General features: G+C 44.7%; 2 protein-coding genes across 2 annotated transcripts; both read right to left on the bottom strand.

Annotated features, from left to right (window-relative positions):
* Positions 1–7,218: 7,218 nt before the first annotated feature.
* Positions 7,219–14,558, bottom strand: REM1 (RRAD and GEM like GTPase 1; the record flags this gene model as incomplete). The annotated part of the gene is made up of 4 exons (XM_079718404.1): positions 7,219–7,790; positions 9,063–9,264; positions 13,078–13,166; positions 14,219–14,558. The coding sequence occupies 4 exons, from the start codon at positions 14,556–14,558 to the stop codon at positions 7,519–7,521; spliced, it is 903 nt and encodes a 300-aa protein (XP_079574530.1). The 3' UTR covers positions 7,219–7,518.
* A 24,938-nt stretch (positions 14,559–39,496) lies between these two features.
* On the bottom strand, positions 39,497–48,770 carry DEFB123 (defensin beta 123; the record flags this gene model as incomplete). The annotated part of the gene is made up of 2 exons (XM_079719079.1): positions 39,497–39,645; positions 48,713–48,770. 2 exons carry the CDS (start codon positions 48,768–48,770, stop codon positions 39,497–39,499), a joined length of 207 nt encoding a protein of 68 aa, XP_079575205.1.
* Between the last annotated feature and the right edge of the window lie 13,496 nt (positions 48,771–62,266).

Genomic DNA, 62,266 nt, shown 5'->3' with positions numbered 1-62,266 from the left:
TATTTATTTATTTGACTGCACTGTGGGGCTTGTGGGATTATTAGTTCCCATATCAGGGATTGAACCTGGGCCCTTGGCAGTGAGACCATAGACTCTTAACCACTGGACCACCAGGGAATTCCCAGGATTTATTCTTGATCCCATGAAAATGAGAACAACAGAGCAAAATTGTGACTCTGACAGTAGGGAAGGAAACAAAGGTGGCCAAATGTCTGCTACAATATATATCTAAGTGTGCTGAAAAATCGGGAAGGATACACTCCAAACTGCTAATGGTGAGTACTTCTGGGGAGAGGAGTGGGATGGGGGGGAAATGAAAGGAGTTCTGTGGAAAATACTAAAATTGCTATCCAACAACCCTTACCCACTTCTCTGTTGCTCACAAAAGCTCACAAAAGAGCGGCAAAGGGACGAATCATTATTGGCCCAAGCCAAGTGTGGCGATCTCATTCCTTTTTGCCTGATAGTTGCTTTCTCAGCCTCCCTTGCAGCTAGAGGTGGCCATGAGACTCAGTCTGGCCAGTGAGATATGAAAGGAAACTGCTGGGAGAATAATTTCCTCCTCGATAAAAAGAAAACCTCTTTCTGACCTTTCCCCTCCCATTCTTGCTTGTAATACTGGTATGAGGATGTGATGCTTGGAGTTGTTGTAGCCATGTTGCAACCATGAAGGAAATGCCTAGAGAATTATGGAGATGCAGACCCAGTGTCCTGACATTTTAAGGCTGATGAATCAACCTTAGAATTGCCTACTTCTGGACATTCTGTTAGAAAATATCCTTATAAGGGTTTCTATCATGTGTAGTTGAGGGCAGCTTAACAGATAAATGCATTTTTACTTTTACCGTATGTTTTCTGTTTTTCTGATTTATCCTTATAATTAAAATGTATTATTTATGTAATTCAAAGTTCAATTTAAAAAATGTACCACTTGGCATTGGGCACCTTTGGAATCCCAATAGGCCTGAAGAGGCACTCTTGGAAAGGAGATTGGGAGGAGCTGAACAAAAAGAACAAACCGTTCTTTATAATTAAGTCCTAACTACATGGTATGAGGGGTGACCCTGCAGACTGGGAAATGGCTGAGAATACATTTCTCTCTCACTATTTGGGTTTAGACCAGAGGTTACAAACTGTCAGCCTCTGGTCAGAACCTGGCTGGGGGACATGTTTTGCTTCTCCTGTCCAGGGCTTAAAAAAATTGGAATTAGCAATAGTTATTTAGGAATTGGGATACTTCACATAAATATCTGGCTTGCTGCTTTTCCTAGAAAAAATGAAATATGTGAAAAATATTTTTCATTTCAAAAAATGAAAAAATGAAATATCTTAGAAAAAATGAAATATCCTAACAGGAGTAATAGGCAGCTTAGTTCTGTCATTCCTTTTAGGTAGGAAAGGACTTTCAGTTTGCCACAGACCTTGATGCTCCCTAATTTTTTTTTTTTTTTTTTTTTTTTTTTTGCAGTACGCGGGCCTCTCACTGCTCTGGCCTCTCCTGTTGCGGAGCACAGGCTCCGGACACGCAGGCTCAGTGGCGATGGCTCACGGGCCCAGCCGCTCCGCGGCACGTGGGATCTTCCCGGACCGGGGTGCGAACCCGTGTCCCCTGCATCGGCAGGCGGACTCTCAACCACTGCGCCACCAGGGAAGCCCAGCTCCCTAATGTTTGTCACCCAGTCTATGTCATTGATTTATATTACCTGATTCTGTGAGCATTTGCATTTGTGATCCCTGGCTTAGGTTTTGGATTCAAAGTGCACGTGTGCATATGTGCACGCATGTATGTAAGATTCACAGACAACTGACTGTGTGGAAAGGCATGCAAACTTATTCACACAGGTGGGCAGACCTTGAAGAGGACTGAGTGTGGAGTGGTCACACTTACTCTGGACTCTTCTGTAAGACTAGAAGAGCTAAGAACACCCTTGACTGCCCTGCTGGGGCACCTGGAGTCTTAATCCAGCCCCGATAACTCAGACTTCTGAAGATTGCTGCTAGGGGCGGGGGATAATTCTGAGGCAAGACCTATATCTGTCGGTAAGGAGTAGGGTTTTCTGAAAGGTGGATGGAGATTTGCCCAGTGCAGGCTTGAAGAAACTGGTGCTCCTGGAGAGAGGCATGGGTTTGAGGAAGGGAGGCAAGGTCAGACTCTGGGGACAGTGTCCCAGTGCCCCCGACATCCCACTAGGAAGGAATCCCTTTACCTTAGGGCCTTCTCTCTGTACTCATTAGAACAAGACTGAGTTTGTGTGTTGGGGGAGAGTTAAGACCCAGCCACAGCCTTCCTTCAGCCTCCACCTTATCCTGCCATGGGTTGGCTCCCCCAGATGTCCACATCTTAGTCTCTGGAACCTGTGAATATGTTTTTTTTTTTTAATATTTATTTTCTTATTTATTTTGTCTGTGCCAGGTCTTAGGTGCAGCACATGGACTACTTAGTCGTGGCATTCAAACTCTTAGTTGCGGCATGCATGCGGGATCTAGTTCCCCGACCAGGGATCGATCCTGGGTCCCCTGCATTGGGAGCACGGAGTCTTACCCACTGGGCCACCAGGGAAGTCCTGGAACCTGTATGTTATGTTACACGGCAAAGGAGAATTAAGGTCACAGATGGAATTTCAGGCTGCTAATCTGCTGACTGTGAAACAGGAAGGTTATGCTGGATTGTCTGGATGGGCTCAATGTAATCACAAAGGTGGAAGAGTGAGGCAGCAGAGAGAGAACCAGAGAGATGGCAGCATGAGATGGGCTTGGCTCGACATTGTTGGCTTTGAAGATGGAGCAAGCGGTCATGAGCCAAGGAAAGCGGGCTGGCTTCTAGCAGCTGAGAAAGGCAAGGAAACAAAAGCTTCTCTAGAGCCTCTAGAAGGGAACGCAGCACTGCAGACACCTTGGTTTTAGCCCAGTGGGATCTAAGTTGGACTTCTATTTGACAGAACTATAAGATAATAAATTTGCTGTTTTAAGCCATTAAGTTTGTGGTAATTTGTTATGGCAGCAATAGGAAACAAAAGCACCAGGACACCTAGAGAGTCCACGTTGTAGGTGAGACTCCACTTTACTGCTGGAATCAACCTCCAGACATGTGAATAATTTCAGCTCCAGACATGTGAGATGATTCCAGTCACTCCAGTCTTTGTGAGTTTCCCAGCCGAGGTCCCAGAGAAGAGCAGTACCCACTTCGCCTTGCCCAAATTCCTGACTCACAAAATCTATGAGTATAATAAAATGATTGTTTTTATGCCACTAAGCTTTGGGTGGTTTGTTATGCGGCGCAGAAACTGGAACAGCGATCCATCTTAGCCTTGAACTTGAATCAGATGGAACTGGGAAAACAACACACACTGTTGAACCCAGAGCTCCCATCCCATCATTAGTATTATTTTTAACTAAACCCTGAACTGAACAGAAGGAAACAGTGCCGAAATTGAAACTGAACTTGTATATTTTTTCAAGCTGTTGAACTAGAATATTCCAATATTCTTGAGAGGGTCGCATAAAGAATTCTACCCTAACCTCTTCACTCCGTATATTTTGCTTTGCCTAAGGTCACATGGTCATAGCAGAGCTTAGAGATTCTTAATCTTTAAAAACATTTTGTTTTACAAAGCAGCCAGCTGTGACTCTCTCTACCCTCCTTACCTTCCTTCAGAGCACATACCCTTATCAAAGTTTGCTGAATAAAGGAAGGACTGAGCTGTGCCTGGGAGATGTGAATTTCTCACCATCCAAGGACAAGGGAGTTCCAGCCTGAACCTGATTCCTTGGGGGTCCCCGAGTGGAAGCTTCGTGCCCTTGGCTGAGAAATTGGAACCTTCCGTCAGGGCCAGTGATCCTCAGTATTTGAGTAGCCAGGCTGGGGTGTGTTGGGATCCAGGTGGCCTTCATCTCGTCTGGATCGGGACAGCACAGTTTGTGGCCTTCCCCCAAAGCAAAAGGAGGGGGGAGACTCTGAGGAGACTTGGGGCCCCTGGGGAGACATTCCTCTTTCCAGAGCTTTATCACTTTTTCCATAACAGTGCCCTCCCTTCAAGGTGGAAAGTCGCAGCTGGCGGCTGAGGATACTCTCAATGTGCTTTTGTTCTCCACCCTGCCCCCAGCCCAGGCAGCAGGGTGCTAAGCAGACACCAGCCTGCGCCGGACTTGCTGTACCGTCGGACAGTGCGATATAGTTGAGCCTTTCACACCACGGGACTAGACTTCCCTGGTTCGAAGCCTGGCTATTTGCTAACTGTGCAACCTTGGCAGGGTATCTGCTATAGTTTCTCCATCTGAAAACTGGCATGGTGATATGAGCAGTTCTGAGGATTTAATATGCAAAAAGCACTTAACACAGCACCTGATACATGGTAAGAGTGATGGAACTGTTTGCTGTTGTTGTTACATGACCTTGGGAGATTCTCCTTCTCTGGGCCTCAGTTTCCCCAACTGTACAGTGAAGATGGCAGTTCCTACCTGCCTCTTGACAGCTGATCTGGGTGTGAATCCTGACTACGCTTTCTTGCTGTGTGGCCTTGGACAAATTTCTTGTGTTCTCTTAGCCTCAATGTGCTCATCTGTTATCTGTTAAATGGTACCTATTAAGTAGATGGTGATGAAGAAATGAGAAAATGTGTACCAAGCATGGAGCATGGGGCCTACCACATAGAAAGAGCTAAAACAAAGTTAGCTTTTTGCTTTTTTTTTTGGTTTGTTTTTATGTCTGAGAAAGAACTTTCTAAACTATAATAGGCCATGTCCCTGGGAGGAATATTGTGGTTTTCTTACATGCTTTCCCAGCCATGCCTTATTTACAGACTCCTAGAATCAGAGAGATCAGGTTTGGAAGGGGCCTTTTACAGATTGGTTAATTAATCCATTCCACAAATATTTAGTGCTCCCCTACTATGAGCCAGGTACTGATGCAGGTGTTGAGGAGAGAGCAGCACCAGGGTTTTGCCCTTGTGGACCTCTCATTCCTGTAGGGGAGGCAGACAGCAAACGTGTGAGTACATGAGTATATGCTCCAAGTTCAGATTCAATCCCTTTATATTACAGATGGGAAAGCTGAGGCCCAAGAAGGGAAGAGAGTTTCCTAAAGTCCTCCAGTGTCTTAATAGGGCAAAAACTCCCAAGCGAGTCTTCACGGTCTCAAAATATCTTACCCTAAACAAACTCTGGTTTCCCTAATGCTTTAAGATATGATAGCAGGAACCAGCATTTCCTGAATCTTCCTAGACACAGGAACTGTTATAAGTACTTGACACATCTTAAGTCATTTAATCCTCACATCAATCCTGAGGGAGGGAATTGTCATGAATCCCATTTTATAGATGGGGAAACTAAGGCACAGAGAGATGGAGGGGAGCAGGGGTTGAATACTGACCCCCTGGTTTAGGGCCCATGCCCTCCAGCACTGTGCTGTCTTGCTGTGTTGGCTGCATACTCACCCCTGCATCTAGTCTGCACTATTTCTTTCTTTCTTCCCTCCCCTGCCTTCCCCCAATCCTGGTCTCAATGATTTCTTCCACAATCTGAGTAGCTTTGGGTACTCCCTTTCTGGCCCTCAATTTCCCCATCTGTGAATTAAGAGGATTATTTTCATGACCACCCTGATTTTTAGCACCTTATCAGTTTGTAATTATTTTAATCATATACGTGTTTTCTAGTCTGTTTTCCCCACCAGACTGTGAGTTCCAGCAACACACTACTCCTTCTTCACCACTATCTCCCTAGAACCTGGCACTGTGCCCTGCACTTAGTAGGCCCTCAGTTAATATTTGCGGATGAAGAAAGGAAGGAATCACACTGATTGTCCCCAGGTTTTTCCAAACCAGCTCCTGCACTCTCTCCCTGGCCCTCTTCCGTTCTCAGCCTGTGGGGCCTCCTCCCTCCCTCCCTCTCACCTCCCAGGGCCGGCTTGGGCCCTCCATCCGGCCTGCATTTTTCTGGGTTTGATATCATTTTTTCCACTCTCCCGGGCTGCTGCCGGCTGCCTCTGCCAACTTTCCACAACTATAGCCCCTCCCCCATGACCACAGGCCTCCAGAGACAGCTTAGGGTGGGGGAAGACCCTCCTCTTTTTCCCTTCCCTGGGCTAGAGTTGGGATAGGAAAGTAAGTGCCATCAGTGCCCTGCTGGCAAGATTGGGGGGTCACAGCTGGAGGATGGCTCGCCTGCTTGTGCTTTGGTGTTCCTGGCAGCAGGGACATGGCCGACGTGGGGGGCTGAGGCATCTGGGCAGGCAGCTGGCTGGGGGCAGGGGTGTCAGGCATCAGGGACACAATGGTCCAAACTGTTTGCATCATGTTCTCCTCTCAAAGTAGTGACACCACTTCCCCTTATGCTGGAAACTGCTGACCTGACCCCCAAGGCCCATCCCCAGCCATGATGCCTCACTACCACCTACTTCCCACACAGACATAGGAGGAGGCTGGGCCCTGAGGTCTGGTCCTTACCCTTACTGGCTGGGCAACTCTGGGGTGCTCACTTCCCCTCTCTGGGCTTCAATTTCCACAGCTAGAAAACGGAATGAGTTGGACTAAATCGGGGGTCCAACCTGGGGATTAATGGATTGAGTTTCATGGAGTCCACCTGCCCCCTTTAAATTGTGTGCAAAATTGTGTTTGAAAGTCCATTTCCCTGGGAGTCTATAGTTTTTTGTCACATTCTCCAAGAGAACTGTGGATAAGCTGGCCACAGACTCTAGTCTCACAAGCCTGGGCTGGAATCCTGGCAACTTCACTTATAGCTGCTGTGTGATCTGGAGCATAAGCCTTCACTGTTCTATGCCTCTGTTTTCTAACTAGTTAAACATGGGTCGTGAAGATTAATAGTTGTGAACAGCTTAGTACCCAGTCAGCTCCCAACAAACACCAGCTATTATATTGCTAGGATGAGGGTGAAGATTTTTTTTTTTCAGAGAATATTTTGTGAATTTACAATCTAAAAAAACGAGTTAGTGAGAGAATAGGAGGTCATCACACTGAACTGTGGTTGCTTGTGCTCCACTGTGTCTCCCTCAAAGTCGTGGGGCAGGGGCTGTGCCCAGTGGTTCAGACAAGGGCCTGAATGCATAATTGGTCCAGTGATTTTATTGACTAACCCTGACACCCAGGTCAGCAGGCCAACCCAGTCTGCAGCCCGTGTAGATGGAAAAGTGGGAGGTGGAGATGCCTGGAAGAGCCCAAAAGAAGAGATCTGGGCACTCAGACAGGACATCCTTCTGGTCTGGTTTATTGTGGGGGAATTTCTGAGGGTTGGCCAGAGCCCAAGGACAAGGAAGACTTTTTACAAAAAGACACGCAACCGCATGAAAACCCCAATTTAGGCTTTGGCCCCATGGTCTGTCCGTCACTTGCCCAGGGCAGAGAGGTCCGTGAAGTTGCGGCTGGGGAGATGCTCTGTACGTTGGGGGAGTGGGCGGTCAAGGCCCACGATGCAGACTTCAAGCCACAGAGACTCTGCCTCTCCGTGGCCCTGGTGGAGGCTAGAATGCATCCCAGTGCCCCCCACCCAGAGAGTGGGCGGGTGGCCTCAGAGCACGGCCAGGTTGTGGCAGGACTTGGAGCGGGCCTTGAGTGCCCGGCGGCGGGCGCTGCGGGCAGTTAAGCGTGCCAGGAAGTGTCGAGCCCGCTGGCCGAGACTTGCCCGTCGTCTGGGGGCCGGCGGCTCTCGGCCTGCGCAGTTCCTGCGGCGCAAGCGCAGTTGGCGCACTACACCTTCGAAGAGCTCCGCCACGTTGTGCTGCAGCGTGGCTGACGTCTCGATGAATTTGCAGTCGAACACCACAGCGCAGGCGCGGCCCTCTGAGCGGGTGGGGTCAGTGAGCCAGGGCGGAGCCACAACCGGAAAAAGGAGATAAAGGTAGCAGGAGGTGTGTTCAGTCTCAACCGGAAGCATGATTTTTCCTTTCCCCATACCTCGTGCTGCGTGCCAGGGGACTCAGAGATAGATCTGGCTTTGAGGAGTTAGTTCACAGGTTAGTGATTGATACTGATAGCAGGATGAGGCTGGGAAGACCGGGAGGTCCCACGGAAGGGTCTTGACTGCCAGGGAAGGGGTCTAATCTGTGCATCAGAATTGTCTGGGGGAGCTTGTTAAAATGCAGGTTGCTGAGCCCACCCGCAGATATTCTAATTTGGTAGGTGAGGCCTGGGAACCAGCGATTCAACAAAATCTCCTGGGGATCATGTTGCAGAATTTTGGGACGTCTGCTCATAAAGCATATGGTCTTCCATCTCCAGGATGCCACTGGGCTGGATGCAGGGGCGTGGGTTCTAGTCCTCAGTGGCTGGTGACCCTGTAGAACTGGCCTCCCCACTCTGGGTCTCAGTTTCCATATTTTTAAGATTTCGCCCTGTGAGTAGGGCCATTTTTAGATCTTTATGGGTCCCACCTGATACATCAATTGTATCAAAATATTCCCCATCCCACTTTAAATACAATTTAAGTATAACTTTAAACATTTTGGTTTGCAGTTGCTGGCTGACACAATATTATGTTTTGTACACAAAGCTCTGTGAAATTTGAATTTATAATTTTCTCACTGTATTTTGGAGTCAATAATTGTCTTTTTCAGGTCTCAGATGTAAGCCCTTGAAAAGCTTACAGGCACTGGGCCTATCATGCCTGGTGAATAAAGTGCCTCAGACTAAGGGCATTGGGGCACATAGGGGAATTTTTAGGCAAAGAAATGACAAGGTCAGCTCTGGTTCGGGAAAACTCTGGCAGCTGGTGAGGAGAACCGACTGAGTGGGGATAGAGAAGTACCGGGGTTGGCCCAGGCTAAAGTGGAGATGCCAGGATGGGGCAGAGACTCTGGGCATGGGGACAGGAAGGGAATGTGGGGTTAAGGGAGGTGGACCCGACAAGGTTTGGGGACTGGTCTGAGGGAATGAGAGAGGAGGCAAGCCAAGAATGGTTTCTAGCTTTCAGGCTTAGGCAAGTAGATGCAGGATGGAGGTGGCCGGGGTGGGGGTGGTGGGGCACGAGTCACTGAGATGAGGAGCACTGGAGGAGACGCAGTGACAACAGGGCTAAGAGAAAGATGGAGGAGGAGGGTGGAGTGGAGGGCTCACCTTCCACGGAGACTTCCCGGCAGCGTGCCAGGTCCGCCTTGTTGCCCACCAGGATGATGGGCACGTGGTCCGCCTGATATGTGCGCCGCAGCTGAATGCGGAGCTCAGAGGCACTCTCGAAGCTGCCCCGGTCTGCGATGGAGTACACGATAACGTAGGCGCTGCCCACCTGCAGGCATGACTCCTGGCTCCAGCTTTCATCCTGTAGGGGAGGGAACCCAGGCCCATCCTCAGACGGTACCTAGGCCCTGGCTGAGAAAGGAGGGGCTGGGATGGTCTAACGGGTGGGATGGGGCTGAGGTTGATACTTTGGACAGGTTGGGGGACAAATTCTGCCATAATTCCCTGTGTCACCTTGGGAAACCACCGATCTTCTCTGAGCCGCAGTTTCTCTGCTTGAAAAATTGGGCTAATGACACTACCTCACTCCATTCTGTCATTCACTGGTTCCTTCTGTAGGCCGGGCACTGGCAACAAAAGATTTATTGGGTTCTGCTAAGGAGAGTTCTGGCTTTGCCTTTTCAGCTCTTTTGTCTGGTTTGAGGAGGGTTTGGCCTTGCTAGACAGTCCTTTTGGCTTTTTGCAGTCCAGAGTTAAAAAAAAAAGGAAGGGAGAGAAGTGGGGACAGGAGGCTGTCTTCCAGGGGAGGTTTGTTTCTGGATAGTCTTGAAGAGAGAGTTGAAGGAGCAACTGTGGCGTGTAAGTGAAGGGAGTGGGAGAGGCAAGGGGCATTTTAAGAAGTGGAGTCCTTTCAAGATGTTTGACAAGGAAAGGAAAGAACTGGAGTAATTTTGATATTGTTTTGGATGATGCTCTTTTGTCAGGGACAGCACTCCAAGACTGAACCACCTAGGTAACAGCTTTCTAAGTGTTTCTAAGTGTTTAAGGAGACACAGTTCCTGCCCTCCAAAAGCTCATGATTAGGAAGGGATGCTATGAAAATGGAGAGATATAATGCAGTGTGATAAGTACCATTAAGAGAGGCATATGCAGGGATGTCCCTGGCAGTCCAGTGGTTAAGACTCGTGCTTCCAATGCAGGGGGTGCGGGTTCGATCCCTGGTCAGGGAACTAAGATCCCTGCCATGCTGTGCAGCTCGGCCAAAAAAAAGAGAGCCATGTGCAAGTGGCTGGAGGACCCATGGGGCTTGGGGCGGGGGTAGACCAGAAGAACTCAACTGGGCAGAGTGTGGGAGGGCTTCACAGTGGACTGGTGAGTGGGGTTAGAAAGGATGAGCAGGCTGAGTAGGAGGGAAGAGAGTGGGCAGGAGTGGGAAATGCCGAGTGTGGTGGAAGTATTGTTTGTGAGGGGAAAAGAAGCCAGAAAAGTTTTCTGATAACCTAATAAGGTAGATAAGTAGGACAGCATCGGATCCGTGGTCAACATCATTGTCAAAGGGGTAAGTTCTGAACAGCTGTACTGATCCTTCCCCGGGGCCAAATAACCCTGAACTGAGTCAGACAGATGTGGGTTCTTATTCTGGGTTCTTAGCTTTGACTATGGACAGGTTCCTTCCTCCCTCGGAGTCTGTTTTCTCATTTGTAGAATGAGAGGGTGGGTCTTGACCATTCATTCATTCATTGCACGAATATTTACGGAAGATTTGCTATGTGTTAGCATCACAAAAGCTGGTTGGTACATGGATTGGTGGGTAAGAACCCCTTGGGGGTGTGATTAAAAATGTAGATTCCAGGACCCCACTTTTATAGGTTCTATTTCATTAGGTCTGGGGTGAGACTTGAGAATCTGATTTCTCATACTCTTCAGGTGACCCCGATGGCCAGCGAGGCTGAGGTACTACTGGATGAACCAAAGGCCCTCCCAGTTCTGTCAGATTTTGCCTCTCTGACATCAACATGGACCCTCTCTGCATGGACCCTCTTTGGGAACTGCCTTCACAGACATGGCCAGGGAAACTGTAGGGAAATCAAGGGCCAGAGAAGAGAACACTTTCTCAAGGCCACACAGCCAGCTGGGCACAGAATTCCAATTCCTGCCTTCTAGTCTGTCTCCCAAATGGGACTCCCAGTCTGATCACTCTTCTTAATTCACTGGACTCTGTCCCATAGGATTCTCAACTGCATCCAAAAAGTAGACCCTCCTTCACCAGTCTGTGAGCTCCAAGAGGCCAGGAGGCATGTCTGCCTTAGTCACTGATGGGTCTTCAGTGTCCTGGCACATTATAAATATCCAGCCAGTGTTTCTTTTTTCTTCCTTCCTTTCTTTTTTTAAAAATAAAGCTTGGGTGTGAGCTGGCCACTGGATCCCCAAGGCCTTCCACTGGCCCTAGGATGTGGGACCCTCAAGGCTGCCGCCCTCAGGCTGGCCCTGAGGCTGGCTGTGTGTGATGGGCCTGCAGGGACCTGACGTCGGACCCCCGGGCAGGCCTTGCATATCTGGGTTTGGTCATGGTGCCCTCCCTTCACCCTGGCTGAGGTGGGGACCAGCCAGCCAGTGTTTCTTTTCTTTTCTTTTTTTTTTTGCAGTACGCGGGCCTCTCACTGTTGTGGCCTCTCCCATTGCGGAGCACAGGCTCCAGATGCGCAGGTCTAGCGGCCATGGCTCAGGGGCCCAGCCGCTCCGCGGCATGTGGGATCTTCCCGGACCAGGGCACGAACCCACGTCACCTGCATCGGCAGGCAGACTCTCAACCACTGCGCCACCAGGGAAGCCCCAGCCAGTGTTTCTTAATAAACGAGTGAAGCAGTGGAACCTCAGATGGAGGTTCAGAAGGTGATGCTCCCAGTGGGGATGGTCCTAGTGCATAAGAGTATAAGCTTTGGGCTATTATAAATCTGGGTTTGAATCCCACTTGCTATCTGAGAACTTGGGACACATAACCTCTCTGAGCTTTGATTTCCTCATTGGTAGAACGGGAATCAGAAATACACTCATTGTATAGTTTTTGTCTTGACTGAATGTCAAAATACATGTCTAGTGTTTAGCACAGGGGCTGACACTTAGGAAGAAGGTGCTCCATAAATGTCAGCTGCTCTTAGGAGAACCATCATCATTATTATGATGCTCATTTGGACCTGGGTTTCCTTTTATGCTAGTTAAAAGGAATTGGTCTCGTAGCTCCTTCATCCCTAAATTTGGGCCTATCTCTGGAGCTGTCAGCCACCCAACATTGTCAATCACCCAACATTGCCCTCCTAAGCCCCACCCTGTGGGCAGGGCCTCCCTGAGTGTTAGGGGAGGGGCCTACCCCTTAGAGAGATGGGATCCCAGGTGATTTTTAGATCCTTCTCTTTGCTTAGTTGTATTTCTTCAAAGTTCTACAATGAGCATGTGTTACCTGTATAGCAAGAAAAAAGACTCACCAAGATAAACAAAGGTAAGAAAACTCAAGCAAGATAAGAAAAGCATAATGGGGACATGTCCCTGCCCAGTGCTCTCTTCCTCCTTTGGAATGGGCTAGGGAAGGACATCTTCGGTTTCCTCTTTTTACTAGCTACGAAGTCATGATCGATAAGAATTATCATTATTTACAATTCTTCACTCACGTTCAGCATTTTTTCATGCTCCAAACTGTGCTTATCTCTGTGAAACTGCATAAGAAGTTTGAAAAAACCAGCTGGTAAGGAAGGCAGGAATGATTCACCCATTTATTAGGTGAGAAAACTGAAGCTCAGAGTGGGTAAGTCAATTGCACAAAGCCAACTGGTAAGACAAAGGAAGAGGGGGTTCAACCTCAGGCTAAATCTGGTGTTCCTTTTTCTGTACAATGTGGGTGGGTGGAATGGGATAAGGGTGCTCATGAGGGGAAGATTTGCAGGGGGAGAAGCACATCCTGGGATGGCTGTGAGGAGAGGATGAATGGAGTGAGAAAAGGGGGTCAGGGTCATGAGGTTCTCCTGGCTTTGGTTGGAAAGGCTGCTTAGGAGCTGTGGGTTTGGGGAGGTGCTGAGGATGGGCCCTGCCCTGTCCCTGCTCTGTAGTGTCCTAGGAGGGGACAGGAATCTGGTACTAACCTCAGCACCCCTCCCCCCAAATCCTGCTTGTTGTGCCATACCAGTTTCTCAGCCTCCCAGGTGTCCATGACCAGCAGTGTGGTATCCTCTCCATCCACCGTGAGGGTCCTCTCGTACACATCTTCTGCAGCTGAGGAAAGACACAGATTTCAGGGAGGAGGTGCAGGCCTGGGGAGGATGCAGGCCTCCCTAACCCCTCTTTCCGCCCCCTCCACTTCTCCTTGAAGTGCTCACCATATTTGTTAGATGTCTGTCTCTCCTGATAGGCCAAGAAACGGCATGAGGAGCCCATGTCTCACCAGCTGCCAGCACAGTACCTGGCACACAGTAGGTGCTGAGAAAGGTTTTGTTGGTTTGGTTGAACGAATGAGTGTGGGGCGGTGGGGTTAAAGTTGGGCTGGGAGTTCTCCCAGGTGTGCTCTGTCCCTGGCTTAGTGTATGCTTCAGGCAGGTCCCATTACCCTCTCTGGAACTCTGTCTCCCTATCTGTCATACATACTGGTGTACATGGGTACATACGGGTTCACACGCTGAGCAGTCAGGGCTGGAGAAAGGGCGTGGTCAGAGTGTCCCCACCTCCTCTCTGCCTTTAACCTCCCCTCTCCCCCCACTCACCCTGGGTCCTCTCTGCCAGCCCTGCAGGGACTCATCTTCATTTCCTCTGTCCGGTCCCTGATCCTCATCATTCTGGGACCCCAGGCCCTGTCAGCTCACTGCCACCTCTTGGGAATAAAGGAACCCAGGGCCCAACTTAAGAGTCTGGGAGTCTCCATTTTGGGTAGGATCTTAGTTTGGCTGCAGGTCATGGTGGGCATGGATGGTTGTTTGTGGGACAGGGTCTGAGAGTTGGGAAGGAAGTTCACCATTTCTTTATACTTGGGACTTGTGGAACTCAGAATTGCTTCCCTTATGACATGAAAATGAATCACACACCTCTCGTCCATGAGAAATTAGCACAATTCTCATTCACTATTCAAGGAATTTCCCTCCTGTAGATCTTTGTGCAGGCTGTGCCCTGCACAACTCCAGGGGGTGATCATTCACTTCATAGTCTTTGTGAAAGATGCCCCTCAGAGTTGAGCAGTGCATGAGTTGTACAACTGTTCTTGGCAGCGTTATGTCCCAGATAACAGGGATTTCATTCCATCGACCGGATCCCTTCCCAGCCCACAGGGTCCCTACCTCCCAGCTGTTCATGGAGATCCCGCTCTTGCTTTCCTGCAAAGAGGCTGGCCAGGCTGGTCTTCCCTACACCAGGATCTCCAAGCAGTACCACACGGTAGAGGGCCTCCCAGGAGCCTTCAGAGTCGCTGGATTCAGAGGACCAACCACTGGGGGCAGATGAAGGTTGCCGGGTGGGGGTGTTGAGGGAGGCTGATTGGCCCAGTCGGGGATGCTGGGACTGTGTAGAAGGTGCTGTGCCCAGGAGGCCAGGCTGGCGGCCCCGGGTGGACAGGGGCAGTGGAGTACTGGCTCGGCGACGCAGGGGGGTCTTTGCCTCTTGCTGAGTATTTAGTGTCATCCTTGGGAAGGGGGGTTTCCTTCTTTCCTTCGGCAAGAAGGGGCAGTGGGTGGTGAGCCAGGTGCTTTGAGCCCCTTCTCCTGTAGAGTCCTGATGAGCTGCTGCGACGGCTTCCTCTAGAGGCGTCCTTCCAGTCCTTCTAGCAGTCCTTCCTTCCTTTGAGTTCATATGGGAGGAGGAGGCGCCTCAGATCCTCCCTGTGGGGGCTTTCTGGCTTCAGGCCCAGAGAGAACCTGGGTCAGGCTGGGAGGGGTGAGTGCGTGTGAACACACACATGCATGCACACCCAGAGGCCATTTCCTATGCCTTGAGGATAACCCACTCCCCCATGACACACAGATAGGCAGAGGGGCAGCAGCCAGGTAGGATGTCCACACAAGCATGCACACCGAGCTGCCCCACCCATTCAGAACATGAGACCCGCGTTCACGAAAGACACCTGACTTGCCCCCTCCTCTTCTTCCCCACAGGTCTCTTCCCCACGGTTCGGTTCGGGGTTGGGAAGTACAGAGGAGGGTTGAGAGCCCCGGGGGGATTCACTTCCGCTGCCCGATCCCACGAGAGCTGAGGAAGAGGCAGGACGGGCAGCTTGGTCCTGCTAAAGGCTAGGGGGTCTGGGGGTTCCCTCCCGCTGAAACCTGAGAGCCCCGGTGCCATGGGAACAGCGTGTCCGGCCCGCCCCCTCCGTGAAAAATTCAGAAGCGGCTGGCACTACGGCCTCCAGCTGCTGTGGGGGCGCGGGGGCTTCGAGGCAGCCGGACCCCAGGTTTGGTGACAGGAAGGGGTCCCGGTGGAGAGCGGGGTGGAGAGGAGACCTACAGGGCCCAGGAGGGCATGCCATTCCCGAAGTCCGAGCTTCCCCGGCCCGGGGGTCCTGGGTGTGAGTCCCCAGATCCCGGGAGGGTTCCCTGTCTCAGGGAACAGCCCTCCGGGCCCGAGATCCGGGGGCCCTCACTCCGGGACGCGGGTTCGAGGCCCCCCTCTTCCCTGCCTGTGCCGCAGAACCCCCACCCCCCACCCCCCCGCCCCATACGGGCGCCTGGCGAACTCCGTACCAACTTGACTAAGTTGGTGGCGGGCTGCGCGGGCCTTTACCTCGGTGTGGGGAGGGGTCCAGGGTCCCCGGCCGCCGCAGCTGCCGGGTGCTCCAGGCTGTACCACTGCCTCGCAGCATAGCCCCTCAGGCCGGTCCCGCCCCGCCGCCCGGGCCGGGGGAGGAGCCGCGACCCCGCCCCGTCCAGCCCCGCCCCATTAGGGCAGCCCCGGGGTCTCCGCCCCAGGGCCTTGGCCGCTGAATGACTTTTCGCAGAGCTCAGCTGACCCGCCGCTTCAAGTCCTTAGCCAGGGGTGGGGGGCGAGAGAGGGGAAGGATACGGGTTCTGAATTCCTGAGCCTGGATCCCCTCTGCATCTGCATCTATCCACTCCAGCAATGGGGCACACCAACTTTAGCCTTCACAAAAACCGCTTGGGGAACTTGTTAACTTCAGATTCCAGGTCCCACCCTGCAAGAGAGGCAGATTCAGCAGTCCTGGCAGAGAGGGTCGGGAATCTGCATTTTAAACAAGTGTCTAAGTGAGCCTGACGCAGAGTTCATAGACCCCACTTTGAGAAACTCTGCTTCGGATTGAGAATTAATTTTGGGAAGTGGCTTGAGGGGCGGAGGGAGCCCAGGAAGTCTGCACTGAAGGGTTCTGAGTCTTGTTTTGGCAGCGGTCATTCATTCATTCACCAGATTCTAGGGTAAGCGCCCCTTATGCAGCTAGGGCTGTCCTGTGCCTGGAAGAATGGCTGTCCCCTACTTGGTGAACATTTACTGGACTCGTGCTGGGCCTGGCATGATTTGAGCACTTTGCCTGGATTATTAGCTCATTTAATCCTGATACCACACTAAGAGGATGAGCAAACCGCGGCTTACCTGGGCCTGGCACTCAGGTCTCTGCCTATTGTCCCTTTTTATCACGGTCTGTGCTTCCCCTGCCACCGCCCCCCCAAGTCTTCCCAGGCCTGTAGGAGGAGAAAAGGGACACTGTGAACTTGGTACAGAAGAGAAGTTGGCTGTAGGGAACTTGTGATTTTGGCCATCCATGGGTCTTTGAGCAAGGTGCTTCCTTTTAGGTCATGATGGACTGGGTCAGGCATGTATGTGGGCCCCACGGCGACCAGCCTGTACCTGTGGGTGGAGCTCATTGTCAAGGCTGAGGGGGTCCAAGTGTCCAGCTCAGAGCAACTCCCACAGCAGCCTGGTAGACTAGCTCAGCCCCTGCAGGGCTTTGGGCAGATGTTAAACCCCCTCATGCCTGGTTTCCTTCTGTGGCTTGGCCCTCTAAGCTTTCCTTTGCCACCTACAAGATGGGCTGTGAGTGGCGCAGCACTATATGGGAGTGAGACAACTCAACTGCTGTATGGCCTTAGGCAAGTCACCTCCCTTCTTTGGGTTTCAGTTTCTCTATTCAAAACTGAAATCTGAACAGGTTACATCCTTGCTACAAAACTTACAGTTGTCTACAATACAAAAGCCTGAACTTGGCATTCAAGAACCATTGTGCTCTGGCTCCAGTTCTCTACAAGGTCATTTCCAATCTCTCCCAACAAACTCCTTGCTCTAACCAATACCCTACTCTTTCAGGCACATTCTGTTCCTTCTGCCTGAATACCCTCCCTGCTACTCATCTTTCAAGATGCAACTCGGATGCCTGTGTACCAGACACTGTTCTAAGCTCTGTACCCATATTATCTCAGTAGCCTCAAACTTTAGTGGTGCATTAGAATCACCTGGAGGGCTTGTTAAACCATAGCTTGCTGGGATCCACCCCCAGAACTTTTTTTTTTTTTTTTTTTTTCGGTACGCGGGCCTCTCACTGTTGTGGCCTCTCCCGTTGCGGAGCACAGACTCCAGACGCACAGGCTCAGCGGCCATGACTCACGGGTCTAGCAGCTCCGCGGCATGTGGGATCTTCTCGGACCGGGGCACGAACCCGTGTCCCCTGCATCGGCAGGTGGACTCTCAACCACTGCGCCACCAGGGAAGCCCCACCCCCAGAACTTTTGATTCTGTGGGTTTGGATTGAGCTTGAGAATTCGCATTTCTAACAAGCCCCAGGTATTGCTGCTGCTTGCTAGTCTGGGTACCACACTTTGAGAACCATTGTGTTATTTCCTTTAATCCTCTAAATGAGCTAGGTATCCATTACTTTCTGTGAGGTTTGCATTATTACTCTTCTCATTTTCTGAGTAGGTCTAAATACAGTTCGCCCTTGAACAACACAGGTTTGAAGTGCGCAGGTCCAGTTAAGTATTTTTTTCAGTAGTAAATACTGCAGTACTACATGATCTGAGGTTGGTTGAATCTGCAGATGCAGAACCTCGGATATGAAGAACTGCAGATACAGAGGGCCAACTGTAAGTTATAGGTGGATTGTTGACTGCCGTTGAGGGTTGGCGCCCCTAACCCCTGTGTTGTTCAAGGGTCAACTGTACATGCTTGTTTGAACACGTCAGTGAGTTCTGGTCCCGTGTCTTCGGCATGGGAAGGGAACCTCCATGTATTTAGTCTTGCAAGGGAGGCTTGTCATCATTTCCTAGATGACAACCTGGAGCTCAGAGAGGCTAAGTGACTTGTCCAAGGTATCATAGTGATTAGAGGGAGATGCTGGCATTGAACTAGGTCTCTCTGAAACCAAGGTTTTCCCCACCCTCTCAGGTGGGGAAGAGGTACAGTTTCTGACCCCAAGCATTGCTTCAGGACATTCTGTCCCCAGCTTCAGAGCTCAGCAACCTCCAGATGGTATGGCTGATCAGTTCCCCACGTAGCTGGCTGAGATCCACTATATCCTTGGGACCACAGGGCCTCAGACTCCCACTTAGGTCTCCTGCTGCCCACACTCCTGCCTTGATCTGCAGGCCAATAAAGGCTGGGCCATAGGCAGCAGGACGTGGTGTGCTTGGTTTCTCTTCTCTTGTGTTCTCCCCAGTGGCCCCCTGCCCCCCTCTAGAGCCCTGTGGCCATGACACAGCTGCTTCTGCTTTTTGTGACTCTCCTGGTCCTGGTTCACGTGCCGCCAGGTAACATCACCTGTGTATGTGTGTGTGTGTGTGTGTGTGCATGTGTATATGTGTATGTGTAGAAATGAAGGATAGGTTCTCAGCTTCTGGGGGACAGAGGAGGCCTAGACCAGCGTTTAAGTTCTGGCCTCACCACTGACTTGCTGGGCAGCTTAGAGTGAGTTGCTGAATCAGCCCATACCTCTGGTTCCTCATGTTTAAAATGGGATTCACTCAACAAATATTCATTATAAAGATATTTACTGTGTTCCAGGCACTATTACAATGTCTGGGAATCAAGCAGTGAAAGCAAACAAGGTTCTTGCTTTCATGGAGCTGATATTTTAGTCAGTAGAGACAGAAAATAACCAAATAAACATATAATATGTTAGACATAAGTATTGGTACTACGAAGAATAAAAGCAAGACAAGAGGTTAGTGTGTCAGGTGCATGTGGGGAGTGATGGAAGAGCTGATGGGGATGGTTGAAAAAGACCTCTGATACTTTTTTTTGTGTGTGTGTGCGGTACGTGGGCCTCTCACTGTTGTGGCCTCTCCCGTTGTAGAGCACAGGCTCCGGACGCGCAGACTCAGCGGCCATGGCTCACGGGCCCAGCCGCTCCGCAGCATGTGGGATCTTCCTGGACCGGGGCACGAACCTGTGTCCCCTGCATCGGCAGGCAGACTCTCAACCACTGCGCCACCAGGGAAGCCCTGTGATACTTTTTTTAAAAAAAGTTTTTATTTTGGAACATTTCAAATGTACATGAAAGTAGAGACAAAAATATAACGGACAAGGCAAGTTAAAAAAACTTTTATTATGGAAAAAGTAAACATGAAAAAATGGAGAATAACATAATGATGAGTTTTTAAAAGAACACTTCTTATTTTAGAAAATTTAGAAAATTTCAAACGTAAATCAAAAAATATGTATCCATCACCCATGTATCCATCACCTAACTTCAACAATTACTAACTTTAACCAATGCTGTTTTGTTATTCACCTGCTCCCTCTTCCTCGGTGAATTATTTTGAAGTAAATTTCAGATCTCTTATTTTACGTGAGGTGAGTTTGAGCAGAGATCTGATTACAGTGAGAATACGAAGGAGATCATTGCAGGCAGAGGAAGCACAAGCAGCAAGGACCAGGGGCAGGAGGTGATAGATGTGCCTGAGGAGCAGTGAGGAGGCCAGGGAGGCCGGAGGGGGGAGCACGTGGAGAGAAGTGGATAGAGGTGAAGTCCAAGATATGAGGAGGGGACAACAGATCATGGAGGAGAAAATAATAACTTCTGTATCTCAGCATTGTTGGAAGGTTGAAATGCGATGGTGTGTTAGAGTAGTTGTTATAGGAACTGCCCTCACCTGGGAGTCAAAGTCTTGGGTTCTGGTTCCAGACCCACCACTTACTGGTTAGAAGAAGTTGGGCAAATCCCTTCCCTTCTTTATCTGAAACGTGAGAGGGGCTGGCCTAGAATGAGCCCTGGGTGCTCCAACTCTCTAAACTGTCATTCTGATAAGCTTGCTTTCCATTTATTGAGTATGTACTATGTGCCTGGCACTGTGCTAAAGTGATTAAATGCCCTATAACTGCCCTCTGAAAGAGAGTTGTACAGAAAATGAATCTGAGGCCAAGGCCACTCAGCTGGGAAATGGCAGAGCTGGGATTTGGACGCAGGGGGTCTGAGCTGGGTTCCCACCACACCGTTAACCATTGCACTATGTGCCCCCTTTGGAGCATGGATTCTTTGCCTCATAGAGATTTTGATGCCAGCTCTGTATCATTGTAAGATTCTCTACCTTGGCAGGATGAGGATGGGCTGAATAACACTTCTGGGTAGGCCCAAGGTATCATGTGAGGATTCCTTGGGATCTCTTTTAATCCAGGGCGAGGCAGGGAAGCTTTTTCCCTCCACCTCCCACTCAGTCCCAGTTCTTCCGAGTTGCTGGGTCATATATCTAGAAATATCACTGTGACAGGCCTAAGCGGTCCTCCTCTCTCCTCACTTCCCACACCTGCCCTAATTGCATCACAGCACCCTGGGCACTTAACTCTACTTATTGTATTTATTTGCTTGGGTTTTAACCCACTTCCCTGTCAGGTGGAAGCTCCTTGAGGGCATGGACCATGGCCACCTTGTTCACTGTGATACTCCCAGTGCCCCATGTTTGCTGAATGAATAAATGAAGGAGCTGCCCCACACCATGCTGTGACCAAAGACCCTTAGAGGGGATATTGACCCAAAGCCTCACCTTTTTCATGGCCCATGGTTGGAAATTTCTTCACTAAGTCCTAACATTAAACAGGTCCCTATGTGTGCAATGCAGTTTGAATAATGGTTACAAGTCTGGACTCTGGAGCCAGATGGCTTGGATTTGAAGTCTGTCTCTGCTCCTTTAATGGCTGTGTGACCTTGGGCAAATTTGTTCATCTTTCTGTGCCTTGGTTTCCTTAACCCATATACTGGATTATAATAAGACAAACTATAATCGAATACTGTTTTTATGAAAAGTACTTAGAGTGTACTTGGGGTGTGGGTTAACCTGGATGAGAAATTCATCTCTGATTTGTAACCAGTGGTTTAAATTATGATGTGTGGGTTAACCTCGACTGAGATCTGTGGTCTAAATTATAACTGATTGTATTATCTATGACTAGTGGTCTAGCCTGTTACCTCTAGTCTAACCCTTGACCTGTGGTCATAGCTCTTGTTTTGTGGCCTAACTTATGACCTGAGGGCTGCTCTACGACCAGAGTCTATCCAACAAATGACTACAGAGCTAATTGGTAGCTTGTAGTCTAACTTGTGGTCAGTGACCTTGTGACCACTCTGGAAAAATTACTCAACTTCCGTAAGCCTTCCCAGTCTCCTCATCCGTAAAATGGGGATAGTGATAATATCAGGAGATTGGGGGTTTATAGAAGGAATGCAAAAAGAAAGAGTTAATAAGAGTTAATAGTAATGATAAGTTAATAATGGTAATAATTAGTAATAATAGAGTTAATAATAAGCCTCCGGTATTCAGAATGAGATGGTACATTCGGCTTGAAAGGCAGGGCCTGTTGAGAGTGAAAGGATTTTTCTGTGTTCATTTATCCTCTATGTTAGTATTTCAAGAGGCTGTCCAGGTAGAAAGGACCATGAGGATTTTATGAAAGCAAAGTTTTCACATATGCAGGGAGGGGTGACAGAGGAAAAGTCTGTTTCTCCCAGGACCAAGGAACTGGGAACAGCAAGGCAGGGAGAAAACATGAGCAGAGTCCGGGAAGTAGGTAGACAGACATGCATTCTAATTCAAGATTGTGTTTGGCTGAAAAAAATAGGAAACTCAACTTGTAGGGGCTTATGTTTCTTACATCAAAAGAAATCTGGAGGTAGGCAGCAACCATGTCAGGGCAAACATCTGGGATCCTCTTGGGTAACAAATGGATACCAAAACTTCAGGCGTAACATCCTTGTTTAAAGCAGGAAGTGGGGGAGGGTTGGCATGGGCTAGTTTCTCACTTGCACCAGGAAAGCAAAAAACTTTCCCTGGAATCCCCCTCAGCAGACTTCTGCTTACTTCTCATGGGCCAGAACTGTGTCACATGGCTACCCCTGATGTAAGGGAGGCTGGGAAAGAAATTATCCAGCTGTTTTAGCCTCTATAGTAAACTTGAGCTTGGGAGAAAGGGAGTTGGAGAAGACCCTCGGTGTTGGCCCACCTCTCTGGGACTGAGCCCGGAAAGGGGCAGGCACGTTGCATAAGTTGAGGGGAAGGCCAAGGGCAGAAGGGCTCTTGTCCACTGCCCTTTGAGAGTTTTTGGAGAAGGTCAGTGTAGCCTTGGAATAGGAGAATGGACCTTGCACAGCCAGGCTAAGAGAGGAGTGGTGAATTTCAAAGTACTTAACCTCAGAAGGGATGCTGAGCCTGAGTCTAGAGCACAGTCTTGGAGGCTGCCTGCTGGGCCAGGTGTTAACTCTTTAGTTTCTGATATGAGAGGGATCTGGGGATCCCTAGGTCAGACAGAAGCAGCTGGAGTGGAGGAGGAGACACCCAAGGGCTTGGGGCAGCACCTTTTACCAACCAGGAGGGAAGCGCTGCATTATTTAATAACAAAGCGTACCACCGGGATATCAGTCCTGCCTCCGTACCTTCCTTAGTTTCTGGGTGGCCTAGACATTGAACTGATTGCCAGTGGGCCTGTTTTAGGACCCAATGTGCTGGGGGCGAGGTGGGCTTGATGTTTAGAGCCTAGAAAGAGGATAAGAACCCCAGACAAGGCCACAGAATCACAGAGAGCTGACGTGACGTGACGTGTCAGTCTCCTGTCCCACTAGGCCTCAGTGAGTCTGAGGGATGCCAGACCAGTTCACCAGCGACGTGACCTTAGCTGGAAACAGTGGGTGTTCTCAGTGACAGACTCAAACTACCCAGACTCCAGCAGATGCCAGCCAGCACTGGACCTTCTCACCTCCTCATTCCCCAGCCACCGTAATTGGGAGGAGCTGGGAGAGGAGAGGAGGAATCCGAAACCCTGAGCAATTTTACCGAATAGATTAAGTCCCTCAGAACTCAGGAAACCTCAAGAGACTAGTTAAGTTGTTGAATTAAGCTGGATTGAACTAAATTTAGTTCTGTACTCAGACCCCTTCCCCCTCAGTTGTTTTACAAAGAATAAAGAAGCTGTGTTTTCTTTGTATACTCCCAGATGTAGTGCAAGGGAATTTGTGACCTTCATGCGGTGGAGCTGGTAATGATTTCTAGGAGGGAGGAGTCAGACAGACTCAAGTTCATACTCCGACATGTACAGGCCACAGGCCGTGTGATTGGGGCAAGTCACTTCCCCTGTCTGATGCCAGGATCCTGCTCTTCGAAATGGGCATAATGAAAGCTCTTTGCAGGGTAGCTGTGGGGTCAGATGGGAGCATCTTTATAAGTGCTCAGCAAGTGAAAGCTGCTGCAATCGCTATCACTCCTGTGGAGCAAGAGGCACGCCACTGGCCTTCTCCATGGAATTTCAGACCTACGGAAAATCTGCAAGAATAGTGCAAAGAATTCCTGTAGACCTTTCACTCAGTTTTTCCAAATATGAATATTTTACCACTATAACCTTTTCATTTCCTCCTCCATATATATATATATACATATACACACATACATATATAATTATATGTGAATATAGTTTCATATATATATGAATACATATATATACATATGCACACGCACATATGTAATTATACATGAATATAGTTTCATATATATATATATGGCAGATATGATACCCTTTTATACCTAAATAGTTCAGTGGATTTTCCCTAAAAACCAAAGGCATTTTCTTATATAACCACAGTACAATTATAAAAATCAGGACATTAACATTGACAAATTTCTATTGTCTAATCTTTAGATTAGCTGCAGAAAATCCCTGGATCACATATTCCATACAGTTGTCATGTTTCTTTGATCTCTTTTAATCTGGAATAGTTCTTTAGTCTTTCATGACATTGACGGTTTTGAGGCATCCAGGCCAGTTGCTTTGTGAAATGTCCCTCAGTTTGAGTTTGTCTGATGTTTCCTCATGATTGGCTCTAGCTTTGGCATTTTTGGTGGGAATTCTACAGAAGTGATGCCGAGTTTCTCTCAGTCACGTCAGAGGCAGCCATTGTCCTTCTGAAGGTTGAAACAAGACAAAACAGATGAGATAGTTTTCTGAAGCTTACACATTTGCAGGGCTATTTCCCACCCAGTATCCTAATAGACCCTCATCTAAGCCTATGGCCAACCTTCTAAATCCTAAGAATACACCTAAGAAGCCAAGGGAAACAAGGCAGTTCTAGGGTGGAAGATTCCTCAAGATAATTTACAGATGAGGCTCCCAAGCCCAGAGAGGGAAAGTAACTTGTCTAAGGCCACAGAGCTCCCAAGGCACAGAGCTAGGACTTGGACTTAAAGCTTTGGACCTCAAGTCAAGACCAGTTCTGACACAAAAGACCCTGAATAGCCAAAGCAATCTTGAGAAAGAAAAACGGAGCTGGAGGAATCAGGCTCTCCTGACTTCAACCTATGCTACAAAGCTATAGTAATCAAGACAGTATGGTACTGGCACAAAAACAGAAATATAGATCAATGGAACAGGATAGAAAGCCCAGAGATAAACCCACGCACATATGGTCACCTTATCTTTGATAAAGGAGGCAAGAATATACAATGGAGAAAAGACAGCCTCTTCAATAAGTGGTGCTGAGAAAACTGGACAGCCATGTGTAAAAGAATGAAATTAGAACACTTCCTAACACCATATACAAAAATAAACTCAAAATGGATTAAAGACCTAAATGTAAGGCCAGGCACTATAAAACTCTTAGAGGAAAACATAGGCAGAACACTCTATGACATAAATCACAGCAAGATCCTCTTTGACCCACCTCCTAGAGAAATGGAAATAAAAACAAAAATAAACAAATGGGACCTAATGAAACTTCAAAGCTTTTGCACAGCAAAGGAAAACATAAATAAGATGAAAAGACAACCCTCAGAATGGTAGAAAATATTTGCAAATGAAGCAACTGACAAAGGATTAATCTCCAAAATTTACAAGCAGCTCATGCAGCTCAATATCAAAAAAACAAATAACCCAATCCAAAAATGGCCGGAAGACCTAAATAGACATTTCTCCAAAGAAGATATACAGATTGCCAACAAACACATGAAAGGATGCTCAACATCATTAATCATTAGAGAAACGCAAATCAAAACTACAATGGGATATCATCTCACACCAGTCAGAATGGCCATCATCAAAAAATCTACAAACAATAAATGCTGGAGAGGGTGTGGTGAAAAGTGAACCCTCTTGCACTGTTGGTGGGAATGTAAATTGATACAGACACTATGGAGAACAGTATGGAGTTTCCTTAAAAAACTAAAAATAGAACAACCCTACGACCCAGCAACCCCACTACTGGGCATATACCCTGAGAAATCCACAATTCAAAAAGAGTCATGTACCACAATGTTCATTACAGCTCTATTTACAATAGCCAGGACATGGAAGCAACCTAAGTGTCCATCGACAGATGAATGGATAAAGAAGATGTGGCACATATATACAATGGAATATTACTCAGTCATAAAAAGAAACGAAATTGAGTTATTTCTAGTGAGGTGGATGGGCCTAGAATCTGTCATACAAAGTGAAGTAAATCAGAAAGAGAAAAACAAATACCGTATGCTAACACATATATATATGGAATCTAAAAAAAAAAAAAGGCTCTGAAGAACTTAGGGGCAGGACAGGAATAAAGATGCAGACGTAGAGAATGGACTTGAGGACACGGGGAGGGGGAAGGGTAAGCTGGGACGAAGTGAGAGAGTGTCATGGACATATATACACTACCAAATGTAAAATAGATAGCTAGTGGGAAGCAGCCGTATAGCACAGGGAGATCAGCTCGGTGCTTTGTGACCACCTAGAGGGGTGGGATAGGGAGGGTGGGAGGGAGGGAGATGCAAGAGGGAAGAGATATGGGGATATATATATATATATGTATAGCTGATTCACTTTGTTATAAAGCAGAAACTAACACACCATTGTAAAGCAATTATACTCCAATAAAGATGTTAAAAAAAGAAAAAAGACTAGTTCTGAAGTAGAGCAAGAGCCACCCATTGGTAGGACGGGCCAGAGTGAAGGGGAAGCTTTGGGAGGAAGGGAGCTCCATGGCACTGGAGATGTGCAAGGTGAGCCAAGTGGATGGGGGACGCTAGAGAGGAATTTTTGCTCTGTATAGGTGCTTAGAAGTACTACTCAGAGCATAGACATTCCCCAGAGAATCACTGAATGGCTGAGCTAATGATAATAATAGATCAGTTAGCCTTTAGTAAGTACCAACAGCTTTACATACATCATCTCATTTAATTCTCACAGTCGTAGGATATTATTATCCCCTCTTTTTCTATAAGGCAACTGAAGGTCTTAGTTAAGCAAGTTGCCCAGGTTGTACACCCAGTAAATGGTGGAGCTGGCACTCCACCCTGGTCCTCTGGACTTGATTTTGTCTTCCATGCTCATCCTTTTTGTACTTTTTTTTTTTTTTTTTTTTTTTTTTTTGCGGTACGCGGGCCTCTCACTGCTGTGGTCTCTCCCGTTGCGGAGCACAGGCTCTGGACGCGCAGGCTCAGCGGCCATGGCTCACGGTCCCAGCCGCTCCGCGGCATGTGGGATCCTCCCAGACCGGGGCACGAACCCGTGTCCCCTGCATCGGCAGGCGGACTCTCAACCACTACGCCACCAGGGAAGTCCTTTTTGTACTTTTAAAATAACATTTTCCTTCTAATTGTAAAAGTAATACATGTTCAATGGAGAAAACTTAGAAAACAGAGAAGCACAAATAAGAAGGCAAAAGTCGTCAGTATTTTTGCTATACATAAATACCCACAAATAAAAAAATACATAAAATGTGATTTACAAATAAAATGGAATCAAGCTGTACATTTTTTTGGCTTGGTTTTTTTTTTTAGTTGCCAGTGTATCATGAACATTTTCCATATGTGCTTAGTCTTCCAAAACAAGATTTTTAGCGCTAAAATGCCTCCTGAAAATTTTTAAAATTTTCCAATTTTTATAACTTGAGTAATATGCTTAGAACACATTATGGGAAAATTAAACATAGATGAGCTTCAAAATATTCACCACTTTTTCATAATCCCTGTTAGCTTTTGTTACACATTTTGTCAGAATGGGTATATACATTTTTATATAACTTTAAAAATGTTGAGGGCTTCCCTGGTGGTGCAGTGGTTGAGAGTCTGCCTGCTGATGCAGGGGACATGGGTTCGTGTCCTGGTCTGGGAAGATCCCACATGCCGCGGAGCGGCTGGGCCCGTGAGCCATGGCCGCTGAGCCTGCGTGTCCGGAGCCTGTGCTCCGCAACGGGAGAGGCCACAACAGTGAGAGGCCCACACACCGCAAAAAAAAAAAAAAAAAAAAAAAAAAAGTTATATGTATATTTTAAACAGTTACAATATATGTTTGTGTATATATAGTGCTCATATATAAAATATGTAATATTCATACATGTATGTATTTTCACATGCTTCAGAGTTTCTTCAATTAGAATAGAGGTTAGAGGAGTTTCTCATCCTGCTGATCAGCTGGATCCCTTTGGGCTTACAAGAAAGGAAAAGAACAAAGTTACAATGATCGATACCGTTGGAGGTTCAGGGTGGGTTTTTGTGACTCCCACCCCCTTCCCCACCTGGGTTCTTGATGGCAGAGTGTTGAGTAGAATTTTTTATTGTGCCAGAGCTACATTTAAGTCTGAGAGCCAGGCGACTATCACATATGGTCCAAATTACTCTTGAAAATGGTTCAGGGAGTTGCCTTTCTGGAGACTGACATAGACAGCTTTCCTCCATCAATGGAGCACATTGTGTTTCTCTGGTGATAACAGCAAAGGAAGTAATAGTTTATGTTTAGGGGCCATTTTTATGAAAGATAAATACCTCTGTGCAGTGGAATCACACAATGAAGTGTGATGTCTTCATTGACAGGTACCTTCTTTGTGTAGGGATTGAGACAATTCCCTTCTCCCACTCATGCAGCCACTGGCTCAAGGAGGGATTCTCCTGGTTTATTTGGACTGCTATTGTTCATATTTGCAAAACATTTATCTGACAAAGGACTCATTTCCAGAATATTAAAGAATGCCTACAAATCTGTAAGAAAAAGGCAATCTAATAATGGAGTGGCCAATATTTAAACAGACATTTTATAAAAGAAGATATACAAATGGCCAATAAGCCCATGAAAAGATATTCAAAATCAGTAGGCATCAGGGAAATGAAAATTAAATTCACAATGGGATGCCATTACATACCACCAGAATGATTAATATAAAAAAGACTGACCATAGAGAGTGTCGGTGAGGATATGGAGCAACTGGAATGCTAATATATTGCTGATGAGAATGTAACATGGACAACCACTTTGGAAAAATAGTTTCAGAGTTACTGACAAGAATAGAAATACGTATATACAAAGACTTCCCTAATGTTTGTAGTGGTTATATTTATAATATCCCATAACTGGAAATAACCCAAATGGATTGTTTTTATTTATAATATCTCATAACTGGAAACAACACATGAATAGATAAATTGAGTTACATCCATATGGTATGATAACAGTAAACAACAATAACAATACACTGAAACAAGCAACATGAATTAATCTCAAAAAACATTATGTTAAGCAAAAGAAGCCAGATACAAAGGTGTACATACTGAATGATTCCATTTATGTGAATATTTGAAAATCTCCCAAGTGCCTATCAACAAATGATTGGATTAGGAAGATATGATATATATCAATGGATTATTACTCAGCCATGAAAAAGAATGAAATACTGCCATTTGCAGCAACATGGGTGGACCTAGAGAATATCATGCTTAGCGAAATAAGTCAGACAGAGGAAAACAAATATTATATGATATCACTTACATGTGGAATCTAAAAATTAATACAAATGGATGTACGTACTAAACAGAAACAGACTCACAGACATAGAGAACAAACTTGTGATTACCCAAGGGGAGAGGGAAGGGGGGAGGAACAAATTAGGGGTATAGGATTAACAGATACAAACTACCATATTTAAAATAGATAAGCAACAAGGATTTACTGTATAGCACATGGAATTATACCCATTATCTTGTAACAACCTATAACAGAATTTAATCTGCAAAAATACTGAATCACTATGCTGTACACATGAAACTAACACAATATTGTAATGAATTATACTTCAATTAAAAAAGAATCCTGCTCGAAGGGTCAGGGAGACAAAGGAAAAAAAAAGAAGGTAAAATTAATTTTATTTAAAAAGTAAGAAAATATCAGTAAGTTGAATAAAAAAGCAAAAAAAACCCTTGTCTCTTTCTCTTTCTCTGAGCACGTATAGTTGAATTTGGGTAAGTTATCTTGTTTATGATGCAGCTCCATTTGTCTCAAAAGAATAGACGATCCTGGGAGAGAGGACTCTGTTAACGGCTAGATTCTCAAAGGGGAGATACTGCCCTCTAGGGGTTACTTTGGGAATTTTCCGGGGGCATTTTTTGATCATCCAAATTAATGGAACCCCTACTGGAATTTGTAGATTGGAGACCGGGGAAGCCAAACGGAGGGGGAAGGGTAAGCTGTGACAAAGTGAGAGAGTGGCATGGACATATATACACTACTAAACGTAAGGTAGATAGCTAGTGGGAAGCAGCCACAGAGCACAGGGAGATCAGCTCGGTGCTTTGTGACCGCCTGGAGGGGTGGGATAGGGAGGGTGGGAGGGAGGGAGACGCAAGAGGGAAGAGATATGGGAACATATGTATATGTATAACTGATTCACTTTGTTATAAAGCAGAAAGTAACACACCATTGTAAAGCAATTATACTCCAATAAAGATGTTAAAAAAAAACAAAAACAAAAATACAAACGGCATGCAACATGCGTGACTGTCCTGGAAAATGAAGTATTGATCCATTTCCTCCCCAAAATTCAAATGTCCTGTTAGATATTTATGTAGGTGAGAGCCCATTTGTAATTCTCTGAGTCCAGAATCTAAGGCTGTTTTGCAAGTATTTTTTGCACATTGAATTTTCCTGGAATGGAATTATGGTGTAAATCAAGGAATAATTATATTTTGTTTTGGTTAGAACTTTACCGTTTTGGAAAGCTGTTCACCGTTTTGGAAAGTCAGGACACAGATAGCAAGCACTTTAGGTTGTATTTGAATTTGCACACGTAACACACCCATTGGGGCCTGCATTTGTAGCTGTTGCACTCACGCTATGCACAAGATCTGACTACTTCATTACATTTTTAAGTGTATGTACACAATGAAATACATATTATTATAAAATAGGTTCTTTTCTCTCCTTTGATATTATAGTTTATTTTTCTTGAAATTTTGTGAGTAGATAGGTTACAATATTTATGAATTTTATTTTTTGGGACAGAAAATATTTATTATAAACAGGAGCACTGGGTTGAATAGGAGTGAATGTCAAGCTCTTACTTAGTGGGATTTCATGAGGGGGATGAAGAGAGGGGCCAGCCCCTTCCTCAGAATTCCATCAAGAATCCCATGTTTTGGGCTTCCCTGGTGGCGCAGTGGTTGAGAGTCCGCCTGCTAATGCAGGGGACACGGGTTTGTGCCCTGGTTCAGGAAGATCCCACATGCCGCGGAGCGGCTGGGCCCGTGAGCCATGGCCGCTGAGCCTGTGCGTCCGGAGCCTGTGCTCCGCAACGGGAGAGGCCACAACAGTGAGAGGCCCGCGTACCACAAAAAAAAAAAATTTTTTTTAAATTAATTAAATAAATAAATAAATAATAAAAGAGAATCCCATGTTTCATTTCTCTCTAAGCATAGGGACTCACTCTTTCATGGGGAGAGGAGCAGACATACGTATTCCTCCCTATAGAAGTCATTGCAAGGATACAGGGAAATGTGAAGATACGGGACACTGTGCATGTGCCATCCATTTATACTCTTCTCTGCTCACAGCCTTGGCTGAAGTGACAGTCACATGTATAACACAAGGTCCCCTTCCCCTTACTCCAGACACAGTTGATTGGACATGAGATGTGCAAGCCAAGCTAATCCCATAGGCGGGCCAGTGACCTATGAGATAGGTTGGTACAAAATTACAAGAATTTTAATTGGGAAATACAGAGAATAAAGCAGTTTATAAATGGAGGTGAAGTTGAAAAGATGCCTTGGGAAAAGTCAAGACTGAAGAGTAGGGTGGGTAGTGGGAGGAGGGATGGGGTAAAGCAAAATATGAGGAAGCAGAAACTGTGAGTAAATACAAGTGATTGGAGGGAAGGCAGACAGTTCTCTACTTTAAAACATAAATTTGTTCCTGAACTTGTCTTTCAAATCTAAATATCAAAGTATTGTGTGATCTACCACACTGCCTGCCTCTCAGATCTCATCTTGTATCTCTCTTCCCTTGTACACCTTTAGCCACACAGCCATTCTTTCAGTTTCTGGAACAAGCCACCCTTCCCTCAATGGCCTGGGCACATGCTGCCCTACCTGAAATACTCTTCTGCAAATCCCCTCCCAACTCTTTGCAAGCACGATTTCTCATCCTACAGATCACAGGTGAAATGCCACCTCCTCAGAGAGGGTTACACTCGTTACTCATGGAGATCCACCTCCCTCACGACCTCCCTCCCTTATTCTCAATCACTATTCTCTTCATAGCCTTTACCACCATATGTAATTTGAATTTATTTCTTGTCTCATGTCTTTTTCTCCCACAGGTTGTAGACTCCATGATGGCAAAGACCATGTTTGTCTTATTTACCAACATGGTGCCTGGCAAATAGTAGGTGATCAATAAATATTTGCTATATGACTGAATGAACAAATGAGTATATGTTTTATGGAGATTATGGTTCAGTAGATGTAAGACATGGTTAAAAAAACCCTTAGTTTCCCAACATTTTAGATGCAATTTTCAATGATATATTTCAGCATTATGTACATGTTCATTAATTTTGCTTCACTTTTTCCTAATTTGAACCCACAGTCCAATGAACATCTGGTTGAGGCTAAGGAGCCCCTGAGTTTGGCATGCCTAATGATTTCCATTGTCTCAGTTGTATTAAGCTTATGATTCCAATCTTTCATATCACTAGCATCAGCACTCTATTTTTTCTGTTTTCCATTAATTCAACCAATATTTATCGAATACCTACTATGTGCCAGCCATTATTCTAGCTACTGAGGATTCAGCAGTGGACAAAACAGACAAATTTCTGCTCTTACAGGAAAAATCCCTTACTGATTTGCCTCATTAGAGAATCATGGCTTCTCCCTTAAATTCACAGACCAAGAGGCCCTTGACTGAAGTGGAGACTGGTCCCTTAGAGGAAGGACGGACTCTGTAACAATGCTAGAAGTATATACTGAAAATCTTCCTTCAGGCTAAAGCACCTGTGGCCATTTACCAGGGTGATTTTATACTTGGGAAAGGCAATGCTGTTTCTGAGTTGACACTAATAACTAGGGACCCAAAATGCCATGTGTCAAAATTGGAGGATGTATGGAGGTCAGATGATACATACATTTTTGGACCAAGAATATCTCACAATTGAACCATTGAATCCCCCTGAACCCTTTGGTGAGTCCACTCCATTTCTGAATGTATAATTAGAATAGACATATTTTGTAGTTGGCAGAAGTTCACATTGGCTCCCTGACCCATGGGGTGAGGGCTACTATTGTAGAAACGGACAAGTGGAAACCACTGAAACTTTCCCTACATACTATAGTAGAGAACCAACAGCAATATTGTTTCCCTGGGGAATTGCAGAGATTAGAGCCACCATCAAACACTTGAAGATGGAAGGGTATTGATTCTTATCACATTCACATTTTATTTTTCCCATTTGCCCTGTGCAGAAGGTAGATGGAGCTCAGAAAATGACTGTGAAACATATCTGTATATCTATCTATATCTAGATATCTAGATCTATCTATCTATCTATCTATCTATCATCTACCTGTCTATCATCTATCTATCTAAACAAAAAATTATTTATTTGCAACATAGCCCAGTCCTCATCACTTCAATACAGCATAGGAGTAGAAAAGAGTCACATTGCAAGGATGATAGTTAACTAATTCAGATGGCAACTCTGCAGAGACAGAAGTGGTAAATACCTGGACTTCACTCTCTCCTCCAAAAATCTTGCTGAGATCACCCCACTCCTTAAACCAAACGGGAGGCCAGAGGCAGGAGATCCTATTGATGCAGTCATTCCAGGGGGTCAGACAGCTGGGTGGAGAAAGGTGGGGAATGGAACTGGAAGAACTGGAGGGCAGAGGGAAGGGTCTCCCGGCCTTAGGAGTTGTGGCCCCTTCCTGTAGTTACTAACACCTGGATAACTTCAACTTCATTTTTGGCTTCAAGTGTTCCAACAAATGTGTGACCAGTTTCCTGTATTAAATCCCTTTTTTGGAAATACCTACTCTGTTTTTTTTGTTTTCCTGACTGTACCCTATCTTTAGGTAAAATAAAATATTTATTTTAATGCTCAGGTCTTTGACAGATAACCGTAACGTATATTCAGTGTACCTTTAGCACATTCTCATGGGGTGCAATAAACACAATAAAGAAAAAAATATGGTAGATACTGACAGATACTGTGGAGAAATTCAAGCCCAAAAGAAGCAAGGGAGAGCAGTTTTTGAAGAAAAATTTTAAATAAGGTATTTAGGAGAAGGCTGCAGTGAGAAGGTGATATTTGAACAGAGAACCAAAAGATGTTAGAAAGAGTCATTCAGAGGATTGGGGATGAGAGTGCCAGTGAGAGGGAAGAGCAGCTTCAAAGGCTGTGAGTTAGTGAAATGGAGCAGGACCCTATGGTCCTTGCCTGCCATGTCCTCAGCCTGCCTTTTTTTTTTTTGCGGTACGCGGGCCTCTCACTGCTGTGGCCTCTCCCGTTGTGGAGCACAGGTTCCGGACGCGCAGGCTCAGCGGCCATGGCTCACGGGCCCAGCCGCTCCGCGGCATGTGGGATCTTCCCGGACCGGGGTACGAACCTGTGTCCCCTGCATCGCCAGGCGGACTCTCAACCACTGAGCCACCAGGGAAGCCCTCAGCCTGCCTTTTGTCTGCGGAAAAACTTTAGCCAAAGGATAAGCTTAATCAGAGAAGTGAGAAAATGCAGAAACAAAGGAAAACAGTCCAACAAGACTAAATAATAATAGTTTCATCATTAAGCATAGTCAAGGACCTTTAGTTCCTCCTCAAGGGCTATAGATAATATTCTGAGCCATATCCTGTGAGCTATTTTGAAAATACTGAAAACCCTCAGTTGCCAGCATCCAAAATAAAATAAACTTTCCTTTCCGCCAAGCTTACTCTTTATTAGCTTTATTGGCTTTTGAGCGGGGAGCAGCCAGACCCCACTTATGGTTACATTTGGACGATGCCTGGTGCGTCTGAGGAATAACAAAGAGGCCAGGATGGCTTGAGTGGAGTGAACCAGTGGAAGAGTGATCGAAGATGAGGTCAGAGAAATAATGGAGTCCAGACTGCGGGGGTGCCTTGTAGGCTATTGTAAGGGCTCTGGCTATACTCTGTGTGAGATGAGAAATCACAGGAGGGTTTTGAGGAGAGGAGAGCCAGAATCACTCTGGTTACTCTATTGAGAATAGACTGAAAGCGGATAAAGGCAGAAGGAGGGAAATCAGTTGGAGGCCAATGTAACAATTCGGGTCAGAAATGATGGTGGTTTGGACCAGGGTAGTAGCAATGGAAGTGGTGAGAAATGGTTGAAGACTGGATGTGCGGTAAACTGCTATAATGTGACCAGTGGGGTTCCACAAATGTCAGCAGGTAAAATATGGGTCTCATCATTGAAATGAGGAGTGTCTGTGCAGCTAGCAGGCTGGAGTTCTCGTCCTGTGTGTGAGGTCCAAATTTGTCTTTGTGATAGCTGGCATATCAAGCCATCATGAGGCGGTGTGGCTTCAGTTTAAATACTGATGGTGAGGATCCTGAGTGAGGGCAGCGGGGGAGTGGGGGGAGTGGAAGGGAAGGACTGGGTGAGCCTTCCAGGATATCAACAGTGATTCCAGGAGTCTTCCAGTTAGATGGTGCCCAATTACCAAATTGGCAATAGCTATCAGGGAAGATTGGGCTGAAGGAACACCGAAGATTTGGGGATGATCTGTTGCCTGAAATGGGTTGTCTGCCATTTGTATCTATATTTGCAAAATAATTTTTAACTTGGGAAGTCCTCCAAGATCTAGCCCTTGTCCACCTCTTTGGTTTCATCACATACAATTCAGTTACTCTATCTCTTTTTAAAAATATCTATTTTCCTTCAGCCTTTTTTTCTCCTAAAAAGCATTGTTTATTTCTTTATTTACTTTATTGAGGTACAATTGACATATAATAAACTGTACTAATTTAAAGTGTGCAATTTGATGTTTTATCATACATGTGCACCCATATGAGACTATCACCAAAATCAAGATAATGGACATATCCATCATCCCCAGAAGTTTCCTTGTGCATCTTTGTAATCCCTTTTTTTTTTTTTTTTTTTTTTTTGCGGTACGCGGGCCTCTCACTGTTGTGGCCTCTCCCATTGCAGAGCACAGGCTCTGGATGCACAGGCTCAGCGGCCATGGCTCATGGGCCTAGCCACTCCGCGGCATGTGGGATCTTCCCGGACCAGGGCATGAACCCGTGTCCCCTGCATTGGCAGGCGGATTCTCAACCACTGCGCCACCAGGGAAGCCCTGTAATCCCTTCTTAATACCACTCCCTGTTTCTCCTCCTCTTGCTCTGTTCTAGTACTGATGTACTCTTACTATATATTAACAGCTTCTAGAGTTTTTTTTACAAATGGAATAATACAATATATATTCATTTTTGTCTGTTTTCTTTCACTTGCCATAATTATTTGGAGAATCATCCATAATCATTCATGTTTTTCAGAGTTTCAATAGTTAATTGCTTTTATTGCTGAGTAGTATTCCACTATATGGATACACCACAATTTGTTTATCCATTCACTTGTCAATGGACGTTTGGAATTTTTCCAGTTTTTGGCTACCACAAATAAAGCTGCTGTGAACATTTACTTATAAGTCCTCGTGTAGACATGTTTTCATTTCTTCTAGGTAAATACCTAGGTGTGGAGTGGTTGGATCCTGTGGTGCATTAAACTTTTTAAGAAACTGCCCAATTGTTTCCAAAGGGGGTGTATTACCGTTTACATTCCCACCAGCTGTGTACAATTGCTTCAGCTGCCAACCCTTGTCCCTCATCAGCAATCATTATGGTCAATCGTTTTAGACACTCTGATATGTGTGTAGCAGTATTTTATTGTGATTTTAATGTGTATTTCTCTAATATCTATCCATTTTCTTGTGCTTATTTGTTACATATGTAACTTTTTTGGTGAAGTGTCAGTTCAAATCTTTTGCTCATTTTGCTATCACGTTGTTTTGTTTCTTTTTATTGAGTTTTGAGAGTTCTTTACGTATTCTGAAAAAATATTTTATAGGATATGTAATTTTCAAATATTTTATTTTCTAGGATTTTTAGCTGATTTAGTTTTTGCATTTTTTTCTGTTCATAACTTTTATCTCCTTTTAAAAAAGCTTGATTTTATTATATACTGAGAAAGCAAAATAATATTTTTAAAATATATAAAAGTATAAAAAGCAATAAGACAACAAACATCTCTATAACTACCATTCAGATAAAAAAATAGATATTAGCATTACCTTTTGCAATTCCTATATTCTTAGAGTAACCATTATCCTATATTTGTGCTTTATTGATATTTTTGTCATCTATGTCTATGTCCCTAACAAAATATTTGTTTATATGTGCACAATTTTGAACAGATTCTGGAAAAAATTTTGTTAGTTTTTTGACTGGAATTTCAATGAATCTAGGAAACAATTAGTGTAGAATTGACATCTTTAAGATACTGAGTTATCTAAGTTGTGAAATATTATGTCTCTATTAATTTAGGCTTTTTATAGTGTCTTTAAATAAGGGCTTCTAATTTTCTCCATTAAATTCCTGAGCATGTTTTGTTTGAAACATTCACAGTTATCAGGAAGTACTTTTTCTTTTGGTTGTTAACAGTTTGATTATGCTATGCTATTTTGATTTTCTTTGTGTCTATCCTGCTTGGAGTTCCCTAAGTTTCTTGAGTCTGTGGATTATTGTCTTTCCACAATTTTGGATAAATTTCAGCTATTATCTTTAAAAAATATTTCTTCCCCATTCTCTCTTTCTTTTTGTTCTGAGACTCCAACTCATATATGTTAGACCATTTGATATGGTCCCATAAGTTTCTCATGTTCTGTTCTAGTCTGCATTTCTTTTTTCTCTCTGTGCTTTGACTGTATTTCCTATTGATCTGTCTTTGAGTTACTGATTCTTTCTTCTACTATGCTCAGTCTGCTGTTAAGCATAACCAATAAATCCTTAATTTTAGATTTTGTATTTTTCAGTTTAGAATGCCCAGTTTATTCTTAGAGATTCCATTTGTGATAGACTGATACACCAGTGATCATGCCTGCAGTATTCATGTCCCTGTGCAGTTTTTTTTCCATATTGACGCTGGGTCACATGATTTACTTTGGCCAATAGGACTTAAGAAAACATAATAACAGAAGTTTGATAAATGATTCCTATTGGGGCTTACCCTCTTAGACCTAGCCATCATGTTAGAAGCCAAGGTTAACTTCCTTGAAATGAGGAGGCCATATGGAGAGAGATGTAGTTACATCAGTGACCCCAGATGAGAATATCAGAAGAACCACTTAATTAACACACATAATTCTGAGAAATAATGAATAGTTGTTATTTTAATCCACTGAGTTTTAGAGTGCTTTGTAATGCACTGATAGAAAACTGATACACTATTTTTCTGTGTATTGGTTTAAATTATCCTTTCAGTCAATCTTTTCTTCTAATTTCCTTGAAATATTTATAATAGTTATTTAAAGGTTGTCTGTTGCTTCTACAACTAAAGATATAAAGAAGGAAACGCAATGAGATGGGTAGGAGGGGTGGAGTCATGGTAGAGTCAAGACCCATACCCCCTGGGGTGGGCGATCCACCAATAGGAGGGTAATTACAATTGCAAGGTTCTCCGCAAGGAGCAAGGGATCTGAGTCCCACATCAGGTTCCCCAGCCCAGCAGTCCTGCATCAGGAACATGAGCCCCCAGAATGTTTGGCTTTGAAGGCCAGTGGGGCTTACTTTTGGGACAGCCAGAGTACTGTGGGAAATAGAGACTCCAATCTTAAAGTGTACACACCAAATCTCACACACTCTGGGACCTGTGGCAGAAGCAGTAATTTGAAAGGAGCCTGGGTCAGACCTACCTGCTGATCTTAGAGAGCCTCCTGGAGCTCACCCTGGGATACAGACACTGGTGGCAGCCATTTTTGTGAGTTAATCCTAGCATGTGGACACTGGTGCTGGCAAGTGTCATTTTGGAATCCTCCTTCTAGCTCATTAGTTCTGGGAGACCTGGTTCCTCCCACTAGCCTTTTGGCACTAGTACTGGGACATGTCAGGTCACGCAACTAGCTGGGCAGGGACACAGCCCCACCCCAGCAGGCCTAACTGCCCTAAGGCTCCCTGAGCCCACAGCTGCCTTGGGACATGGCTCTGTCCACCAGAGGGCCGTGGACCCAACCCTGCACACCAGTGCACTAGCACTAACCCTAGGACCCCAAGAGCCCTGCAGCCAGAGACCCTAGGGTCCTGCTCCACTCACCAGTGGGTGGGCACTAACCCTAGGACCCCAGCCCTGGGACTCCCAGATCCTGTAGACAGCAAAATGTTTTTAGTTTTTGTTGTGTTTCCACATAGGTAAAAGGAAAATTTTGGAATTTCAAAGCAGTGATTTATTAGGTGATAACAAGGTTCCAGAGATTAATAATATAGCTAAAGATAGCTAATAAGAGTACCATAGAATTACTGAGAACAACCTGAGTGAATCTCTGAAAATGAACACATTTATACCTTAAGGTTCTATCTTAAAAAATTCTAAAAATGTAAGGATCCATAAGCACACATTTCATTAGCTGCCAGAATGATGATATTATTGTGTGTCGTGTAGATTCCAGAAAATTTCACACTTGTGAGAAAGTGAGATAAAATGCAAATAATGTCTTATTATTATAATGAAAATAGTTTTGACTTAACAGATCATCTGTAAGAGGATTTCCTGAGAACCGCTGGATAGACTAACAGGCAAACACAGGGATCAGCCAGAAGTGTTTATTGACAGAGTTTGAGAATCCACTGTGGTCAGACTCAGCATAGCTTCACCTGCCTTTTGATGACTTTAGGTTTCAAGGAACTTTCCATGGAAGGTTTTTTGGCTGGTACTTGGGCTTCACACAGCACATTTTATTATTTGTGCCATAAATATAGACCCTTTCCTTCTTGAAACATTTCTGGCGGCATTTGCCATGAAGATTCCAGCATTTTAGGGTGCTACCTGAAAAGAAAGAAGAACAGAGACAGTGTCAGTCCTAAGAAGAGGTAGATTCTGGATTTGAAATGTCTGTAAAAGGATTAAAACAGATGTGATAGAGGGTGCTCAGTTTCCTTTGACTCTGACCCTGGTCCTCTCTTTTTTTTCCTTCTTCTCCCTTTTGAAAAATTGTGGTAAAATACAAATAACATAAAGTTTATCAGTTTAACTACTTTAAAGTGTACAGTCCAGGGGCATTAATTACACTCACAATGTTGTGCAATCATCATCACCGTCTAGTTCCAGAACTTTTTAATCATCCCAAACAGAAACCCTGCACCCGTTAAGCATTTTCATTTCTCCTCTACTCATCCCTGAGCAACCACCAATGTGCCCTCCTCGCTATAGACTCGCCAAATCTAGATATTTTATGCCAATGGAATCGTATAATGTGCAGCATTTTGCACCTGGCTTCTTTATACTTAGCATATTTTTTCAGCATTCATCTGTATTGTTTTATTAAATTAAAAGAATTTGAAGTATAGTTGATTTACAATATTGTGTTAGTTTCAGGTGTACAGCACAGTGCTATAATATATATTCTTAGGGCTTCCCTGGTGGCGCAGTGGTTGAGAGTCCGCCTGCCGATGCCGGGGACACGGGTTCGTGCTCCGGTCCGGGAAGATCCCACATGCTGCGGAGCGGCTGGGCCCATGAGCCATGGCTGCTGAGCCTGCACATCTGGAGCCTCTCAACAGTGAGAGGTCCACGTACCAAAAAAAAAAAAAAAAAAAATATATATATATATATATATATATGTGTGTGTATATATATATATATATATATATATATATATATATTCTTTTCCCTTATAGGTTATTACAAAATATTGAGTATAGTTCCCTGTACTACACAGTAGGTCCTTGTTGGTTATCTATTGTATATATAGTAGAGTATATATGTTATTCCCAACCTCCTAATTTATCTCTCCCCCACTCCCCTTTCCCCTTTGGTAACCATAAGTTTGTTTTGGAAGTCTCTGAGTCTGTTTCTGTTTTGTAAATAAGTTCATTTGTATCATATTTTAGATTCCATGTATAAGTGATATTATATGATATTTGTCTTTCCCTATACAGCTTCATTTAGTATGATAATCTCCAGGTCAATCCATGTTGCTGCAAATGGAATTATTTCATTCTTTTTTATGGCTTAGTAGTATTTCATTGTGTATGCATGTATATATATATATATACACACACACACTATACATATATATACATTTGGCTAAAATTCCATCAATTTCTTCATATCCTTATTTTTGTTTTGTTTTGTCTTTGCCAAAGCCTATCATCAAGAAGGTGGCTGTACTTATGTTTTTTCAAATTGTGGTAAAATACACATGACATAAAATTTATGTTAACTATCTTAAAGTGCACCATTCCGTGGTATTAAATATGTTCATATTGTTGTGCAACCATCACCACCAATCCATTCCCATAACACTTTTCATCTTGTAAAACTGAAACTCTATTCCCATTAAGCAATAACTCCCCATTCTCCCCTCCTCCTAGCCCCTGGCAACAACCATCCATATTGTTTTTGATACCTTTCCTGCCCCAGAATCTTGACTAACTGACAAACTCAAGACTTGCAAAAACAGCTCTCAAAAGAACTGCTCTGACAGTTTTGGGGATGGGATATCACCAATGGCCTCAACCAAGAGGCACAAAAATCTGGAACAGTTTCTAATTATTCCAAACACAAGTTTTGCAGCAGTTAAAGATGAAATCTGCTACTTGACCCAAACAAGAACATGCACCCCTCTCTTCTCTTTATTCTATAAAAACTCCAAGCCTGCGCTGACTTGGGTCTTCAGCTGCTCCCTGATGTCCATCAGCTGAATAAAGTCTGTAACCTCTATTTGTGTCAGTGAAACTACTTTCTTTAGGCAGTTTGGTGCTGTGACTATTCTTTGTTTCATTAATTTTTTGTTTATTATTTCCTTCTTTCTGTTGTAGGTTTAGAGCAAGTTTATTTTGTGATTAGGAACAAGTTTTCTTTGAGATTATTTTTTGACCAGTATGGGGGAGACTAGGGAAAATTCGTGTTTTAGAGAAAAACTTGGCTCAAATAGGGAAATTTTGCTCCCCAGGGGATGTTTGTCAGTGAAATGTCTGGAGATGTTTTTAGTTGTCACAACTGGTGTGGGGTGCTACTGGCAATTAGTGAGGCCAAAGATTCTGCTAAATATCTTACAATGCACAGGACAGCCACAGTAAAGAACTGTCTAGCCCAAAATGCCAACAGTGCCAACATGTCAATAATTGCCAATAGTGTCAGAAGTCCCTGGTCTAGACAGATCACAGACTTCAGAGTTACCTGATTCTGATTGTGTGGGAGTTTTACATCTCTATGAGCTCTTGATTAATGATTGTAATGCAAAAATAATTATTTCCTATATATTCAAGTAAATTCTGTTCCACAGGGGTTCAATTGACTCCCTCCCTTCCCCTGCCCCATGGGGGAAAAAAGAACCAGTTTCTGTCTTGTAAATTATTTTCAAGAATCCCTTACTCCATTAATACCTTTATGCTTTTTTTTTTTTAAATTTATTTATTTATTTTGGCTATGTTGGGTCTTCATTTCTGTGCGAGGGCTTTCTCTAGTTGCAGAGAGCAGGGGCCACTCCTCATTGAGGTGCGTGGGCCCCTCACTATTGCGGCCTCTCTTGTTGCGGAGCACAGGCTCCAGACGCGCAGGCTCAGCAGCTGTGGCTCACGGGCCCAGCTGCTCCGCAGCATGTGGGATCCTCCCAGACCAGGGTTCGAACCCGTGTCCCCTGAATTGGCAGGCAGATTCTCAACCACTGCGCCACCAGGGAAGCCCTGAAACAGGACTTTTTTTTTTTTTTTGCCATACGCGGGCCTCTCACTGTTGTGGCCTCTCCCGTTGCGGAGCACAGGCTCCGGACGCGCAGGCGCAGCGGCCATGGCTCACGGGCCCAGCCGCTCCGCGGCATGTGGGATCCTCCCTGTCTGGGGCACGAACCCGTGTCCCCTGCATCAGCAGGCGGACTCTCAACCACTGCGCCACCAGGGAAGCCCTACCTTTATGCTTTTTAAAATTTTTCTAAAAAATATTTTATTAGAGTATAGTTGAGTTACAATGTTGTGTTAGTTTCAGGTGTACAGTAAAGTGATTCAGTTATACCTATACATATATTCATTCTTTTTCAGATTCTTTTCTCATATAGGTTATCATAGAATACTGAGCAGAGTTCCCTGTGCTATACAGTAGGTCCTTGTTGGTTATCTATCACATATAGTAGTGTGTGTATACCTTTATGCTTTAAACCAGTTACAAAATCTGCCTTGTTCTCTCATTATGAATTAAATAAAATCTTTAACATGTGTTCATTTTTATATCTGTATGAGAATCATTAGTTTACTTTAAAAAATTATCTTTTACAACTTCTCTGGAACCTTGAGCAAACTGCCATCACAAGCACCAGATCCTGAAAAAATAAACTGAGAGAAATCTGGGGTTTTACTTCAGTCAGATGGATTACGGAGACACTAAGATGGCTATGGGGTATTTCTCAACTGCTTGAAATGAAGCTTGATAAAAAATTTGACCCATCACAGTCTTTAAGTTTCTTTAAAACTTAAAAGCTATTCTAAGACAATATTGGTATGGAAGTTTTAATTTGATAGTGGGGATTGCTCCAGGAACTGTCCCACCTATTGAAACCCCCAAAGTCTGGATTTGAAAGCTGGCTCCACCACATGTAAACTGGGAGATCTTGAGCAAGTTACTTCCCTTCACAGAGCTTCATTTTTCTCTTCTGAAAACAAAAGACATAATAACACCTATTTTAGAGAGTTGTATGTAGTAAATAAGATAATATAAAATCCACTAGCATTAAAAATTTCAGAAGTGCAGTGACAGATATAATTAGGAATTAAAGAAAATTCTTTTCAGAAAAAAAAGTCTAACCTGAAAGGGAAACAAAAGCAAATAATCTCAACGGATAATATTTTAAGAGAAATAGAAGAGAAAAAATGTAAAAATTAAAAAAAAAAAGGGATTTCTTCTTCAGGCTGAGATGGAGTGACAGGAGCCATATTGATTTTCCTGCTTTAAACAACAAGATAATTGGACAAAATGTATATGAAACAATGATTTTCAAACATGATCCCAGAGAGAAGGGAAACAAACTCTGCTTCATTTACATTTTATCTAAAACTCTATTCTCCTTAATCCTATAGTAACCCTATTTGTTCCTTCATTTGGTGAGATGTTCCACAGTTCCTTTGGTGTGTATTTTCCTTTGCTTCAGTAAGTTAATAAGCTTAACTTTGTCAGACTGCAGGTGTGTCCCTCGTGGTGTTTATAAGATGGACTTTATCACAAGGAAACATCAAAGACTAACAGGGATATGTAAAATAAGGTTTAGGCTTCCACTGGCTGAGTTTCAGTAAGAAAAAAGACTGCAGTGGGGACTTCCCTGGGGGCGCAGAGGTTAAGAATCTGCCTGCCAGTGCAGGGGACACGGTTCGATCCCTGGTCCAGGAAGACAAATAAGACCGTGCGCCACAACTACTGAGCCTGCATGCCACAACTACTGAAGCCCACGTACCTAGAGCCCGTGCTCCACAACAAGAGAAGCCACCGCAATGAGAAGTCCACGAACCACAACAGAGTGGCCCCCGCTCGCCGCAACTAGAAAAAGCCCGCGTGCAGCAACGAAGACCCAAAGCAGCCAAAAATAAAATAAAATAAATAAATTTATGAAAAAGAAGACTGCAATGAATGAAAAGTCATCAAATATATTTAAATCTATGAATTTATGATGATATTAAAAACTATTTTGTCACATTTGGTGGATGATAGGAAAAGAAATCATTATCTTGCAGATTCATATGTAAGGAAAAATCACCAAGCATTTATTCTGTCTTTCTTATATGAACTGTACTGCTGAGTAACCAAATAGTAGATGATGAGGAGTGTCTTTATTATATTAGTATTCCAGCTAACTAGTGAAAATCACATAATAGAATATCACCATTTTGCAATAGGCAAAGAATTAATGCATCTCAGCTTTGAGCATTAATTTGTCACTAAAAGAGAGATAACAAACATATTATTTGCCCTCTGATGAAAAAGGCAAATACCATCCCCCAACGTTTTGCCAAAAAGCGTAGAACTTGAGCCTGATCAAACCTCTGGATCCAGTCACCAATTTGCAGGAAATACAGAGGTCCGAGGAACATGTTGAATTCACTTTGAATATGCAATTAGCAAAATCTGTACTGTGGGAAACTATGGGTCAAATGACCCAGCAGATAAATTATAGAGACAAGAAAGGGATGAAGATATAACCAGTAAATTGAAAAACTAAAAATCTTAAGAAATGTTAGATTTTAAAAGTGGGCATGGCAAAAATAGGGTTTCTAGGGATGCAGCCCTAGCAATGAAACTATAAAGATGCGCAAATAGTTGATCGCTATAAAAGTCAGGATAGTACTTAATTTGGGGAGAGAGACAGTTGTGATGGGGCATAGGTGGAGGGGTTTTTGAGGTGACTGTCAATGTTCTGTTTATTGACCTGGATGGTGTTACAAGGGTGTGTGCTTTATAACAGTTCATTAAGCTGCACATTTGTTTTATGTGGTTTTCAGTATCTGTAATTGTGTTTTATTTTACAAAAAAGGTAAGAAAAAAATCCCTACCATTTAACAATGAAATCTCAATTTTTAATTCAAGAGTGTCAAGATGAATTGTTGTTGAGAGTGAGAGGAAAGATGGTCTCATACATTTCCTTTTGGCCTCTCTGGAGGCTACTTAGCACATTTTCAGATTGTGCAGTCTTGACCAGCAATTTCCTTTCTAGATGTCTACCCTAGGGAAATACATGTGTAGACTGAGAAGCCTATACACCGGAGATATAATTATGAACAAGTTAGAGACAGATACCTGCCCTCAGAGAACTTCCAGTCTAGTTGGGAAAGGGAGATGAGAAACAACTATTCAAGAAATAGCTGTGCAGATATTTGATTGACTAGAGTTAGGCTGAAAATTATCAAGGAAGAACTCTGGGTGCTATGAGGAGGGATAATGGAAAGAGGTGTGACATATCACACCTAAATCTAACATCTGCTGGGCTCTTGGGCTTTATATATATGTCCCGAATTCCACAATGAACTAAAAATTTTGAAAATATTAAAGTTATACATACTTCATCCCCCTTTAGTCATGAGGCCCTTTGGTTGCTGAAAAGCAAAAATGGGCAGAGTTTCTGGGCTTCAGGGTAATAGTAAACAACAGTTAGAATGACAAAGTCATTGCTCAGCTTAAATGAGATGAGTTGCTTTAGTTTATAGCAAGATAATACTTTTAAGAACCGAAATTTATCTAGAAAGGTCAGGGATTTCCAAATTTCAAAGAGCTCCTTTATATATTATTAGCTGAGCCTGGTGGATTCAGATAATATCACCTCACCATAAGCCACAGGAGGCAAAGGCTTGAGGGTCTGGCCAAAGAAACTTCCATTTAAAATCCTTTACCATCACCACACCCAGTAGGAAGTAGAGGGAAATACTCTCCTTAGGGGAAACTGGGGTGCTTAAATCCACTTCCTGCAGCAGCAGCAGGAGGAGGCCTTAGAGCTCCACCAGAGCCCACACCTTGCCTCTGCCAGCCAGGATGACGGCGGACCCACCAGCAAGCTAGAGACAGAGGCCTTCCTCCCCTCCCCGACTAAGGCCTGCTGGTCGACCTGAACACCTAGGAAGTAGAGATAAGTAATGTGAGAAGGGCAGGGGCAAGAGACTCTCTTGCTACAAACAGCCAGATTGGTCTGGAGAAACTGCCAGAGAAGAGGGCATTTACTTTTTGCCCTCAGACCGTAGCCCAGGAAAATTGCTAACAACATCGCCACGGCACATTATGGTGCCACCTGGAGGGGGATTTAGAAATGGCTGAGGGAAGTGGCTGAGCTTCTCCCTCTCTTCTCCTGTGGCATAAAATAGATCCAGAAGGTCCCCAAGTTCCCTTGTGTCTCTAGTGAAGATAGGAAAACCAGTGATGAGCTGCGAGCCTGAGAGACCTGTCAGGAGTAGATCCCTATGCAGAAGGCAGTGGGAGGGGCTGTGTTTGAACAGCCTAAACCTAGGGATCAGATGGAAGATTTGGCTGAGATGACGGGCTGAGTCAGTGGGGCTCTCGACAGGACCAAGAGGTTTCATCAGTCACGGGATCACACACAATGAGGGACATCGTCCTAGAAGTCAGTGAAGGTCCAGCGCTGAGCCCTACCTCCTCATGCTCCTGCCCCAGGGTCTTTGCACTTCACGTTCCCTCCAGCTTGAATGTTCTTCTCCACAAATCCACATGGATCACCCCTTATTCTCCCTCAGGTCACGGTGACCCATTCCATGAGCACCCCTTTAAAACAGCAAATCCACATCCCCCTGGTATTTGCTATCCCCCTTCCCACCTAGTCTGCTCATTATACTCACCACCTGACATTTTGTATGTTTCAGTTATTTTTTTATTTTTATTTATTTATTTATTTATTTTTTGCGGTACACGGGCCTCTCACTGCTGTGGCCTCTCCCGTTGCGGAGCACAGGCTCCGGACGCGCAGGCTCAGCGACCATGGCTCACGGGCCCAGCCGCTCTGCGGCATGTGGGATCTTCCCGGACCGGGGCACGAACCCACGTCCCCCACATCGGCAGGCGGACTCTCAACCACTGCGCCACCAGGGAAGCCCATGTTTCAGTTATTTAAAAATTTTTTTCTGTTTCTCTCAGTAGAATGTAAACTCCGAGAGGCTGAAGACTTTGCTTACCTTGTTTTGTTCTGATATGTTCACTGTGCTACCTCCTGCACCTATCAGAGTGCCTAGAACATGAAATCCATTCAATCATGTTTACTGAATGAACCAATCAATTAAATCATGACATATCAAGTTACCTTCTCCTAAACCCAGGGGCTGTCCTGGGAAGGGGCAGGGGAGCAGAAGGAGAAATGCTCAAAGACTGAATATTTATTCAAAAGAGACTGAACTAACTTGAAACGGTTTTAAACCAGGACTGATGAATATTTATTTAACTGCTGAGTTTAGGCACAGTCCCTAAGTGCCCTCCACCACCCCTCCCCCTAAACTGTCCCATCAGCTGGATGGAAGTTCCTGGGAAAATTTAGATGAGTTATATAAAATGAAGAAGTTACACTTGTTTTTGCATACCAAAATTTCAGTGTGTTCAATGTTGTTCCCTCAAACTGATATTACTATACACACGCCTTTGTTGCAGCAGATTGAGAAATGAGGAAATTGCAATTCTGAGCCGCTGAGCTGCTTGCTGGAGGTCACAGAGTTAGAAAATGGTTGAGCAGTTTCTAACCTGGGTTCTAAGGCTTTCCTGTCTATCCCCAGCTGAGTGGTGTTTCAGGCATTTGCCACAGGCAGATACAAGGGCTGAGGTGAGGAAATACACACCTTCCGACCCTGTGGACAGGTGAGCTGAAAGCCTTGGCTGGGCAGAAATTTCTGCCAGGTGAGCAAGAGGGGCCAGGCAGGTATGCTAGAGTTGGCGGAATGGGCAATTCTGACCACGGCCCTCCTCTGCTTCAGCCTTCCCATGGCTCCCCCACCTGGCATTCAAGGCTCATCAAGACCCGGACCTTGAGTGCCTCCTCAACCTTACCCCTTGCCACACCCTTACCCCACCCCTCCATTCTGTGCCAGCTCCCTGAAGGCACGGTGCTCTCTCCCACATCCGGACTTTTGCATTAGAGGATTTCTGCCCAGGACACCCTTCCTACTTCCACCTCTTCTCCTTCCCCTTCTAATTTCTAACCACTTTTCAGGACTCAAGAGTATCCCTCCGGGAGGACTCTCTTGGCCCTCAGCCTGGGCTGGTCCCTCCCATGTGCACCCCAGGACCCTAGATCCCCTCTATCACAGCTCATGGCACTCTGGGCTGTAAATGCTATTTCATCCCCCCCGCCCGTGGGATTCCGTGACCAGGTCTCACTCTCCACACTCTCCACACCCTCCCGCTCCCCTGAAGAGGTCCAGGTTACCTGGAGTGAGCTGGGACAAGAGCAGCAGTGCGGCCAGAGTCAGCAAAAGGAGCTTCATGGCTGGAAGTGGCCAAGTGAAGCTGCAAGTCCGATGCGATGGCAAAGCTAACGGGGGAGAGCTCTGGCCTCTCTGGCTCCCGTTCCCTTGGTCCAAGCGGAACAGATGTCACCCGCACGTGCCCTCAGCCGCCCGTGGGTACAGCCCCCGCGCCCCCTGAGCCCCACAGAGTGCAGCCACACGGCCTGAAGTGGCACGCTTTCTTTTCTTCATTTAGGTCAAGCAACGAGGTCCGACCTCCAACCAAGGGACCACAAGGGGGCGCCACGCACACGGAGTCCGGAAGGTCCGGAAAAACTTCGCCGAGAAGACGGCACTGAACGGCGCTTGGAGGAATAAATACCGAAACGCCAGGCAGATGAGCCTAAATGGTGTTCCAGGCAAAGGAAAGTGTACAAAGGCTTCTGTTGGTGTTGAATATGAGAAATATGATGTAACTGGGGCTAAAACCGTCAGGAGAATGGTAGTAAGAGATGAAGCTCCCCTGACCAGCCTGGCTGTGACGTCTCAGAAGTACTAGCAGCCACAACCCCCTGTCATCTGAGGGCTACCCATGGGGTCAGGCCTTCTGGGCGCCAGGCTGTGCCCCTTCCTCGGAGGTCCAAGAACCAGCTCTTGGGGGGTCCCTCCTCTGAACTCTTAGATTTTGAAAATCCGTTCTCTTCCCTCAATTCCTGCAGCCTGAGGGTGCTAGCTGCATTCTGTGGTTACTAATATCTGTTTCCTCAGGGTCCTCTTTTTGCTGTTTCTGCTTTCCGACAACAGTGTAACCAGTTCCCTATATTAAATCTCCTATGTGGCTTCCGTTTCCTGATTGGACCCTATTTGATACAGAGGTCAGGGTATAAAAGGGCTTACAAGACAAAATAACATTGAAAACCATTTCTGTAAGGGCAGAAAACAGATTGAGGAGGTTGAAGGCTGAAAGGTAAGTGAAAGAGACAAGTGTAAACAACTCTTTCTAAAAGCTTTACAACGAAGGGAGACAGTAGCTAGGAAGGGACTCAGTGCCTAAGGCCTAGAAATCCATGACTGTTGTTCACTTCCGTTAAGGAGGCTCATTTTTTCAAACATAATTAAGGCTCAGTCAGGGAAGCAGCAGAACTGCTATCAGCATTACGGAACAAGGAATTTATTATAAGGATGAGATTCTATTCAATTGTGGGAGGAGCTGGGAAAGTAAAGATCTTTCTGGGTGGTAGTGGGGTCACTGAAGGAGCTGGTGTAGAAGTCTGTGAAAGGTTCACAGACCTTTCAAAACTACTGCCTGTTTGAGTTCATAGAGAAGTGTTTAGTGGAGGGTCTGGGCCCTGGTCGCTTGGTCAACAGGGCTGACAGTTGGGAAGGAGAGCAGACACGCAGCAGAGAACAGCAAGGATAGACTGAAACCCGCAGACACCCCTCCCCACCTCTAACCAATGACAGCCTTCAGAGCTCAAGGATGCGGCTTCATGTCCACCACCCCAATCTCTTGCAAAAAAGAAAAAAGAAAAAGAAAAGAGTTTGTGGCTTAACTCAATTCCATACAGGGAAAGGAATTGTAATTTCATCCTAGCTTGGGCTGTCTGAGTACCCGTCAGGCTGTGCTACAAAAACATCACCAAATGCATATGTTCAAACTCATTCAATTGTATACATTCAATATATGCAGTTTTTTGTCTACTCAACAAAGCTGTAAAAAAATTGCAAAATGCAATTTTCTATTCTGGTGGCTAGGGAATGGGGCAGAAATGTATCTGTTGGATTCTTTCCTCCCTGAGAGAAGAGACTCTACTGTCTAAAATGTCTGGATACGGGACTTTCCTGGTGGTCCAGTGGGTAAGACTCCGTGATCCCAGTGCAGGGGCCCCAGGTTTGATCCCTGGTCAGAGAACTAGATCCCACATGCTGCAGCTAAGAGTTGGCGTGCTGCAACCATGAGCCCGCATACCACAACTAAAAGATGCCACATGCCTCAACGAAGACCCAGTGCAGCCAAAGTAAATAAATAAATAAAATAAACAATTAAAAAAAAAAGCCTGGATATACATAGGATTTTGGTGTGGAGGGTGGGGGAGGCAGAGCTGAAAATATACAGTCCTGACTCTGTGACTAACTTTCTGTGTCATCTTGGGAGAATCACTTTTTTTTTTCTGGGTCTCAGCCTCTTCAGTCAGGTATTTGGGGCAGATTTGCAGTAGGGAATCATCATGTATACTTCTCTAGATCCTGAAATGATATAAAAAGTAAGAGAATGCAGGAATCTATGTTTTAAACACCCAAACAGGGCAAGGTAATTGGGTTTGCACCTGAGGGTAGTCTGGGTTGCCTTCATCACTCTCCAAGTCTCTGAAACAGTTAGGTCAGAGGTCTTTTCCCTTGATCCCAGCTCCCAAATACACTGTGTGGCTCTTGCAAAAACCACAATCTGCCTCTGGGCCTGCTTCTTGCATAGTCAATGTATTACTTTAGCTCTGGTTTTGAAGCCTTTGTTAGCCTCCTGAGGACCCCAAAATAGGTGTAACCACAATGAGCATCTAGTCACAGAGGACAAGGGAGGAGGGGAAGACTCTACCACGTATGTTTCCCTAGGCACACCTCCGACATCATAGCCTGTCCGTGGTGAGTCAGGAGGACCAACTTCCCAATCTAACCAGGAATCGAAGAAAAACAAATTCAAATGACAGTGAGGTATCATTTCTCCAAATTGGCAAGAATTCTATTTTATTAATAATTCCAGAATTTTCTATGATATAGGGAAAGAGTAATATCTTGATCATGAAAATGCAAACCGGTGCAACATTTTGGGGAGCGTGTTTGCCAATACCAAAATTCTTAAAATATGCATGCCCTGCAATACAGAAACTTCACTTTCCGGACTGCGTAGCGGCCACCTGCATGCTCAGCAGTGATTTCCCTTTCTTCTAGTGACAGCCCCTTGATTTTCCTTTCGGGAACCACCTCTCCTTCACGCTCATATTCAGGCAGGGCTTCTAACCTTGCTTTTGGACATTCCATTCTCCACTGATCAGAATCATTATTTAAAAATATAAATTAGGGCTTTCCTGGTGGCGCAGTGGTTGAGAGTCCGCCTGCCGATGCAGGGGACACGGGTTCGTGCCCCGGTCCGGGAGGATCCCACATGCTGTGGAGCGGCTGGGCCCGTGAGTCATGGCTGCTGAGCCTGCACGTCCAGAGCCTGTGCTCCACAACGGGAGAGGCCACAACAGTGAGAGGCCTGCGTACCGCAAAAAAAAAAAAAAAAATATATATATATATATATATGTGTATATATATATATATATATATATATTAGATAATGTTGGTTTATCTGATGACTATCCTTTGTAACTTAGGATAAAATTCAAATTCTCCTCGCTGACTTACCTGATCCAGCTGCTGTGCACCTCTCTGGCTTTACCTCATACAAATTCCCACTCCCTCCCTACTCTTCAGCCATGCTGGCCTTTATTCTTTCCACTGAACGCACTAAACCCGTTTGTGCTTGCTGTTCCCTTCAGCTGAAATATTCTTCCTGATTTTCTTGTGATTGGCTCCTTTGTTCCACTCATGCCACTCTATTTTGAATTTATCGAGCCCCTACTGTATACTAGTCCAGGATCATGAACTTTTAAGTCCGATAGACTTAGGTTGAGTCCCTGACATTCAAATTGTAAGCTTTCTGATATTGTATAAATAACTTAACCTCTATGGGCTTAAGGTTTTCACAGATAAAAAGAGATCTTAATGTTATCTAGCTCACTGAATTGTTAAAAAGATTAAACGATTAACTACATGAAGTTCTTAGGACAATACTTGAAAAAGAGTAACTTCTCATTAATTGTTAATGATCATTATACTATCACATATCATAATCACTTCATTAATCCCAAAATGTAGAGAAAACAGCATCTAATAACAATGCCTGGGGCTTCATCTGGAAAGACTCGAAGCTTTTGCACTCATGTCTGGCACCTGAAGGCTAGCTCACCTGGGAATGTCAACCAAAGCATCTATGTGATCATTCCATATGATTGGGCTTCACTGAAGTCCTACATGGGACCTCAGGGGTCCAAGAGTAAATGCTCCAGCAAACTGGCCGTAGGTTTTATGGCCTTTTATAACTGAGTCTTGGAAGCATCACTTTTGCAGAACTATATATATGTCCAGATTCAAGGAGATGGAAATTTCTTCTCTTGATGGGAGGCATTTCAAAAAACTTTCAATTATATTTTAAAAGCAACTTATGCACGTTAGACTTTCAAGTGGAGATGTCAAGTTAGAAACATTATGAGTCAAAAGAGATTGGAGAAGAGCTTAAGGCTATCAGGACAACTTTTGGAGTTTTCAGGTTATGGCTGGGGAAACTGAGGCTCAGGCTGTTGAAGTGATTTACCAATGCCAGTTACATAACTAACATGAGGAGGTGATGGGATTACATACTAGCCTGAATATAGGCTTGCAAATAACTCCCTGCCTCCTGGACAATCATGAATATTAATACAAATGCATATTGTATTTACTTGAATCTCTCTAATAGAAAACTGGGGGTAGACAGCATTATAATGGGGTCCTATTTTCTGGGATTGTTATAGAAACTGTTAAGCAGGAAAATTAATCCCCAGGCCTAATTCTCACTCCATTGTTTCTCTCTTTTTTATATTTAGTTTAAATTTTCATCAAAGTCATACATCCACATGATTTTAAAAATTCAATTTATTTAAACTAAAAACAAAACCAAAAACATTCATCCACGTGATTTTGAGTCAACTTTGAATGAGAAATTGTAATAAAATATAGAAGTCACACATTTCTCTTTCTCCATTTTTTGCTCTCCAAAGAAAACCACTTTCACATCTTTTGTTTGTTTCTTTGGATTCTATTTCCATATCTATAAGTAATATGCTTACCTGTATTGCTACTTATTATTTCTTCTTTCAGTTTCAGGTATTATCCATTGAATTCCTGCTATGAAAGATGAGAATTTCGCTGTCTTTCATCTCTTTTGAATACTTTCAGAATCATTAGTTATTTATTTCATCAATTTTATCTTCTTGGCAGCCTCTCTCCCTGGGCACTTGGACCTGCTCTATTCTGAATGGATTGATTCTATATCTGATGACCTGCTGCCATCCTGGATCTCCATTTACATCATCCTGGGGTTCTCTTTGAGAACCCATGGATGAATGCCCTACTTTTTGGATTCAAGGTCTTTCTTGTTATACTCCTTTATTTTGGCAGAGCATCTCCTGATAGCTTCCTGAAAATGTCTGACTTCATGTACTAATCTCACACTTGGTTAGTAGTTTGGTTGCTCATTTCATATTGGAAGTGTTTTTCTCTCTGAATTTTGAAGGCATTGCTCCACTCTCTTTCTGCTGAGTACTCAATGGACCCTGTCAATCTGGAAACTCATGAACTTGAATTCTAGGACATTTTTTTCCTTGACTTATTTCTTTGATGATTTCTCGCCCTTTGTTTTCCTGTTCCCTATTCTGGAATTGTTATTTTTCAAATGTACGATTCCCTGATTCTCTAATTTTCTTATATTTTTCTCCATTGCTTTTTTTCCTCTGTCATTTTATTCTTATCTCTAGACATTTCTTTGTATGTTGACTCTCTAAAGTTTTTTTCTCATTCCTTCTTTTTTTTTTTTTTTTTTTTGCGGTACGCGGGCCTCTCACTGTTGTGGCCTCTCCCGTTGCGGAGCACAGGCTCTAGACGCGCAGGCTCAGCGGCCATGGCTCATGGGCCTAGCCGCTCTGCGGCATGTGGGATCTTCCCGGACTGGGGCACGAACCCGCGTCCCCTCCATCGGCAGGTGGACTCTCAACCACTGCGCCACCAGGGAAGCCCTCTCATTCCTTCTTTTTTCTTCTTTAAAAAATAGCATCCTGTTCTTGTTTCATGGTTTCTCTCTTGTACTGGCCAGATTTCCCTGGGAAGAATCCTCTACAATCCTGATACATTGAATGTGTCCCCCTCTAAATTCATATATTGAAGTCCCAACCTCCAGTGTGATAGTATTAGGGGGCAGGGCCTTTAGGGAGGTGATTAGGTCATGAGGGTAGGTCTCTTATGAATGAGGTTAGTACTCTTCTAAAAGAGACCCCAGAGAGCTCTCTTGCCCCTTCTGCCAAGTGAAGACACTGTGAGAAGGCCATCTATGAACCAGATGTTGAATCTGCTGATGCATTGATCTTGGACCTCCCAGGCTCCAGAACTGTGAGAAATAAATGTTTATTGTTTAAACCACCCAGTCTGTGGTAGTTTGTTATAGCAGCCTGAACAGATTAAGAAACACAGTATCAGTGTCTTCAGGTTTTTTCTCTGAGATTGTGCCAATTTCCCTGGGAAGAATCCTCCACAATCCTGCTCAGAAGGTGTACGTTTGCCTGTCACTATCCTCAAGGCTGAGATGGGAAAGAAAGCTGGTGTTTTAACTTTAAATATATAAAATTTTACCTGACTCTCTTGGGTTCAGTATGATACCCTTGCTCTCAACTGGCATTGTGTCCCCTGTGCCTCTAACCAGACACTCTTTGTATTAGCCTCCTCAGACAGTAACACTCTAGTTTTCTGCTGGGATAGTAGAGGGATAGTCATCACTCTACTATCCCAGCAGAAATAAGCAGATCACCGAAGAAATCTGCAGAGCTTGACTACAGGGGATCAGATAGAGATGGAGAGGGGAGACAGGGCTTACAGCAACCAGTGCTCTGATCTTGGTGGACCACATTCTTGCTTGCAGCAGAGGTTGGGCAGGGATCCCAGCCAGCAGCTTTGCTCATCTGCAGAGCCAAGCATGTGGCCCCATGTGGCCAGGGAGCTCAGTTGCCATTTCTGCCTGATTTGGGTCCCCAGCCAATTAGCCATAACAGCCGTGAGCTCATTCTATTACCACCCGGGCAAGGAAGCAAATTCACACCCCTGCCCAACTGCTGAGTGTAGCCTCCAGTCCCTCTGATCAGGAAGCATGGCCAGAGATCCTGGGAAGCCACAGAGCCCATTCTACTGTCATGCTAGGGCAGGGAGCCAAGCCAGAAGCTCTGCCCAACTGTTAAGCATAGCCTCTGGGCCCATATAACCAGGGAGCCTGAACAGTGACCCTGGGCAGCCTTGGAATTCAACTTAGGGAAGAGTCTAGCCTACAGCTCTGCCCTGCAGCCCAGCCCAGCTTATGGCCTTACCCAACTGCTGAACACAGTCTGTGGCCTTACCCAGGCAGGGAATCTAACCAATGACACCACCCAATCATGGAGCATAGCATGTAGCTCCACCCCACCAAGGAGCACTGTCTCTAGTCCCATCCAACTGTGGGATACATCTGTAGGCCCCTCCTGACCAGAGAGCTGACCAGCAACCTTGCCCAACAGCAGAGCACAGGCTATGGCTTACCTGTGAAGCCCAAGCCTGTGGCCCTGCTTAACTTTGGGACACAGCTTATAGACTTACCTGACTGCAGAGCATAGCCTGAGGCCTCCTTGGACCACAAAGCTCTGCCTGTAACCCCACCTGAACACAGAGTCCAGCCAGTGACACCATCTGGTTGAGGACCCCAGCTTGAGACCCCACCTGACCAGGAGGAATTATGGAGCCTAGTCTGTAGCCATTCCCAACTGTGGAGTACAACCAGTGACACCTCCCTTCCAGGGAACACAGCATGAGAACTTGCACAATCAGAAGTAATTGCAGAGCCCTTCCAGTGGTCTCACCTTACCACAGAGCACAGCCATCAGCCCTGCTTGAATGCAGAGCCTAGCCAGCAGGTCCATCCAACCATGGAGTCTAGCCTGATGCAATCCCTCCATCCCTCCAACCACAGAACATGTCACACTCAGTTGTTAAAAGTTGAAAGCTTTTCCTCTAAGATCAGGAACAATAAAAGGGTGCCCACCGTCACCACTTCTATTCAACATAGTACTGGAAGTCTTAGCCAGAGCCACCTGACGAAAACAAGAAATAAAAGGGATCCAAGTTGGAAAGAAGCAAAATTTTCTCTGTCTGCAGATGACGTGATCTATAGCAAATCCTAAAGATGCTACCAAAAAACTGTTAAAACTAATAAATGATTTGAGCAAAGCTGCAGGATATAAAACCAATATACAAAAATTGGCTGTGTTTCTATACACTAAGAATGAATTATCTGAAAAAGAAATAAAGAAAAATAATTCCATTTACAATAGTATCAAAAGCAATAAAATACTTAAGAATAAATTTAACCAAGGAGATGAAAGATCTGTACACTGAAAACTACAAGACTTTGATAAAAGAAGTTGAAGAAGATACAAACAAATGGAAAGATATCTTTTGTTCATGGATCAGAAGAATAAATATCATAACAGTGTTCATACTACCCAAAGCCATCTGTAGAGTCAATGCAGTCTCTATCAAGATTCCAATGACTTGGGAGATTGGGATTGACATATATACACTACTATGTATAAAATAGATAACTAATGAGAACCTACTGCATAGCACAGGGAACTCAACTCAATGCTTTATGGTGACCTAAATGGGAAGGAAATCTAAAAAAGAGTGGTTATATGTATAAGTATAACTGATTCACTTTGCTGCACAGCAAAAACTAATGCAACATTGTAAAACAACTGTATTCCAATAAAAATTAATTTAAAAAAGATTCCAATGACATTTTCTTTTGCAGAAATAGAAAAAAACAATCTTAAAATTCATATGGAATCACAAAAGACCCGGAATATCCAGGGCAATCTTATTTTAGGATATGTGCTGTTGAAGTGAGCACACCCAGAGCAATCCTGAGAAAGAACAACAAAGCTGGAGGCATCACACTTTCTGATTTCAAACTATATTACAAAGCTATAGTAATCAAACCAGAATGGTACTAGCATAAAAACAGACAGATAGGGCTTCCCTGGTGGCGCAGTGGTTGAGAGTCCGCCTGCCGATGCAGGGGAAACGGGTTCGTGCCCCGGTCTGGGAAGATCCCACATGCCGCGGAGCGGCTGGGCCCGTGAGCCATGGCCGCTGGGCCTGTGCGTCCGGAGCCTGTGCTCCGCAACGGGAGAGGCCACAACAGTGAGAGGCCCACATACCACAAAAAAAAAAAAAAAAAAAAAAAAAAAAAACAGACAGATAGACCAATGGAACAATATTGAGACTCCCAGAAATAAACCCACACATACATGGGTAAATAATATTTGACAAGGGAGCCAAGAATACTCAATGGAAAAAAGATAGTATTTGATGTGAAAACTGGTTACACAAATGCAAAAGAATGAAACTGGACCACTATCTTTCACCACTCACAAAAATTAACTCAAAGTGGATTAAAGACTTAACTGTAAAACCTGAACCCATGGAGACTCCTAGGAAAAAATCTAAGGGTAAATCTCCTTTATATTGGTCCTGGCATTGATTTTTTTAGATATGACACCAAAGGTACAAGCAACAAAAGCAAAAAGAAACAAGTGGGACTGCATCAAACTAAAAAGCCCCTGCACAGAGGAAGAAATGGTCAACAAAATGAAAAGGCAATCTATGGAATGGGTGATAAGACTGAAGAAAATAATGCTTATCTTAATATTAGCAACAATGTCATAAAGAAAAAAAAAAACTCTGTTTCTTCTCTGTATAACTCACACCACTTCACTTCTGGGCACCAAATAAGTGGATTTTTCCCTTATACTGACCAATTCCCCAGCACCAGCTGGTATCTTACAATTCAGTTCATTTCTGACACTATCTACATGGAGTTGTCATCAGATTCCACAAGTTAAGAGCTCAGGCCCATAAGAGTAGCCCTACTTCAGACAACAATTGCAAATTCCAGGTTGTCACCAACCAGCTATAAATTGGGTTTCCATGACCTCTTCCTATTTGATGATTTGCTAGAATGGCTCACATAACTCAAGGAAACACTTATTTACATTTACCAGTTTATTATATAATAAAGTATACAATAAATGATACAGATGAGCAACCAGATGGAAGAGTTACATAGGAAAGGTCTGGAAGGATACCTAGTGCAGGAGTTTCTGACCCCATGGAATTGGGTGTGCTACACTCCTGGCATGAGGATATGTTCACCAACATGGAAGCTCCCTGGACCCTGTACTTCAGGGATTTTTGTGGAGGCTTCATCATGTAGGCATGATCAGTTATTAACTCAATTTCCAGTCCTTCTCCCTTCCCTGGAGGATGGGCTGAAAGTTCCAAGCTTTGCATCATGGCTAGGTCTTTCTGGTGACCAGCCTTCATAGTGAAGCTATCCAGGAGCCCACCAAGATTTGCCTCATTAGAATAAAAGATGTTCCTATCATCCAGGAAATTCAAAGGGATTTAGAAACTCTGTGTCAGGAACTGAGGTCAATAACAAAATATGCTCTTAGCATCCTTATGGTTTAGGAAATTACAAAGGTTTTAGGAGCTCTGGCCAGGAGCTGGGGATGAAGATATCTATATATCTATATATCTATATTTTAACTGTATCACAAATATATATATATATATCACAAATGCTAACATTTCTTAAGTAATTTCTATGTAACAGACACTCTGCTAAGTACTTTACCTGTATTACTTTGGTCAAAGAAAAAAACCAGATTTGAATGATACTTAAAAGCAGTAAAAACAGATTTTATTTAGGGTTATTGCAGTAGGGGAAAAAGAGACTTCAGTACAGGACTGGACTAAATTCTGAATATAGCATGGGCAAGTGGGACTTTATAGCTAAGGAACAGGGTGAGGGTCAGTGGATGGAAAATTACTAAAAGGAAATGTCTTAGTTGTTCAGGCTGCTGAAACAAAAATTTCATAAGCTTGGGTGTCTTAAAAAACAGCTAACATTTATTTCTCACAGTGTGGAGGCTATGAAGTCCAAGATCATGGTGCTGGCATATTTGGTATTTGGTGAAGATCTGTTTCCTCATAGATGGTTGTCTTTTCTCTATAACCTCACATGGCAGAAGGGCAAGGGAGCTCTTCTCTAAGAGCACGAATCCCATTATGGGAGCCCCATGATCATGACATAGTCACCTCCCAAAGGCCCCACCTCCTAACACCATCACATTGGGCATTTGAATTTCAACATATGAATTTTGGCAGGGATAAAAACATTCAAACCATAGCAGAAAACATCAGGGGTAAGGGGGGATTCTGGCTAAACTGACTTAGCAGGATTCTTAGTAAAGGCAGGCCAGGGTGATCAGACACCACCTGGTGGGATGGTGGAGGATGAGGAAACTGACTAGATATTGAGGGTGATCAGATATGGAGGATGGAGGGATTCTAGTTAAACTAACTTAGTAGAATTCTTACTAAAACTGGACAGTGCGGAGACAAACACAGAAATCCAAAATTTGAGGCCTAGTTGAATTCCCTAAAGAATTCAAGGGAGCCTGAGTAGAGTTTTGTTGAGGAAAGAATCTCGTTACTTTGTGTAACTGATACAATCATTTTTTGTAATACATATTTTATTATCAACATTATTATCAACAGTAGTGGATGCTGTTGATGGCTTCCTTGATCAGAGTCCATTGTGGGCCAGTGAATCCATCACCAGCTTCTGTGGGTGTTGCTGCTAGGGTCACAGCTGCCCTCTTCTCAGGAGAATTACCCTTGACAAAATGGAATGGAGCTGACTTGCGCAGAAGATCGCACCACCCTACCCTCAGGAGCAGTGCGCAACCAAGACTGACTAAGACAGGGATGCACAAGGCTGGCCTCCTTGCCTAAGGTAAGACCAACTCTGTGGTACAGTTTACACTGCAGGGTTCCCTGTGGGATCACCTGAGGCCTCATCCTTCCTTAGCGCCTTCCCCTGCTCTGTCCTGTTCCCTCACTCCCCTTGTCTTGAGAATACTCCCTTAAGAAATCATATGCACCACAATCCCTGTTTTAGACTCTACCCATCCTGCCCTTTGTTGATTGTCCCCATATTCTGTTCTACTGTAATATGCTTTTTGATTTGGACTCAGCACAGGCTACTTTGTATTGTTTTTAGTCATGTGGCCAGTCTGCCTGACCACTGTGAGGATATATTTGAAGGTCATTAAAGCTATTCATCAAATCTTTCTGGGGCTTCCCTGGTGGCGCAGTGATTGAGAGTCCGCCTGCTGATGCAGGGGACACGGGTTCGTGCCCTGGTCCGGGAAGATCCCACATGCCACGGAGCGGATAGGCCCGTGAGCCATGGCCGCTGAGCCTGCGCGTCCGGAGCCTGTGCTCCGCAACGGGAAAGGCCACAACAGTGAGAGGCCCGCGTACCACAAAAAAAAAAAAAAAAAAAAAAAAAAAATTCTGGCTTTCAACATTCTAGGCTTATGGTAGGATTCACTTCTTGGCCCTCTTGTGGTTGTATGGGGCCATGTCACTGTTGTAGGCAGTGAGTTATGAACTACGCATTACTTCCAAGGTCAGGGCCTATAATGGCCAGTGCAAGGCCCTCCAGAACTCTCTTTTCCTCTGCCATGGTGATTAGCAACACTTGAGTGGCTATTCAATCAGTTTGGGTTTCAGAGTGAAAAGATATGGAGAAGTGTCACTAGCAAACCTGCAAAGGATATGCAGCATGAGTGAAAATTAAACCTTTGTTCTTATAAGCCACCAAGATTCTTTTTTTGGTTACTGCATCATAACCTAGTTTATCCTAATATATTGGATATTAGGGGACACTAACCTATACAGCTCTGTATTTCTGGTGCTCAATAGAGGACCCTAATACCTAGTATATGCTTAATCGAGATTCAATTTATTTGGCAAACATTTCTTGAATGTTTTCGAAAGGATATGAAGTTCATTTAAAAATGTTTGCTTTCCTTTTCCTAAAAAGCTGTAAGCATTTTTTTTTTTTTTTTTTTGCGGTATGCAGGTCTCTCACTGCTGTGGCCTCTCCCGCCGCGGAGCACAGGCTCCGGACGCACAGGCTCAGCGGCCATGGCTCACGGGTCCAGCCGTTCCACGGCATGTGGGATCTTCCCAGACCGGGGCACGAACCCGTGTCCCCTGCATCAGCAGGCAGACTCTCAACCACTGCGCCACCAGGGAAGCCCGCTGTAAGCATTTTAAGGACAGGAACCCTCTTAGACAGTTCTTCTTCCATCATCTCCCTAGCACCTTAGTCCTTAGTACACAAGAAACTCAAAATGGCCTGGGTAGTTTTGGATGGGGTGAAGTTAAAGAAGGACATTCCAGGAGGGATGAAAATATGACCTGACATGGAGAGATCAGTGTATGGTTCCTGGGAAAGAAGACAGTGAAGTGAAGTATTGAGGGAAAGAGCAACTTCTAGAAAAGTTTAGGCAACAGTAAAGATAAGAAACCAGGGAAGACATCCTGGGAGGAACAAGGAGAGCTGGAACAGAGATAAGCTTGGAAACACTCTCTGATAAAAATGTTGGGAACCTTCCTTATCATCTGACATAAATTGGGGATTCAACCAATATTAGTTTAACAATTGTCTGACTTAAGGACTTATATGTTTGGCTTAAAATAGACAGCAGAAATGGCCTCACAAGAAAATTCCCTCTTTCAGGCAT

Source organism: Hyperoodon ampullatus, assembly GCF_949752795.1.
Source record: "Hyperoodon ampullatus genome assembly, chromosome: 14".
Lineage (NCBI taxonomy): Eukaryota > Metazoa > Chordata > Mammalia > Artiodactyla > Ziphiidae > Hyperoodon > Hyperoodon ampullatus.
Note: the sequence above shows the minus strand (reverse complement) of the source record. Positions and strands in the feature narration are given on the sequence as shown.